The sequence below is a fragment of the Myxocyprinus asiaticus genome, chromosome 8 (genome assembly GCF_019703515.2).
Source record: "Myxocyprinus asiaticus isolate MX2 ecotype Aquarium Trade chromosome 8, UBuf_Myxa_2, whole genome shotgun sequence".
Taxonomy (NCBI): domain Eukaryota; kingdom Metazoa; phylum Chordata; class Actinopteri; order Cypriniformes; family Catostomidae; genus Myxocyprinus; species Myxocyprinus asiaticus.
In genome coordinates, this window is record NC_059351.1 from 29,064,893 (window position 1) to 29,136,981 (window position 72,089).

Here is a 72,089-nt window from a genome sequence, read left to right on the forward strand (position 1 = left end):
AAGCCATTTTGTTTTTTCTAGTGTTGGTACAATAAGATTTACTTAAAATGAAGATCTGAAAATCCCAAAAAATGTCTTTACAATATGTGTGACAAATCATCATTATTTTAGCCTATTTTTAAGATAAAAACCAAATTGAATTGATTAAAATGTATTTTTATTTAAAGATTACTCAATTCAAATTGATGAAATTGTGTTATGAAATTGAAAATACGTAAATAAATGTTTTTATTTTTTTTGACATTGTTGAACTCATAAAATGTGAAATATGGAAATGGCACCTTCAGGATGAGCACTGACTTTGACATTCCCTGATTTCATACATGTTTTTATAGGTTAAATATCTGATGGTGTTCATATAAAGTAAGGACAGATTTGTGAACCTTATAAAAGTGGTTTATATTTTACCAAATTAACCACTTCCTTCTGAAAGGATGCATTAGTAATCTACTAAAAGATATAGCCTATAGTTAGATTCCAGTTTTTCTTATGTTTAATATATATTGGTCTAAAAACTGATGGTTTTATGGGAAGTGAGTGGTAACGTTATGCCATAATTAAAAGAAAACATACATTTTGTGTTAAAAAACAGTTGAGTTATCATCTTGGATGAAAGTTAGTGGAAATGTTTCTATTTTCAAAACTAATGGCAGGTCAAGTTGAGGAATGTTGCTGAAGTGTTGCTGTCGGGTTTATGAACATATTGACAGAACAACTCACAAGGTGCGCGCTACTGAGAGGTCGAGGCAAGATGGCGACCAAAACAGACGCATGTTGAAAACGCTCTGTAGGGTTTCGCTTCTATCCTATTTGAAACAACTTGTCATGATCTAAATCTCTAAAAAACAAACATGAAATGACTCCATGAAACATTGTCATAGTAAAACTTTCAATTTCTATCGCGAAATGTATAAAAAATTACTTTGTAGTCTGGATAGCCATAACTGCTAACAGGGCATAGCAAATCAATCAACGATGAGTGCCTAAGACAAATGAAAGAAAGCGATCTCAGGTCACATCTACTCAGCTGTCGTTACCAATTTACCTCCAGCTGATTCACCTTCAGAGGACCTACCGATAATTCTTCCTCCTTCTCCTGACACACCATTGAGCAGCCCCATGCAGAAGAAAAACTGAGGTGAGCCATCCCTGTCTGTGTTGCAGGAAAATATCATCATTCCTTTCACTTTGAAAATAAATCAAAGAGCAGACTCACTCGAGCAGATGATAATCACAAACTCTAACACAACTGAGGACCTCAAAACATCCTTAAACCACCTCTATGCTGATGTAGCGCTTCCTTCCCATTAGGTAAGTCCCTGCACCTAAACTATTTGATGGAAGGAGCACCAGTTTCCTTTAGTTTTAGCCTCTCGACTATCACCTTCTAATAATCCCGATTTCAGAATTATTAACTCCCCAGACATATGCACATGAACTCAAATGTATGATAAACAATTATATTTATTTACAAAAATAAGATAAAATAAAAAAATAAAATAATAAACCCTTTTTTTTTTTTTTTTTACAAAAATCTAATTAAACGCCTCTTAATTTACTCTTTGTTCAAAATAAAACAACCTTAAATACCTTTTTTGGTATTTTAATCCTTTAGGTGGTCTATACACACAAAATATACACTTAATCAAAATGAAACCCCTTTTTGTATCAATATTAAACTTAAATCCTTAATTCCTTTGAACTATATAATAAACATTAATAAAATGTATGCACATTGGGCCCACACTCACACGAACACACACACACACACACACTGTTGCAGGCCTGTGTCATAGCTTGCATTCGGAGTGGCCTTCAAAACTGTATATTGGCTTCTTCACTATTTTAGAGCCAACAGAAACAAATATTGAGTACCTGAATCTCCTCAATGTCCGATAATCGAGCTCTCACTTGATTTCAGCTCTCCCAAGGGCTCACAGTCCTCCTCTCCAGTGAACTGCTATGAATCATGCGCTAATATGATTCAGTCTCTCGGTCTCTTCTCACCGTCCGAATCCCTCGTAGCCAGAGGACCACTGAGTGTGTCCGGTGACTCAAAAAGCTATCTGGATTCTTCCACAGTGTCCGAAAAAAATCCCTTGATGACTAAAACACACTCGTGCTTAGTATACAGGCTCTCTCTTTGTCCATATGCAAACAATCTGTATGATCGCCGTCAGTGAACATTCACACCCGAAATCTTCCGGATCTTTAGCGTCAAGTTCACTCAACAAAACAAAAGGCTCTTCCGTGTAATCTCTTCTCAATATAACACAAAGATACACTTTTTAAAAAACCAATACAGCAATTTACATACTAATCATCACAACCAATTTTTTCAGTTCTTCTCTTTTCCTCCTCTTCCTCTTAACACATATCTTCTCGTCTCTCTATATATACATTTCACACTCTCTTGATTGACATGTCAAGGCACTATTAAACATTTACCTTGCATCAAAGAAGGCATACACGAACAAGGAATTAGCCTATCACATTATGATGCACATACAAACTGATAGCTTCCACATGTTCGCACCAGTACGTTTCACACAAACTATATACATTTTTGGGGTTTCCCTCAATGAGCCTTTCCATGAGCTCTCGGTTCTTTTACCGTAAATATCTTATATAATTGTGTTTACCATAAAGTACACCCACAAATTACACTTTATATCACCCAGTTATTAGTCACAGGTATTTTCAACAACAAACCCTCTTTATATTATACCCATGTTAATAAATCACTTTAACATAGTGCTATTATATATTAACCCTTTTTAACACAAGGTTACATTCTCCCCCCTCAAACCTTCTCATGTCCTCATGAGTTTCATTCAGTTATATTAGAACGACTGCTCTAGGAGGATTAGTAACAGATGATTTACATTGTTTACACAATGCTAAAAAATGACACCACACAGTTTTACATGCACTCTTCCTTGCTTTAAGGTAATTTTCAATCCTAATGACCATCCCTCTGTGTGTTACAGTTACAGGCTGGTCTGTGGGTCTCCCTAAGTTATCGTAACTAAGTTTTACCACAGGCTTAGTTTCTCTCTTAGATCTCTGTAATACCAGAGGATCTTTCTCTGCTTCCTCAGGTACATGAGCAACACTATCTCTTTGAGCATCTTGTTCCAAGTTTTCATTTACACTCTCACTCATATCTGGTAACTCAGTTTATTTTTCAAACATAACCTCTCTCTCTTTCAGGTTCAAGTCTTTGTTCTTCACTTTCTCCTTCACTAACAGTCTCCCTCCTCACTATAGGAGAACACATTGGCTCTCTTTCCAGCCAACTATACTGTCTCAGGGAATAGTAACAAAGATCATCTTTGTCGCTGTCCAACGCATCCTCTGTGAAAACTGCATTGGGTAAATGAGCATTGTCTGTCGCTGACTTTTGTTTCTCTCTCTCTACCTGTTTTCTAGTCACCACACCTTTTGGATCTTGCTTTTCCCTTACAGGTTCTGGCAATCTCACACTCTCTCTTATAGGCAATAGGTGATCTCTATGCAATGTTTTTAACCTTCCCTCCCCAGTCTCTGGTTTCAATCTGTACACTGGTAGGTTTGTCAATTTTCTCAGTAATCACATAAGGTAAGGCATTCCATTTGTCCTGTAACTTATGCTTTCCCATAAATGTCAGATTCCTGATCAGAACATGATCTCCTGCACTCAGTCCTTGTGGATTCACCTTCTGATCACATCTCACTTTATTTCTCAAGTGAGATATGTCAGCTGTCTCAGAAGCTAATTTGTATGCTTTCTGAAGCTCAGTTTTCATCACTTTTACAAATTATGGTGGATCGCCTCCTTTTGACCATTTACAGAGGTTCCAAAACATAAGTCAACTGGCAGTCTGGCTTCACGTCCAAACAAAAGATAATAAGGGGAGTAACCTGTTGCCTCATTCTTCAAGCATGCACGAGCTGACTAACGTGCTGACTCCACTTACTCTTTTTCATGGGTTCTATCATTCCAAGCATAGAAAGCAACATTCTATTAAAGCGCTCAGGCTGCGGGTCACCTTGGGGGTGGTAATGAGTAGTCCGTGATTTTCTAATACCCAACAAGCTTAACAACTCACGGATTAGGCTACTCTCAAAATCCCGCCCCTGATCCGAATGAATGCGGGAGGGTAACCTGTAATGGACAAAGAACTTTTCGACTAAGAATTTGGCCACAGTAACAGCACGTTGGTCTCTAGTAGGAAAGGCTTGGGCATAACAGGTGAAATGATCCGTTACAACTAAGATATTCGACACACCCTTCATATCTGGCTCTAATGACAGGAAGTCTATACACACCAGATCAAGTGGACCACTACTAGTTATCTGTTGTAATGGCGCAGACTTAATAGGCAATGACTTCCGAGTTATACAGTGGCCACAATCCTTTACATATTTCTCGATGTCATGACTCATACACGGCCAGTAAAATCTGTCTCTTATAAGTCCAGTGGTTTTGTCCACTCCTAAGTGGCCTGAATCATCATGAACAGATTTCAGAACTCTCAACCGGTACTCTTCAGGAAGGATTAACTGTAGCCTCTCCCTCTCGCTTGGGCTCAGCATCACCCTGTACAACAAAGTGTCTCGAACTACCATTTTGGAAACTTGTCATAGCAAAGTCTTCCGTATAGGGTCCACACCCTTCTCAAGGATGGGCACTTCACCACACTCAATGTGATATTTGAATGGGCTTATGAAAGGATCTCGTTCTTGTGCTTTTCTCAAGTCAAGAGTTGTTAAGGGCTCCATGTATACTCCTCCTAACATTACTGGGCAAGTGTATGCCGAAGGTGTGAATTCGGTGGCTTGTCAGCCAACTGGGAGATAGCTCTTACCCCTGACTCTGAGACTTCAGTCCATGAGGTCGACTGATCACTGTTACCGGGAAATCGGGACAACGCATCCGCATCAGTGTTATGTTTCCCCGGCTTATATTGCAAGCTGAAATTATAATTGGCTAGAGCAGCTAGCCAATGATGACCAGTGGTATTCAGCCTCGCACTTGTCAACACGTATGTGAGCGGGTTATTGTCAGTCTTGACTACAAAATGAGCTCCAGACAGATAATCGTGGAATTTGTCCACTATGGCCCATTTCAGCGCTAGAAACTCTAACTGATGCACATGATACCTCTGTTCAGTACTGCTCAGCTTACGGCTCGTATAAGCCACAATTCTCAGCCCTTCAGGATACTCCTGATTCAATACGGCACCCAGCCCATTGAAGCTGGCATCAACGTGAAATACATATGGCTTTGCTGGGTCTGCAAAGGCAAGTACACGTGCATGAGTTAGACAGTGGATTATCTGTTTGAAAGCCTCAGAGCAGGATTCATCCTATCGCTCTCCAAATGTGTCCATTTCTCTGAGATACTTCTCCGCACGCTTACACCAACCTTTTACAGGTGGGTACTCTTTTGTCAGCTCTGTCAAAGGCCTTACTATGGTAGAGTATCCCTTTATGAACCTGCGGTAGAACCCACAGAATCCAAGAAAAGATTTAAGCGACTTCATATTTGTAGGAAATTGCCACTGGGATACTGCAGCTACCTAATCCGGATCGGGTGACACACTGGCACTAGACACAATGTGCCTGACATATTTCACTTGGGGTTGGCAGAATTGACATTTATCCAGTGAGACCTTCAACCCACACTCCTCCAGTCTGTCCAATACCTTCAACTACCTCTCCTCATGCTCCTCGAGGTTATGTCTGAACACGATGAGGTCATCGAGGTATACTATCACCTGTAACAGGTGCATGTCTCCTACCACCCGCTCCATCAACCTTTGGAACGTTGCAGGTGCCCCCGTGATCCCCTGAGGCATCCGTTCAAACTGATAGAATCCTAACGGGCATATGAAGGTGGTTTTCTCCTTGTCTGCCTCAGACATGGCTATCTGGTAGTAGCCACTATGCAGATCTAATACTGAAAACCATTTACTACCAGACAGGCAGTCCAAGGCATCATCTATGCGCGGAGTGGTATATTGGTCGGGTATTGTGCGACTATTGAGAGTACGATAGTCAATGCACATTCTAACAGTTCTGTTCTTTTTGCGAGCAATCACAATAGGTGACGCATATTCCTTTATAATCCCAGCTGCTAGGAGATCTTTCAGATGTCTCCTTACATCGTCAATATCAGCTGGAGCTATTAGCCTAGAGTGTACTCTGGAAGGTCTTGAGTCATTAAGGCGAATGTGGTGTTCAACACCATGGGCTAACCCCACATCCCACTCTTCCAGGGAAAACAGTTTTTGTCGCTCTGAGAGTTTGTGATGCAATAAGGGGAGGTATGGGCGGTCCCCTGAAATCAAATAACTTCATGTCAATGGTCTTTTCATTGTTCGGTGCTTCTCGAGTGACTAAGACTGTGTCGGTAGAAGACATTTGAGCCACCACCGTCCCACTAGGGATAGTGGTGTCTTTGATGGTTTCATTTTGCAGCAGCACTTTGAAACTATTTATGTCTGCAGCTGATATAGGCACAACCAAAGGGGGAATGAACACTCCCGCAGGCAGAGGATTACTTGAGGCAGGTTCAATAACATAGATATCCTCTCTAAGAGGTTTATCTGACTCTACAGGCGGCATAACTTTCCCCTCTGGACAGAATGGTTAGCATCCCTGGCCCCACCCACTTAACCTTTCCCTCAGGGTGGACGGAAGTCGGTGTTTGGCACGGGGCTTGCGTATGGATTCACAATGCCTGCGCCACCTTAAGGCCAGAAGAATTCTTGGTAAAAGCAGTGAACCACTTAAAAAAACTAGCATTCGTGCCAATGATCACCGGGCATTGTTGTGGACCTCTGGGCTAGTGCTAGGATGGGGGTAGGTTCCCCAGCCCCTTTGCAGGTGTCAGACAGAGAAACATCAATAACGATGTACACTTTGTATAGATAGCTTGACGAACTTAGGCCCCAGATGGACAAACCTGCTAGTGGATGAATGGCCACCTCAGGAAAGTATTTGGCATACCAGGCTTCAAATACGATAGTTACTTGGGACCCACTCTCCAGGAGAGCCTGACAGGGAGTTCCATTAATTCTCACTGTGACCATTGAGGCGGGTCCAACTAACCCAGGCGGAACTGTACTTGGCAGGTAAGACTTCACCTGACTGTTTTTAGAAAAACAGTTAGGATCTCTAGACTGGTGACTATGATTAGCTTCTTTCTCTGACCCTCTGGCCTTTCTCAATAATTTGATTAACTTTTGAATTACTTGCACGGAATTCTCTGAACTTTGGCATTGACTGGCAAGCTGCCCGTCCTCCCCACACCGATAACAAAAGAACCCTTCTCTGTTATATACTGGCTTGGGCCTCCGTGACTTGGGAGGAGGGTTAGGTGACTTGGGTGGACATGCGTTATCGGTTTGACCGATGCTCATGACAGCTATCTGTTGCTGTAACTGTAGCACTTGTTGTTTCAACAACTGCACCTCACCACTATTCTCAGTTTCAGGTGGGTAATTATTACATCGCCTGCTACTCTTTTTTTACAGGTTCTCTGATAGATGTATTGTCAGACAAAGAATTAGCATTTTCTCTTTTTAGTTGACTCTTCAGCTCTTTTATCTCAGCCTGAAGGTTACTGACTGTTGTGGGACAGATTTGTGGGTCATCACTGTAATGAACGGCTTTAGCTGTTGCTGCAATTTTGTGCTGGGCAGCCTCTTGCTCTTCGGCTTCACGAATTTCAGTTAACAGCCTTAAGAAAGTCGGTGGGTTAGCTTTTCTTTCCCTTAACTTCAACTAAACAAACATTAATTCTGATTCTACAGCTCCCCTACTCTAGCCTTGTCTACGTTCACTGACAATATGCCACCTCTTTAAACTACTTTGGCTAGGGATCTTTCCATTCATTTTAAGAAGTCAGACAAAGGTTCGATCGGGCTCTGTCTGAGCATTCTGAATGTGAAATACAAATCTTCTCCCGACTCAGATGAACTGAAAGTACTTTATAAAGCTTCCAGATACTGCAATGAGTTGGCGTCCAGGCTGGAAAACTGGACGGCTTTGATAATTTCTAGAGTAGGGCCCTTTAGACTTTCAATGATGCGTCTCCTTTTCTCTTTGTCGGAGCATTCACATTCTTGGATCATCATCCAAGCCTGGTCTATCCACCCCTCTACATTTTCATCCCCTTGGGGAGTTGGAATTAGACCAGAGAAAGTGCGCAACTTCCGATAAGCAGTGCCATCACTGGAACTTTTATGCACTTTGTTCAACACTTTTCCCATAGCCCTGATTATGGCTTCAGGAGAACAAGGGTCTGGACTACTCAGGGTTAAGAGGGCTTGTACATCAGTCAATGACTTCCCATCCCCACTAAGGAACAGTGATAGTTTGGCAGTGAACTTGTTTGGGTCTGTTGGTGAGTCATTTTTAGAGGTCATGACAACCTTCCATGGAGCAGCTCCCTGTACTGGCGGCAGTTCAGTTAGCGCACTACTGGGGTCAACAACTCCCCTACACTCACATAATATCATTAAGGTATGGGGTTTTGGCCCTAATCTAGTGTCTCTGACTCTTACTCGGCCAAACACTTTAACTTTTTGTGCAACCTCTTCTATAAAGGCTGCCTCTGTCTCAGTAGGTACACCAGTTAATAACACGGCATGTGTTTTGTCGATGCCCTCTTCCCTGCACCAACTACTAAGCTCAGACTGTAAGGTTTTGCTATGGCTAACTGACATATTTTGCATTTTTTCGATCCTTCAACCGCTTTACTGCAATTGACAGCATTATAGCTAATGTCTGGGTTGTTTTTCTTTTAGTCTCGGGACTAGCAGAAGGTGCACATACCATCCCGGACGAGTCCCCACTTTGTGTAACGCTTCCTTTCCATTTATTTCATTACTCTTCGTTCAAAATAAAACAACCTTAAATACCTTTTTTGGTATTTTAACCCTTTAGGCGGTCTATACACTCACAAAATATACACTTAAATTAAACCCCTTTTTGGTATCAATATTAAACTTAAATCCTTAATTCCTTTGAACAACATAATAAACATTAATTAAATATATGCACAGTGGACCCACACTCACACTCACACATCACACACACACACACACACACACACACACACACACACACACCGTTGCAGGCCTGTGTCGTAGCTTGCGTTCGGAGTGTCCTTCAAAACTGTAAAACTTCCACAGAGTCCAAATAAATCCCTCGACGACTAAAACACACTCGTGCTTAGTATACAGGCTCTCTCTGTGTCCATATGTAAACAATCTGTATGATCGCCATCAGTGAACAATCACACCCAAAATCTTCCGGATCTTTAGCATCAAGTTCACTCAACAAAACAAAAGGCTCTTCCGTGTTATCTCTTCTCAATATAACACAAAGATACACTTTTTAAACAAACAATACAGAGATTTACATACTAATCATCTCTGTTCACAACCATTCGTCTCAGTTCTTCTCTTTTCCTCCTCTTCCTCTTAACACATATCTTCTCGTCTCTCTATATATACATTTCACACTCTAATGATTGACATGTCAAGGCACTATTAAACATTAACCTTGCATCAAAGAAGGCATACACAAACAAGGAATTAGCCTATCACATTATGATGCACATACAAACTGATAGCTTCCACATGTTCTCACCAGTACGTTTCACACAAACTATATACATTTTTGGGGTTTCCCACAATGAGCCTTCCTATGAGCTCTCGATTCTTTTACCATAAATATCTCTGTGTTTACCATAAAGTACACCCTCAAATTACACTTTATATCACCGTTATTAGTCACAGGTATTTTCAACAACAAACCCTCTTTATATTATACCCATGTTAATAAATCACTTTAACATAGTGCTATTATTTATTAACCCTATTTAACACAGAGTTACACTGAGATTCAGGATCTAAAAAATTAGAAAACCACTCTTGGTGAGAAATTTGCGCAGCAGCAAAAGTCTCTTTTCAACTTGGAAGAATGAGTCGCTGATGCTGAGCGTTATAGAAGACGCTGGTGCCTACGTCTATGGCCTTTCTAAACAACCAAATGAAGATATGAAGACGATGGCCATTGAAATGTGCAATATTGTTGCTCCTGATTCTTGCAAGAAAAGTTTTGAAGTCATTGACATTGCTCATAGACTTGGCAAACCTCAACCTGGCAGGAATCATGCTATTATTATCCTGTTCGCTCTATGCTCTGTGCCATCTGGAAAAATGCCAAAAGCAATGAATTTCTTAAACAGCACAAGCTTCACTTCGTGGAAGATCTGACCAAGGAGGAAAAGGAGGGACGTTCGTGTCTATGGCCACATGTGAAGAAAGCATGTGAAGAATGCAAGAAGGCCTACTATATTGGATCTAAAGCATTCATTCAACGGTATAGAAATCAAGCTTAATGTGGAAGGCCAAAGGATAAGTTGAACGGGATAGTTTAGCTGAACTTATGACATTTTTCATCTTGATCTAGTTTGAGTCATGTAAGTTATTTGTTCGTAATATATCTGAATTCATATTGTAGCCAAATTGTTGTTTATACTTATGTTACTTTTATCTTGTTCCTGTACCCGAAGATGAGGATAGGTCGAACCTTTATATACACCTGTTCTTTTTTCACTTATTGTTATCTCATAAGGGATTTATCTCTTATATCACTTAATGTAAAGGGCATACGCGACGTTGTAAAAAGAAAGGCAATATTTTTGTTTTGCAAAGAGATGAAGGCAGATTTAATTTCTTTTTTACAAGAATCCCACTCAAGTGCAGAAGATGTTTTGTTTTGGAAGAACTAGTGGGGTGATGATACTTGGTTAGTATATGGAAATAATCATTCAGCTGGTGTGATTATTCTGAAAGGCAGTTTCAGAGGAAAAATTATTTATAACAAATGTGATGTTAAAGGTCATTGGGTAATTTAAGCTATTGAAATTGGTAGCAATATGTTTACAATACGTAATGTTTATGGATACAATTCCTCTTCTTTGAACCACAATCTGTTAGACATCATCAAAGAAAATGTACATTTTCTCTCAATTAAATTCCCAATGACAAAGTTAATTATTGGTGGAGACTTTAATATGGTCCATGATAATGTTCTGGATAGATTCCCCCCCCAAATAAATCTTTAATCAAAATAGCAATCTACCAAAATGTTCAATAATTTAGACCTAATAGACATATGGAGACTTAGAAACCCCCATGTTAGACAATTCACATGGAGCAATAAGAAAATGACCCTGCAATCAAGAATTGACTTCTGGCTAATTTCTTCAGACTTAGAACATCAGGTTTTGCAAACTAAAATTTCTCCAGCTATTCTCACTGATCATAAAATTTTAACCTTAAAAATAAAATGTGAAGATATCCAAAGTAATTCCAGAAATCTGGGTTATTGGAAATTAAATAATTCACTTTTAATTTATCAGTATTATGTAAAACAAATCCAATTATTAATAAATAAATATTGGACTCCTGCAGGAGAATATTAGGAAAGAATATGGCAAGGTGTGGGAACTATTGAAATTTGAAATAAGAAAATTTAGCATTCAATTTGGAAAAAAATTGGCTATCAAAAAAAGAACACATATTGAAAACATAATTCGAGAGATCTCAAATTTAACCCAAACACCTACCCACATGTCCCAAATTAATGTTCAAGAAAATTTACAGAAAGAATTATACAATATTTATTAAAAAAATAATAATAATAATAAAAAAGCCAGAGGTGCCTTTGTGAGATCTAGAAGAAAATGGATGGAAGAAGGTGAAATGAACCACAGTCTTGAGAAAAGGAATGCAGAAATGAGCTTGATTAGAAAACTGAACATTAATGACATTGTTACTGAAGACCTAAACATGATTTCTAAATTTATTTTTAAAATACTATACAAATATCTATTCTTTTGAAGATGATCAAGATAACATTGTTCTTTTTAAAATAATAAAGAATACAAAAATGCTATCCTTAGAAAGTAATATAAAGTGTTCCCAAAACATTTCCCTGAATGAAATTGAACTGTGCATAAAAGCACTAAAAATAACAAATCCCCTGGAAATGATGGTCTTACATCAGAATTGTATAAAGCTTTTATGGACAGTATATCTAAATTCCTGCTAAAGGCCATTAACAAAGGATCCTTGCCTACATCACTCAGACAGAGTGGCATCACCTTAGATCCTAAACCTCAAAAATATATCTTATTACTAGAAAATTGGCGACCTATTTCATTACTGAATAATGATTACAAAGTAATTGCAGCAATTTTTGCAAATTGCATGAAAAATGCCTTAAATGAAATAATTGATGAAACTCAATGTGGATTCATGAAAGGGCGCCACATATCCTCTAATGTTCAACTAGTTATTGATTTAGTAAAATATAGCAATTTACTAAATGGGGACACTTTAATACTTTTTCTAGACTTTAGAAAAGCCTTTGACACAGTAAATCATAAATTCATATTTGATTCCTTAAAACTCTGGTTTTGGGCATTGTTTCATTAAAAGTGTAAACTATGTATTATGGTAGTAATAGCTCTTTTAAACTCGTTAAAGGAACGTCTCCCAGATTAGAAATTAATCGAGGTATCCGACAAGGCTGTCCAATATCTGCATTCCTTTTTTTAGCTGCAGCTCAAGTCTTAAGCAGTATGATAAACCAAAACCCTTCAAAGGTATTGAAATTCAGGAAAGGCAAATTAAAATATCGCAACTTGCTGAAGATACAACAGTCTTTCTTGGGGACAGTACTGAGGCACATTTAGCTTTGGATATTATCAATAGCTTCTCAAAATTCTCAGGATTGATTTTAAGTTGATCTAAATGTGAGACTCTACAATTAAAAAACAACAACCTTTTCACTGTATGTAATATCCCTGTCAAAAATATGATAACCTATTTGGGAGTCAAAATCTCTGAAAATACTGATACAGTAGTTGACTTAAATTTTAAACCTGTTATTGAAAATATAAAAAAGAAATATAACTCATGGCTAATTAGAGATCTTTCTATACAAGGAAGAGTTCCATTAAGTAAAGCAGAAGGTCTCTCGAGAACAGCATACCTTTTTTCTTCGCTTAGTGTCCCAACAAATAAATGCTCACAAATGCTTACTCTCTTCAACTAAATGTTAAAAATTAATTGGCTTAAAAACTTTTTAAAATATCAAAAAAATATTTTCAATATGTTCCCATACAATTTATTTGGAAAATTAGGGGGGTTAAATTCTGTGTTACAATGTCCCTTCGTTACCGGTAAACTTCCTATTGCTTTGGCTAGTTATCACAAACAAGCATTACTGTACTGGTCACTTTTGAACAAGCACAATTTCTCTCCCAATGGATGTTTTATTTGGAACAATGGTAATATTACTTATAACAACAAGTCATTGTACATAGAGAATTGATTCTGGCATAACATATTAATTGTAAATCAACTTATTGACAAGAATGAGCAATTATACACTTACCCCAATTTTATTTGTAAAATATGGTGCTTTTGTATATGAAAAATAATTTAAAAATAATAATAATTAAGGCTATCCCCAGTGGCATATTAACCTTAACCAAATCCTCAATTGTAGATATTAATGATACAACCTTACAAAATCCCCAACTTTTGGTATATAGTCTTTCTATTTTTGATCAACATTTTAATAATAATTTAATAAGAAACTCCTTTAATGTCAGATCCAATCCCCCATGTAAATCCAAATGGCTTAAACCTCACCATTTATCATTGCACAGCGCCATTTATCATTACCTTATAAATATGTTATTTCTAACAAAATAAAGGAAATTATTTACAAAATGATTCATCGATGTTATCTTGAAAATGCAGCTATTAGCAGATATATCCATACTGTATGTGAAAAATGTATTTTTTGCAACACTTCAGTTGAAGATATTGAACATTAATTTTTTTTTATTGCCCTTTCTCTATTTTGTTTTGGATTGACTTTAAAATGGACATGACAATAAAATGTAACAAATCTTTACATTTAAAACCATATGATATTTTACTTAATTTAGAAAACCCCAATTTTTCTGAAAAACAAAATTACATAATTAATCTTTTAATTATTTTAGCAAAGTTTTACATTCACAAGACACGAGTAACTCAGAAAACCCCCTCATATATTACCTTCTGTAACACTGATCTTAAGATGTATTTTGAAACCCTTTCAAACATGAGAACACAAAACCAGAAAACAATACATATTTTAAAGCTTTTCAAATTCATGTTACTGCCCAAACAGTAATGTTTATTTATTTGTTTTGTATTATTATTGTTGTTATGTTTGTTCTTTATTGTATTTCACATTCTCTGAACTGTTGAACAATGTAATTGATTATTTTATGCTCTGTATTTGACCATGTTATTAACCTAAGTAAAAAAAATAAATAATAAAAAAATGCACTACTGTTGTTTGGAGCTTAGAACACATGACTCTTCTCTGTGGAAAACATGGCTGTGCCCTGTGCCACTCAGTGTTTCACAGATCAGGTATGTTTTAGGGTTAGGTCTGGCAAACTAGACTTTCTAACATGTAGAACATGGACACTCACTCACATTGACTGATGGCAAGACAGTGATGCAGACGAAAGAGTATTAACTCAAGTATGATTACTAATCATCCATCGGCATGTGCGAAATATGTCTGCCGATATTCATTGTGTGAAACGTAAGCCTCTGATTCAGGTGGCAAGTACTGTTTTACTTACGAGCTGCATGGTTGATCACGGCTAATTTTATGTGAGCAGCCATGTCGGTTACAGAGAGGGAGACTGTAACACTTTTCAGTGGAAAGAAGGAGGCGAGAAGCGAGGTTTCCTGGTTCAGGTAGGCGTTTAATTTATCCACCCTGATGCTTACAGTTTCACAAATTCAGCAGCTTCACAGGCAAATAATTACTTAAACACTTGAACTTCATTACATAATCATCACAATAGCTTGTAGCACCGTGGCCTTCCTTGTTCCAGTCTCTCTCTGCCTGTCTGCTGGCGGTGTGGCTCTTTTATGCCGCTCTCCCCATGCTCACTGAAATTAGAGACAGGTGTTAGACATAATCTAGCTCAGGTGTAAGCACCCTTACCACTTTCTCTCTCTCCGGAGAGATGCTTGACCACGCCCCCGCTGCCACATATCCCCACCGCCCGACTCAGGCCGGGGAGGCATCTGGCCTGCCTACCACTCACCCCCCCCCCATTACTGGAAAGGAAGTCGGCGACAGCCATCTGCGCTCCCGGTCTGTGGACCACATTGAACTTAAACGGCTGAAGAGCTAGATACCAACGGGTGATCCACGCGTTGGTGTCTTTCATGCGGTGGAGCCTTTGGAATGGGGCGTAATCGGAACAGAGGGTGAAGGCTGCCCCAACAGGTAGTATCGGAGAGTGAGGACCGCCCACTTGATGGCGAGACACTCCATTTCCACGGTGCTGTACTTAGTTTCCCTCAATGAGAGCTTACGGCTAATGTACAGCACCGGGTGCTCCTCCCCCTCCACCACCTGCGAGAGTACAGCCCCCAGCCCTCTGTCTGAAGCATCTGTCTGTAAAACAAAAGGGTCCACTGGACCGGGTGTGGAGTTCCCTTTTTTAGTGAGATCAGTCAGCGGGCTGGTGACGTCCGAATAGTTAGGCATGAATCTTTTATAACAGCCAGCCAGCCCCAGGAACTGTCTCACCCCCTTTTTGGTCTTGGGCCTCGGGCAGGTCGCAATCGCCGCTGTCTTATCAATTTGGGGACGCACTGCCCATGGCCCAAGTGAAACCCCAGATACCGTACCTCCACCCACCCAATCGCGCACTTCTTTGGGTTTGCTGTGAGTCCCACTCGGCGCAGTGATCTCAGAACCGCCCTCCGATGTTGCATGTGCCAATCATTGTTGTAAATGATGATGTCGTCTAAATAGGCAGCGGCGTAAGCTGAATGCGGTCTGAGGATTCGGTCCATGAGATGCTAAATCATAGCCAGGGCTCCAAACAAACCGAACGGAAGTGTCACAAACTGGTGTAATCCAAACGGTGTGGAGAAGGTGGTTTTTTCACGGGAAATTGGTGTCAAGGGGATCTGCCAATAACCCTTTGTCAAATCCAGTGTCGAATAAAATTGAGCAGTGCCCAACCGATCAAGCAACTTATCAACGCGAGGCATTGGATACGCGTCAAATTTAGACACCGCGTTGACTTTCCTATAATCCACACAGAATCGTACAGACCCATCGCTCTTAGGCACTAGAACAACTGGGCTGGACCAATCGCTGTGGGATTCTTCTATTACCCCCATATCGAGCATTGCATCCAATTCTTCCTGAAGGATTTTCTTTTTGTGTTCGGGTAATCGGTAGGGGCGGCTACGTACCACGACCCCCGGCTCGGTCTCGATGTGGTGTTGAATGAGGTTCGTATGACCCGGTAGAGGGGAGAACACATCCGCAAACTCCTGTTGCAACCTGGCAATCTCGGCGAGTTGACTCGGTGAGAGGTGGTCTCCGCAAGTGACCGGGGTGAACTGTTTATGTTTTGAATTCATCTTGGGTCCGAGCTGCGAGTTTGTGAAGCCGTACTTGCGTCGGCGGGTGCCCCCACCTGAGAGAGAGAGCGGTGGGGCATCGGGGTAGGGGGAGGTGTCACCTCCCATGCCCGGGGAGCTGGTCTCGGTGGCTGAAGTCCTCCTCATCTACGCGGGGCAGGAACGGGCCCTGGGGAGAGAGCAGAACGAGAGGGGAGGGGGATGAGACATGGGGAAACACAGGGGGAGGGGAGAGAGAGTAGGAGGGCTCTTCCACCCTCGGGATCGCCACCATGTGGTCCTCCGCAAGCCAGACGGCTTCCTCCAGTGACGCCGGGCGGTGGCACTGGACCCACTCTGCCATCCCTTTTGGCAGTCGATGTATTAATTGCTCCAGCACCATCTGGTCGATGATCCCGTCGACGCCACGGTCCCCTGCTAGCAACCAACTTCGGCAGGCGTCGCGGAGCCGTTGGGCGAAGGCAAACGGGCAGTTGGAGTTCTCCAGCTTCAGGCTCCGGAAGAGTTGACGACTCTCTTCTGGACTCCAACAAACCTGTTGCAAGATGGCTTTCTTCAGGTCACCATAAGCCAGGAGGCTCGTCGCCGGCAGTTGTTGAGCCACGAGCTGGGCTTCCCTGGACAACAGCGGAATAAGTCGGGCCACCCACTGGCCGAGCGGCCAGCCCCAGATTTCGGCGGTGTGCTCAAACAAGTCCAGGAATGCCTCGGGGTTGTCCGCCGTCCCCATCTTCTGTAACGCAGGTGGGGGCAACGGCGTGTGGGTGCCCGGGGTCGTGGCTGGGGATGCCTCCTGGCTGAGGAGGCTCCGGATCGCCTGCTGGTCCTCTGCTTGAGCGCGTAGGAGCTACACAAACCAGCGATCTTGATCTTGCCAGAGCTCAAGCAGGGTTTGATGGTGGTTCCAATGTAAGCCACCGAGGGCTTGGAAGATCTCAGCCAACTGGGAGGACTCTACGGTGCGACTTCCGTCCATCTTCAAGCAAACTTTTCCTGGGTTTCGGCACCAGTGTAACACTTTTCAGTGGAAAGGAGGAGGCGAGAAGTGAGGTTTCCTGGTTCAGGTAGGCGTTTAATTTATCCACCCTGATGCTTACAGTTTCACAAACTCAACAGCTTCACAAGCAAATATTTACTTAAACACTTTAACTTCATTAAAAAATCATCACAATAGCTTGTAGCACCGTGGCCTTCCTTGTGCCAGTCTCTCTCTGCCTGTCTGCTGGCGGTGTGGCTCTTTTATGCCACTCTCCCCGTGCTCACTGAAATTAGAGACAGGTGTTAGACATAATCTAGGTGTAAGCGCCCTTACCGCTTTCTCTCTCTCCAGAGATGCTTGACCACGCCCCCGCTGCCACAGAGACAAACTGCCAAATGTGCCGATTCAGAATCGTATATAGAGTCACTATCAACTACTACCACTGTTTAAGTTACGCCCTTTTTACAAGGTAACTTTTTTATATATCACACATGGATACAAGCATTATTATTGCAAGACCAACAATTCAGTGAAGACATGTCCATTGTTCCCTATCTGTCACTCACTCGACGTTGTGTCAATGTAGTGATACTAGGGGTCGCTCTTGGGAGCCCCAGACACCTCTGATCTTTGAGAAAAGGCCAATGGGAATTGGCGAGTGGAATTTGCATGCCACTCCCCCGGACATACAGGTATAAAAGGAGCTGGCTCGCAACCACTCATTCAGATTTTTTCTTCAGAGCCGAGCGGTTGTGTTCAGTGAGCTGAATCCCTTTGCCATTCCATTCATCTCTGAGAAAGCTGTTGGATTTATGCTGAATTACAGCAGTTTCTCCCCCTCGTGCACTGTTGAGTGCAGAGAACTCCCCTGGGTGCTTCAACAGCCTAAAAGAGTATATATTCTTGCAAATAAAAGAGCATATTTTCTCTAAAAGAGTGCCACTGACAGAGAGCGTCTTTTTAAAGATGCCTTTCCTTCTGTGTTTAATTCCTGGTTACGGTCATTACCTCTCCGCTTCCGACGGCCACGATCGCTGTCTCACATGCTTGGGTGCTGCCCACGCGGAGGCAGCATTTGTGGACGGGTCATGTCCTCACTGCAAGAACATGATCATGGCAACGTTGCGGTCGCAGCTTTCCTTTGTCAGAGGGAAAGCCACCCCAGCAGCTCCCCGCCTTGGTCCTTCTACCTGCGGGTATGAGGCCGCGTCGGTTAGCACTGGGAGCGATTTGGGGACCCCAATGGGAGCTGCTCTGCCGGGTAACCCCCCACGGACCTCCCATTCCCCAGTACGCTCGTTTGCCCCGGTTGAGTTCTGGGATGAGACCACCGGCTCGTCTCAGGGCGAGTTCGTGATCTCATTCGGCGCTCGCGAAGTGGATGACCCCAGTGTAGAGCGACCCCAGCATAGAGCCACCTGCAGGAAGCAGACCCCCCGTCTCACGGTCCGCCACCAAGAACCTGAGGAGGGCTTCTAAGCATCCCTGAGGTGGGCGACCCAGGGACATGGAGACCCGCTGCAGATTTGGAGCTGGTAAGAAGACCACTCCATCCCCCGGGGGAGGGCCAGGAGGAGGATCATTTGTTCCATTTTCTTTCATTTCACCGCATGCCAGAGGGGCTGCAGTATCCACATTCTCAGAAAAAGAGCGGTTTCCTCACTCCCTGGGTCACACATCCGGTGTTTACGGCCGTCGTTATCACGATCGCCGGACATCGCACAGTTACGGCAGGCACAGCACCCCTGCAAGCCCAGCTGTGTCACAAACACACCCACACCTGGGAGGTTGTGACGGATTACAAGGATGGCTCCCCTCCTCCCCCGTCGCTGACCTGTCCCATGGTGGGTACCCGGAGCCAGGTAAGTGCTTCGATGTCTCCCGACTCAGCACGGCCACGAGCTTGGGGCTCGAGCCCCCTCGATGTGGCGCCTTCGGCTCCACCCCACCACGAGGCCCCACCCGCCAGTACATCCGACGTGATTGTCCCCTTGGTCCCCCTCACCTGGAGCTTTGAGGCATGGCTTGCACTCCCCAACCCGTCGCGATGGCTGACCAGGACCGTCTGACTCAGCTATGCGATTCAGTTTGCCAGGCGTCCGCCCGGGTTCAGCGGCATCCGTTTACCTCAGTGAAGGGCGAGAACGCCGCCGCCCTGCATGCGGAGATCGCGACCCTTCTGCGGAAGGGGTTCTTCAGCCCCTACTTCATCGTACCCAAGAAAGGTGGTGGGCTGCGTCCAATCTTGGACCTGTGAGTAAAGAACTGGGCCTTGCACAGTCTCCCGTTCAAGATAGTGACGCAGAAATGCATTTTAGCGAGCGTCTGGCATCAAGATTGATTCGCGGCGGTAGACCTGAAGGACGCGTACTTTCACATCTCGATTTTACCTTGGCACAGGCCCTTTCTGCGGTTCGCCTTCGAGGGTCGGGCGTACCAGTACAAGGACCTCCCCTTCGGTCTGTCTTCACGAAAGTCGCAGAGGCAGCCCTTTCCCCGCTAATGGAAGTAGGCATCCGCATCCTCAACTATCTCGATGACTGGATGATCCTAGCTCACTCTTGAGACTTGTGTGCGCACAGGGACCTGGTGCTCAGGCAGCTCAGCCAGTTGGGGCTTTGGATCAACTGGGAAAAGAGCAAGCTGTCCACGGTATGATGGCACACCTCACGAGCGAGCACGCGCAGTCGGTGCTGAACTGCCTAAAATCGTTCTGCCTCTTTGGCAGACATTGGTAGAGCAGTGGGCTGGGCAACACCCAATACCTTCGCAAGGTTCCTCAATCTCCAGGATGAGCTGGTTCGTCCCGTGTGTTGTCAGGTATGAACAGGTAAGTTGGCGGGACAACTGGCCGGGTGTACCGCTTGCATATAGCACCTTTCCCCTCCTGCAGGGGGAGAAGTGCACTTTTTACCCCCAGCCGTGTTCACGAGGTCGTGGACCCTGGATGTCCTTCCTCCTTAACCTTGTGGCAGGTGAGCTCGCAGAGAAACTCGATGCCAGCCCAGTACATGTGCTATTAGGCCCTGTACTGGGGTAGGTGCACCACATGCGCTGATTGCCTGTTTGTAACCCCGTGTGATGTATCTTCCGCAAGACGGTCTCCCTGTTGGTAAACCCACGTCTTCCTTGGGCAGAGTTTCCCTCTTCCACCGGTCACTGTGTTTGTAGAGCTCTGTCCCCTCTGGGTAGGACCTACCACGGGAACTTCTACACATGCGACACTGCCGACAAGACTTGGTAAGACCATGTGACATATTTACACACAATTGCCTCCCCTTCGGGCAAGCTGTGGTCTCTGCGGTGTCTTCCCCTTGGGAAGGGACACCCCCCCTGATGTGAACACCTATGGCCCCCAGCTGAATGATTTCCATTCTTCTTTGGGGAGAAAAGAAGAAGAGAAGAGGCCACGGCTGGGATGGCCTGTCTCCATTTTGGGCAGTCGACTTGTCCCTGAGGTGCGGGGGACCGTACGACGCTCGTAGGGGCGTTGAGGGAGGTTACATGACGGCCAGGTGTGCTGGCTACGAGGCATGCAATGGTTTGCCCATCTCGCACCACCAGTCCACGTAACACAGTTCAGCTAGTTGTGGCGTTTTGTATAGGGACCCCTAGTGTCACTACATCGACACAACGTCGAGTGAGTGACAGATAGGGAATGTCCTGGTTACTTTTGTACCCTCCATTCCCTGATGGAGGGAATGAGACATTGTGTCCCTCCTGCCACAACACTGAACTACCCGCTGAAATGGTCGGGACCCTGTCTCGGCTCCTCAGCACAAAACCTAAATGAGTGGTTGCGAGCCAGCTCCTTTTATACCCGTTTGTCCGGGGGAGTGACATGCAAATTCCACTCGCCAATTCCCATTGGCCTTTTCTCAAAGATCAGAGGTGTCTGGGGCTCCCAAGAGCGACCCCTAGTGTCACTACATCGACAAAACATCTCGTTCCCTCCATCAGGGAACGGAGGTTACAAAAGTAACCAGGATGATTTAATTATGCTCTCTTTAAACAGGGGATACAACAAAGAACCAGCCTAATACAACTTTAAATAAACAAGTGTATAAAGTACTAAAGATAAAACTATAAATTTATATTAAATATAAAACAATATAAAAATAAATACCTCCACTCTTTAACATTTATCTTTCCTATGAGTCGATCTTTATTTTCAATAAAATATGTTTTGATCGCTTTCTCGTTTGGAATATAACAGTTAGTCATAAAATAATTTTAAATGAATACAGAAAAGCCTAAAGTTGGGTTTTGAAGCAGTAACCTTGTGATTGTCAAAATAGCCTGTATCATGTTGATGGGTATGTGTAATGTATGGGTTGTATGAGTTATGACATTAGATTGTCAGATACATCATTGTTGGGCTGCAAACGGGTTTTAGTTACAGTTTGGTAGCTCATCCTTTTCATGTATTTGACAAAGTGCAAAGTTAGGATTATATATTAGACCAACACCAGACAGTCGACCACACACAGGGAATTCGGTGCACTCCACATCCTAGGCCACATCATTTGCTCTTTGCCACCCAAATTGTTGTCACTAGTACACACACCCTCTACCCCACCCTGGGTTAGCCCTCTTCTGCCTTTTTTTGTACCAACCCCAAACCTGCCCCTCTGTGTTTCTGAGCCACTCCCTTCATCAGTGCACTCAGTGGCGGATCTAGATATTTTTTATGGGGTGGCATGCAGACTATGAGTGGTGGCAACACCAAAGCTTTGCCATAACCACGTGATCTGTTACATCCAAAGCTTCGTTTCCGCACACAACCACATGACTGCTTTGTATTCCAATTCAAAAATAGCGTGAATCCCTTGCACAGGTTTCAATTGTCATTCGCATCGGTAGTGAATTGAGACAGTGAAACAAAGGGTGAGTTCTTTTGAATTGTTAGCATGGAACCAGCCAAGAAAAGAGGCCATTCTGAAGTCTGGCAGCATTTTCAGATGGTGTCAACAAATAAAGTAAGTTTAATAATATCAAGAATAATAATAATAACATCAATAGTAATATTAATAAGAATAATACGATTTGATAAGAATAAATCATAAAAAGAGCAACCAAGGTTTAAGACTTCTGGTCAGTCATTTATTTGTTTGTCTATTGCAGTCTTTATAATAAGGGAATAATATCTTAAATAGTGGAAGAAGCTAAACTGTATACATTAATGCTTTAAAGGCTGTTATGAATTACTGCAGTTATATTTTAAATACTTTACTGTATTGCAGGGATCAGAAAACAAATGATTGATGGGGCCTTGTCAACATGATTGTAAAAGATTACCAGCCATTTACAATTGATGAAGATGCTGGCTTTAAGGAGATTGTTGGAATTTTAGACCCAACCTACATTATTCCATCCTGCCAGTCATTAAAGAAAATGGTTGAGGATAAATACAAGGAGGTCAAAGAGAAGGCAAAGGAGGAGGTGAAAAAGGCCAAAGCTGTAAGCCTCACATCAGACATGTGGACATCTTTAATTATGGATGCATATCTGTCAGTGACATGTTATTTTATAAATGAAAAGGATCAGCTGTCCACAGTTTTACTGGGGGTGGGAAAATTTTCAAAAAGTCATACTTTCGAGAATAGCTGAAGTGAAGACAGCTTTGATGGAGGAGTGGGGCATTCAGAACAAAGTACGATGTCTTGTAACTGATGCTGCTGCCAATATGGTAGCATGTGCCAGCATCCTGAAGCTCCACCACACAAACTGCATAGACGCCTCACAGCAGAATGTGCTTTAATCATAAGAGCTGAGGCAGTCCAAAACACCCCATCCACATCCTCTCAAATCCCCACATCACAAACAGAGCCAGCAGGAGCCACAGGCAGCCATGCAACCCACTCAGGTACTGTTTGTGGTATTTTGTGTGTGTGTGTGTGTGTGTGTGTGTGTTTTATTACATTTGGTATGGATCATGCATGTATTGCAGAGAACCTGAATTCCATTAAACTTTTATTTTGATTATTCTATCCTTTTTCAGGTAAAGGTCTGTGGGATCCACTGGACAGTCATGTTGTAGAAACCAGAAGCATGAAAAATGCGACTGCTGATGCCTTTCTGGGTTATTCAAAAGGCTGTCTATCCACATCATCATCTTGCCCTGGATTTTTTATGAGCCTTGCCTATGAACTCATAGGTTTAGGACTAAGGCAAAACCTTATGTGAATAAGGCATGTGTTTATCAAAGCAGATTCATAAAAATTGCTACAGTACAAGTAAATTCATCCCATTTATAAATTCTTTCATAGATTAATTCATAGACTAATTTATTCATACATTGTGTAAGTACTACATCAACAGTGACACATGAAAGACAAATTTGTATTGCCTTTATGGTTTTCAGAGTACAAAGTGATTGATTTATTATATGAAACAATCAAAAAATGGCTGGGTCCTCTGGAACACAAAGGCAGCTTTTCAACCTTTTAACCACAAGATGTCATTAGTGTGCACCATGTTGAAAAGCTTAGAGTGATGAACCATTTCACGATACAGATGAGGAGAAAGCCTCGGTGCTTCGAAAAGCTTCATTTCACCATCACTACAGAAATACAGACACATTTATGGAGAGTTTGGTGTATGAAAAAAACAGCAAACTCCGAAGTTAAGACAGCGACAACCACACACTCTACGCACCAGCAGTGGGAACCTGGAAAAAAGTAAATATGCACCTGAGCGCCCGTTAACAAGCTATAACTGTTCACGAACAACCATCTTCCATCGCACAACCCAGCCATGGAACATCAGTTTATATAGGGAGGAAACACACTGCGCACCAGTGCACCTCATTAACAATCAGCTGCAGAAAAACTGCTGACACTAAACGACACCGATAACAGTTGCAATGTACACTTTTCACAATATTTAAAATAACACATTCCAGCGCCAGATCGCTAGTCAAAACACACACAGATGAAATAGAAACTCCTAGTCAAGAACTGGAGATGTTTCATCTGGATCATACACATACCTGATGAAAGTAACCCATAACTGACAGCGATGTATCTAATAATCATTTAGTGAAGACTTGGAAACAACTCAGAAATTAATCTTTTACCCTTTTTTTTTCACTTATTTGCCTGTATGGTCATTGTTGTTGAGGAAATCAACCCAAACACTGTATACGCAGCAATAGTAGGTATGCGATTGGTCGATGCTGTGATTGGCCACTGCTGTAAACATTCACGGGATTGGTTGCTGCTGTAATCAATCACACTATGGGTCTGTAGTCATTTATGCGTTCGGTGAGAGTTTAGGCAGTTTGACATGAATAAACCCCTACACAATGTCAACATCAACTATAATATACTTACATTTATATTTAATACATTTGGATACTTATGCTGGGGTGGCAGATGTGGTGGCAAACCTCATTTTTAGGGTGGCAGCTGCCACCCCGTGCCACCCTTGTGGCCACACCCCTGAGTGCGCACTGTGGTATTTTCATCTTTGTTATTCAACCCCTCTGCTGTGTATAACTGCACTTATTTTGAGCGTTTGACCACTATAGTTTGGTCATGGTCCATTTTAACTTTTGTTTTTTCTTCCTGAAGACAAAACTCTATAATCTCTGTTGGCATGAGTTACAATGGTTGTTGATTGAGTGGTGGTGGATCCCAGATTATTCTCATTTGAGGTTCTGTTTCTAAATTAAGCACCATATTGTGTGAGCATTCTTGCATTTTATGGACTATCCATTTGCATTTCAGCTGTATTATTGACTTGTTCTGGTTGCCTCATGACAGTTGTATTTTTGTTAGTATATGATTGCTTGTGATGTGGCTGCATGTTCATGATCTGCTGGTTGTGTATAGGTGGTTCAAGACTGCTACAGAAAATAGGACAGCTGCTTGGCTGCAACAGGAGCTCATCCGGTGCCCAGTGCCCCCCACACGATCCTTCTACTGGAGGAAGTCAAAAAATTCCCACAGTGTGGTGCGGCCTGCCATTGTGCGCCCCTCCTATTGCTGTACCCAAGGTAATGCCTCATCAGGTAGTTACACTGAATAAAGATTTGTTCATTTGTTTTTTGGGGCATTATTAGAGGCAAATCAATTTGTGAGCATTAAGAATCAGAAGTGTTTTCCAGCCCATCATGTCTCTCCATACACATTCTTCTCTCAGCACATCCAGAGGCCCGACTATGTGTCATCCAGCACAGTGCCTGAGTGGCCAGATTACATAAAGATTAAAGATGAGGAGCAGATCCAGGGATTTCAAAGAGCATGTCAGCTTGCAAGACACATACTTGTTGGGCCTCATGTATTCAGATAAAAGACTAAGGCAGGCCTTACACAGCCGTAAAGCCTGGCTGAGGCCCACACACTCAGTCATAAATCTTACTGATAAAAACCATGCCAAAATCAAACAAAGGGAGTCCAAAACAGACTACAAATCCCATGAAGCCTTGCTCACTTTGCACCTATGGGTGAAATTCCAAAGGATCGAACTCTCAACTCCTATTGGATGAGGCACACGACAGAACGCCCCTCAACCATGACGTCATCTGGAGTAGAAATACCTCGAGATCTTTCTGGGAATCGCTTCCAGCAACTTTGCATGCCGTGCGTGGACGCAGCTCATCGCTGCTCTCAGGTGTACCCGCGTTGCACAAGGAAGTAACGTATGAATTGAAACAGTTGCCATACAATCTCCATCACGCTGGATGAGTTGAGATTACACTGTGTTCCACCGAACACTCTAAAAGATTTGAAGGAGACCGCCAAGCAATCCGCATCTTCATCTGTTTGCCTGCAGAATTGAAGGAAGAAGATTTATCTTCCCTCTTCAACCAAGTCGATTTAGCTGATTTCTCTGCCAGCCCGCCGAGAATCAGCAGCCGGTCCGCCTGCCGACAGATCGAGGAAATGGCCTCCCGTCATCACCCGAGCCTTGAGGAACCAAGTCGGTTTGTCAAACGACGGATGAACAAACATTCTACCTGCGTCCTCACACGATCCAAGTAAGAGGTTTACGTCTGGGCAGAGATAGAATATTATAGTGTGTTATTCTTGTGTATCAAGGTTATTGCTTGTACAGTTTACAGACTGCCGAATCCGCACATTGCTGCTAATAATACTTAAGGTATTACTGTAACATTGTCACGAATCAGATTTTGCTGTGTTGTAGTCCAACCACATTGGACTGTTGTGTATTTCTGCCATTGTGGGTGAGACTGGCACACTGAGTTTATCCATTAAAAAACCAAAGACCGCGGGACTGTTTACGAGCCGTTCACCGTGTCTCTGAATGATCAACTAACAGCTGCTTTCTCTCCCACGATCACAAAACCGGCTTCGGTGCCGCCACTTTATTCTCTCTCTCTCGTACTAACCACACACACATGCGACCCCCTCACAAATATACCCGCACACGCATTTGGCTAGTAGATAACTTGGTGATAAAGCTCAGCTTTGTCCCTAAGTTATTGTACAAGCGGAATCACGCGGTAAACGGACAGACGCCACTGACCGGCTTCTCTCCGCCCACATTCGCGGCCATATTCTCTGGCCGGAAACCTGCCGTGACATACTCTCCACAAGAGTCAAGTCCGCCATTTTGTGCACGTCACCCTTACACACACGCACACACACACACACACACACACACACACACACACACACGCACATACCTTCCTCTTATGTGTTATAGGCTTATTTTGGTTACCATATCTAATGTCACTGTTTAGTTTGTAGTTGTAAGTCGGAAGTTTATTGACTGCATTGTATTGATTATTAATTGAAATTACTGCATCAATAAACTTTGTTATATTTCAAAGCGAAGTGTTTTGGCTTATTTTGCATACATCTGTGTCAAAGTCTTTCAGGGGATGTCAGTGCTCGGTGTTTCTTTTTGAAGGTTGATGTTCTCCGGACGTCGATTTTCCTTAGAGAACAATCTAATATTGAGACTGTTATACTGTCTGGTTATTAGTCCCTGATTCCAGGGTGGTGCCCTGGCGATATTAATCCTTATTAATATTCTACTGATTTTTGATAATTGATAATTATCTTTGATGATTGTTGAATTTGAAGGATCAATAAGCTAGTGTTAATTCTAATCAGTGTATCATTGATTTTAATAATTAATGATTATCTTTGATAATAATTATTATTCTGTTGAATTTGATAATTGATGGTTATCTTTGATGATTGTTGATTTAAAGGATTAAAAAGCTAACATTGATTCTCATCAATATTCTATTGATTTTAATAATTAATAATTATCTTTGATAATTATTGATTATTGCTCATAACCAAACCCACTCCTGAACGTAGCGCACAACATTATTTAATTTAAATATTAATTAATAATTAATAAGAAATAATTATTAATTATTTCTGATAGTAACACTAATCTAAAAAACAAGTAGCACCTGCAACATTAATGGTGCCCCGTGTGAGGACGCAGGTAGAATATGTGTTCATCCGTTGTTTGACTCCGACTTGGTTCCTCGAGGCTCGGGTGATGACGGGAGGCCGTTTCCTGGCTCTGTTGCAGGCGGTACGGATTCTCGGCAGGCTGGCATAGTAATCAGCAATGTCGACTTGGTTGAAGAGGGAAGAGAAATCTTCTTTCTTCAGTTCTGCAGGCAAAAGGATGAAGATGCGGATAGCTCGGCGGTTAGAGTGTTCAGTGAAACACAGAGTAAACTCAACTCGTCCAGTGAGATGGAGATTGTCTGGCCACAGTTTCAAGTCGTACGCTACTTCCTAATGGAACGAGGCTACACCTGAGAGCAGCGATGAGCTGCGTCCATGCACGGCATGCAAAATTGCTGGAAGCGATGCCCAGAAGGATCTCGAGGTATTTCTACTCCTGATGACATCATGGTTGAGGGGCATTCTGTCGTGTGCCTCATCCAATAGGAGTTGAGAGTTCGATCCTTTGGAATTTCACCCATAGTTGCAAAGTGATAAAGGCTTCATGGGATTTGTATTCTGTTTTGGACTCCCTTTGTTTGATTTTGGTACGGTTTTTATCAGTAAGATTTATGACTGTGTGTGTGGGCCTCATGTATTCAGATATAAGACAAAGGCAGGTGTGAGGCATCCTACATGGCAGTTTTGTCACAGTGTGTATGCATAAAAATCCAAAGTAATAACTTGAATCATTACTTCAAAGTTTGGTTCTGTTTGACAATTGACTTCTCTCATGACTTGCCAAGCATAAGCCAGTGTGGTGTGAAAGTGCTCTTAGAGTGATTTAGGGGTTGGTAAGTTTACGATAGTCTGCTCAAAGCCTGCTTTTGTTGTTATTTAACTCCTAACGCTTTCACCTAGATGTTACAGAGAGGTGCCAGGTCACCTAATTGACGTCCACCAAAGAGAGAACACAGTGAAATTTGCACATTGCATAACAGTAACCCGTAAGCCACAGGTCGAAGCCTCTCACCTGTGCGTTCGTGTCAGCATTATAGCAACTGTAACACAACAAGTTATCAGAGCCACTGGGCCGCGTGCATTTTTACTGCCCCAGTAAAATGAGTAGCCAACTGCCCTACTTGGCTGAAGCTGAAGCTCCACAGAGGTCAGACGACCCAGCACTGCAAGATGAGGTCGCTGCTGTCCTCCATCTCTCCGTAGAGGAGAGAGATAACCTTAATGGCTACAATATTAGTCGTTGTGATGAAGCATTGCAGGAACTAGTTGATTATGTCAACAACCCGGTTGGGAAGCCAAAGCGCACAATCCCAGACCTTGTGGGCCAAATGTTCCTTCTTCATCACCGCAGAACCCAAATGCAAACCGCAGAGCACCAGGCCCAGCTTGCTCAGCTGCAGAACAGCTACCAAGCAGTGCAGAGGGAAAGTCTCAGCCTGCGCCAAGAAGTTAGGTGCACCCAAGCTGAGAGAGTCCGGGCACAGGAAGATAATGCCCGGATGCAGGAGGGAAACGAAACCCTGCGCAGGCAGCTTGAAGCTGCCTAGCTAAGAGCAGAGTCAGATCAGGTAAGTGCAGCTGAAACACACAGCACAACATCTGACATTGAAGAGGGTCCCCTCTTTAGCACAATGCATAGAAATGTGCCCCTGAGAAACCCAGGGACACACGCTAGAAGGTACAGTCTCTCTGTACCCCTAGTGGTACAGTCTCTGACTTCATCCTCCGAGACACCTTTCAAGCTCCTCCAGCGGCCCACTGGTTGGATGCAGGTGCCCCTCCTTACAGTTGCCCCCCCCAGTCAGTTTTCAGTCACGCCACCTTGCATTTCAACCCGACTGATTCCACACCACGGAGGGGGGAAATTACTTCCAAGCCCAGAGTGGTGTAAGCGGCTCGAAGATCCCATTAGCCAGGGAGCTGTACGCAACCCGGGGTCCACCCCTACACGTTGACTGGACTCCTTCCCCACCACGAAGGGGAGGAAGTCATCCTCATCGCTATAGCGATCGGAGTGACTATGGTGTTTCGGATGACTCGGACAACCCGCGGTCATACCGACAAAAAGGCTTGCACACTCGACAACTGGAGTCCCTTGCAAGGGACATAGAGCGCTTTGACCTGATTAATCGAGATTCAAACATCGACGATTATCTTAGAGAAATTGAGCGCTGCCTGGTTGACTTGCCTTATGCTTCGTCACATGAAAAACTCAAGCTCATATGGAAGACCACAGTAAGGAGTGTCACCCCAGAGACGCCGATCACCCCGCCAGCAGGGTGGGCAACAGAACCAGGGGGGTGGTGACCAGACACACCCCCAGGGTCACGCCAGGCCAAAACGACAAAACATTTGCCGGCCGAAAGGAAAGGTATGGTTCAAACGAAAACCCAAACAAGAATGTGAATGGGAAGACAAGGTTTCAAATCCCCACAGAGAACAAGGTTTGAGAAAGGAAATGGAGGATATCAGGAGATGCTTGACAGAGTTAGTAATTCAGCTTGACGTGCTCCGTCGTTCACCAGGTCCGCCAAACTCCTTAAAGGAACATGGCGCCGAACCCCCGTTAGCATGACTAGACGATGTACCCCCTCCCATTAATGCCAAAGTTTACTTTGTAGGTTGGGAAAAGGGGAACAGTGTCCAAGTTGCTCCCCAAAACAGTCACTCCTAACATGCCACACCCTCCTTTCCTGACCTTTTTGGGCGATCTGGGCCATAAGAGCAATGCCGACGCATATATACATCAGTAGTGGTAGGGGGGTGCATCAGCTCCCACACACTACCCAACACTGGTTCCGAAATAAGTCTGATAGGTTCCAACACCTTTGCAGAGGTGCCTAGAGCAAAGCTCTCCCTTGGCAAACCATTACAGACAGAGACCTGCAACGTAAGCATCACAAGCTATATGCAAGATAGGTTGTCTATCACAAAACGGGCATGGATCGACATTACCTTTCATGGGATGATGCTAGTACACCCTGTTTACATATGTCCCATTAATACGGAACCACTGTTAACTGGCCAGGACCTACTGAGCTGACTGGCTCCACTCATTGACTGCCGTCATGGACACATGTGGGCTCAGGTTGACATACCAAGACCACTTGGTCCAGAAAACAGTTCGCCAGCTTCAGATGGACATGTCACCATCATTCAGAAACCCAGCAGAGACTCCTTCTCCTCCAAGAACAATTACAGGGCGTGGGAAAAACCCTCCAGGGTACTATAGTCACAGTAAGTTTGCACTCCGCTCTTTTCAACAACACTTTGCATGCTTTAGGGACTTTGTCAGAGTTTGTCAGAGAAGACATAACTTATGTGCGTATCGTTAGAGATTTAATGCAGGACCTCATCAGGGAAATTGGCTCCTCAGTCAACAGTCTGAGTGGTGGAAGAATTCCAGCTTACCTGGTCTCCCTAGACCTTGTCGAACAAATCCTTAGATCTGCTACTACCTCCGTTGTGCAACCTTCACAGATACACCTGGCATATTCCTGCAATTCCAATCCATGTAAATCCTCAGAACCTCGACATAGGATTTATCCTCAATCTACCATCATAGAAAGGCAGAATATATACAGACTAAAGTCCGTATTTAATGTTGGTTTTCAGAGAGGTAACACACACGTTCACCTCAAAACACCACCAACACTCGCCTACCATGATGAGAACCCCTCGCTCTACCTTATCCCTAACCTAAGCATGTGTGCCAAGACGAAGGATATTCATTGGGTTTGTCCAAGCAACCCCTTTGTTAGAGAGGTGACTAACTACCTCTACGCCTAAGAGCCGAATCCCCTGAACAAATGTGTCAAGGTAGCATGTCCGTCAAAGATGAAGGAACAGAGACAAAGGTAGAGTGAGCAGGCAATCCCTGGCTCGTTAACACCAGCCACCTAAGTTCTACTGTCATACGACCGCCATGATACAGCCACTAAACTAATGCTACCAAACCAAACGGTGTTCTTAACGGTTCCCCAAGGAGCCACCGTGCACATTGACGATATTGTTCTCCATCTCAACGCCGACAAACATGATGCAGAAACTGAGATCATGGACGCATTTAGAGGTCACAACCTCACCATTGATGACACCCTTCAACAGCATCTTCAGGCTGAAGGGACGAAATTAATGAAGTTCAGTCTCAAACCGACTGGCTTGACCACTGTATTTCCTAGACACAGAAGCAGATTGTCATATTACCAAGAACACCCTATCAGTTTGGTTGCCCTCGAGCTCCTCCTTAGTGGTTGGATCAACACGGCAATTATTGCACACGTCATGTTCAGGTACATTCAACACCTACAGGCCAGACTTGATGGATGTCAGTGGTCGGATTCAAGCCTTCATTGTTTCTTTTGAAGGTCGATGTTCTCCGGATGTCGATTTTCCTAAGTGAACAATCTAATATTGAGACTGTTATACTGTCTGGTTATTAGTCCCTGATTCCAGGGTGGTGCCCCGGCGATATTAATCCTTATTAATATTCTATTGATTTTTGATAATTGATAATTATCTTTGATGTTTGTTGAATTTGATGGATCAATAAGCTAGTGTTAATTCTATCAATGTTTCATTGATTTTAATAATTAATGATTATCTTTGATAATAATTAATATTCTGTTGAATTTGATAATTGATGGTTATCTTTGATGATTGTTGATTTAAAGGGTTAAAAAGCTATCATTGATTCTCATCAATGTTCTATTGATTTTAATAATTAATAATTATCTTTGATAATTATTGATTATTGCTAATAACCAAACCCGCTCCCGTGTGAGGTTTTAATGAGTTAGATTCTATTATTGAATTTAAATATGAATTAATAATGAATAAGAAGTGAAAAGGGGTCACGTGACGCCATGCAAGGAGCAGACGTGTGAGCGACGAGCTCTGCGCACTTTGCTGAATTTTCAATTATTTTCATGTTATAATCTGGTGAATTTTGAAATACCCAGTTACACATTTGTCCTTTGTTGCAAAACATGGCAAAGAAGTCAAAATCCTTGAGCTCTGGAGACATTAAAAGACACTTACGTGTTCAGGATGAAAGCCCCGACAGGCCTACAGACCAGGGACTCGATTTAGATGGCACGGCGGGAGAGGAGATCCAGTGTCAGTTGTCCAACATGTCAGTGATGTTGACGAAGATTCTTGCTGACTTGGAGGATCTCGCTGTAATACGTCGATCGATTACGGTGATGGAAATAAAATTCTCTGAGTTAGGTACAAGAGTGACTGATGTTGAAAAACGAATTGGTTTTCTGGAAACTTCGGAGAGGGAATTAACCGCTAATCCACCCGCGACCAAAGTTGATTTGTCTCCTTGAAAAGCTTGAAGATCTTGAGAATAGAAGCCGCAAGAATAACGTTCGAATTGTTGGAATTCCTGAGCATGAGGATGGCAGAGATATGGTGAAATTCCGGTGAAAGACGAGTTTTTCCCGAGTCTGCTCGACATAACAGGCCACAAGCTGGAAATCGAGCGAGCTCACAGAGTACCAGCTCACAGATCTGCTGAGGGAGACAGGCCCAGATCGATTCTGGCCAGATTTCTGAGATCATCCGATAAAGATCTTGTGTTGCGCCAGGTGAGGAGCAAAGGGAAGCTTTCTTGGAAGAACCATAATATTTTCTTGTTCCTGGACTTTGCGAGTTCGACAAGAGAGAAACGCTTTCGGTTCAAGGAATGCAAGAAACTCTTACATCAGAAAAAGATCTCGTTTGCTCTGATGTTTCCTGCCAAACTGAGAATAGAAACGAAGGTCTGTCGCAAAGTATTTACATGTCCTAAACAGGCAATATCTTTTATAGAATCAATGTTTGAGTAAACTATTGCATGTTTCTCATGTGAGTGGGCCTGATTCGCTGTACTTACTCGAAGAAGCTGGGCGACATTTTGGGTTTTTTGCATTGGCTCCGCCGTGCGGCTGGAGCTTGTTTTGTGATTAACACTTTTCCTTAAAGAAACTTTTGCATTGATGAAAGATTACTTTTGCATTGAAGTTCCCGGACAGTTTGAGAGTGGACACAATGGATGACCGCAAAATATCTAAATGCTCACACAAAGGATGTCTTTTATAAAGTTGACAGATTGAGTAAGTCATGGTATATACGTTTATGCGGCCTCCGAGTGAATTGACTTGACCGTCCGGGGAACCGGGATGCCGGTTTTGTTTCTTTTTGTATTGGTTCCGACAAGCGGCTGGAGCTTGTTCTATTGAATAACACTCCTTTGGAACAGCTGCGGATTAATCTGTTCGTTCTTCGTGCTTATTCCTCCTGCTGGCTGTAGTTTGTTTTGTTGAGTTTTTTTTTTTATGAGACTTTGGAATGATTACGTCATCCATTGAACTCATAACAGCCGGCTCACTGAACATTCATTTGTCTGTCCGAGGAATCTGAACGGTTTTATATCAGCTGGAATTAGTTTTGTGGATGATCACACCATTGAGACAGTTCTGAGAATGAATCTACACATTCTTTGCGTTCATTCTTCCTATTTGCTGGGTTTATTTTACAAAGTATTTTCTGTTATGTAATTTGTGAGGCAAAATTGAGCATTCCGATGGCAAAGTTGTCGTGGAGGCTCGTGGGCGTTCATGGACCTTTTGTGTTTAAAGGGACTGTCGCCGGTTGGCGCTTTCGTACGCGGGGTTAATGTGCACATTTTTCTTTTTTCTGTTTGTTTTGTTCGGGGGTTGATTGTTTCACTAATGGGGAATGTGGTCTGTATAATTTTGTTTTTCACACACAATTTTTTTGTTTTGTTATATCAATATGTTAAATGTTAATATGAGTGTATTATCTCTCTCCACATGGAATGTAAATGGGTTGGGGCACCCCATAAAAAGAAGGAAGGTTAGTTCTTTTCTTAAACGTAAGAAATATGATATAGTGTTTCTTCAAGAAACACATCTCTCCCTGCAGGAAGCTGAAAAATTTGGGAAGATATGGGGTGGACATGTTTTTTTTAGTGCTGGCTCAAGTAAGAGCAAGGGAGTCATTGTATTGATTAATAAACATCTACAATTAAAATGTCTCAAACAGACTAAAGATAAATTAGGAAGAGTCATTATTGTGTTAGTTGAAATTCAAGGGCAAAGGTTGATTTTGGCTAATATTTACGCACCTAACGCTGATGATCAAGGCTTTTTTATAGATCTTGAAGGGATGTTGCAAGCCGCTGGCACCCCTCATGATATAATATTGAGAGGAGACTTTAATCTATTGATGGATTCAGTCCTTGATCATAGTGAAGCAAAAGTGTGCAAGCCCCCTAGAGCAACCTTGACGCTTCACAGGATGTGTAAAAATCTTGGTCTTATGGATATTTGGAGACTTTTGAACCCATCTGGTAGGGACTATACATTTTTTTCATCAGTCCATAAGATTTTTTCTAGAATAGATTTTTTTTTTTATATCCAAATCCCTCATTTCATCTGTTGTGGATTGCTCAATTGGAAACATTTTAGTCTCAGATCACACCCTGGTGAGTTTAGAGGTGATGCCACATATAGAGAAAAAGAAATCATATAGTTGGCGCCTTAATGTGTCCCTTTTGCAAAATCCTGATTTCCAACAAATGTTAAAGACTGAAATCAATGTTTATATGGAGACCAACTGGTCCTCGATATCTTCTATGGGCATGGCTTGGGAGGCACTTAAGGTGGTTCTTAGGGGTCGTATCATACAGTATGCCTCATTTATCAAAAAATCCAATGCACGAGAACTTGTGGAGTTGGAAGAGAATATTAAAAGTGCAGAGGCAGAGCTGAAGCGCCGTATGTCAGCTGATGGCCTCAGAGAATTGACCCAATTGAAATATAGATATAGTACTATTTTGTCACGGAAAGTGGAGTTTTGGTTATTCAGGGCAAGACAGTTATACTTTGAGTCAGGTGACAAAGCAGGGAAGCTTTTGGCTAGATATATAAAGCAGAGAGAGTCTCTTTCTATCATTCCCTCAGTGAAATCTGCTGGTTGTGAAATTTTTACTTCAGCCATTGATATTAATAATGCCTATAAAGAGTTCTATATTGATCTTTATAGTTCCACGTCTTCGCCTACTGATGAAGATATTAGAAACTTTGTGGAACCATTAGAACTCCCTAATCTTATGATTGAACAAAAAAATTATCTTGATTCTGAGATAACCTTGGAGGAGCTTGATGAGGCAATTAAGTCCCTACCTACTGGCAAGGCTCCGGGGCCAGATGGTTTTGCCGCTGAATTTTTTAGATCTTACACTACAGAACTGGCTCCACTTTTGTTAGAAGTTTATACTGAATCATTAAAGAATGGAAAGCTTCCGCCAACCATGACACAAGCCCGGATCAGTCTGATTCTTAAAAAAGACAAAGATCCAAGTGAGTGTAAAAGTTACCGTCCAATCTCCCTGATCCAACTAGATGTAAAAATATTGTCAAAAATTCTGGCTAATCGATTAAGTAAAGTTATGACATCTCTTATACATATAGATCAGGTGGGGTTTATTTGGGGCCGTAGCTCTTCTGATAACATCAGGCGTCTCATCAATATTATGTGGTCAGTGGCGAATGATCAGTCTCCAGTCGCTGCCATCTCACTTGACGCCAAAAAGGCGTTTGATATGGTAGAATGGGATTATCTTTTTAAGATTTTGGAAATGTATGGGTTCGGAAATACTTTTATTGGTTGGATTAAGTTACTTTATAGACACCCTGTAGCAGCGGTACAAACAAATGGATTAATCTCAGATTATTTTGCTTTGGATAGGGGAACTTGGCAGGGCTGCCCTCTTTCCCCTTTATTGTTCTGTCTTGCCCTGGAACCATTAGCAGCCGCGATAAGAAAGGAGGATGATTTTCCAGGGGTGGTGGCAGGAGGTGTGGCGCATAAACTTCTGCTTTACGCAGATGATATTTTATTATTTGTCTCTGAACCTACTAGATCTATGTCTTGCCTCCACAGAATTATTAATTCCTTTTCTAAGTTCTCAGGATACAAAGTCAATTGGTCTAAATCCGAAGCTTTGGCTCTGACAGCATACTCTCCAGTAACGGCTTTCCAGCCGGGCGCCTTCCAGTGGCCCAAACAGGGCATTAAGTATTTGGGGATTTTATTCCCAGCAAATTTGTCTGATTTAGTTAGTGTTAATTTTGACCCTTTAATAAAAAGGTTTTTGAGCGATGTGGGCAGGTGGGCTTCATTACATTTATCGATGATTGGGAAGGTTAATGTTATTAAAATGAATTGTATTCCAACATTTAACTACCTGCTACAGTCCCTACCTGTTGATGTCCCCCTCTCTTATTTCAAGCAATTCGATAGCATAGCGAAGTCCTTCATTTGGAATGGTAAACGTCCCAGATTGCATTTTAATAAATTACATAGGCCGATTGACAGAGGTGATCTAGGCTAGTCTCAGACATTTGTCTCATTGGTCACTTCCACCTGAGAGAGCCCCTCCCTGGTTTGTTATTGAACAGGCAGTTCTTGCCCCTATTTTGCCGTTACAAAGCATCTCATCAAACTAATTGGAAAAGTTAAGTTACACCCCATTATTTCGCATTTACACTCGGTATGGACTAAAGTGTCCAGATTGTTTAAATTGGACACTTATTTAAATGTTGCCTTGAGCATATGGCAGAACCCAAGATTGTGTATTGGCAAGTCCCCTTTCTGCTGGCCAGAGTGGATTGTGAGGGGGGGTTGCTACACTCAGTGACCTATATGAAAGTGGTGTGTTGAGATCATTTGAAAACTTGGTCCAACATTTTGGGATCCCCAGACCTCAGTTTTATAGGTATTTACAATTGCGCCACCTGCTTTGTACTATTTTTGGGAGTAGCACACCCCCCCCTGAGGAGACAGATGCTTTGGGAGAGGTGATTGCGGCTTTTGGACAAGGTCATGAGGCATCAGTGTACTACTCCCTGTTAATTCAGAGTATGGGGGATGGAGTTTTAACTTCTATTAAGAAATTATGGGAGAAAGATGGAGTGTGGACTAAGATTCTGAAAAATGTCAAGTCTGCATCTAGAGATGCAAGGGTTCGCCTTATGCAATTTAAGATTTTACAAAGATTTTATTGGACCCACCTGATCAGAGCACCTGCATACTGCTGCTGGCAGGAAAGAGTTTGAAGGTGTACTCTACACTTATCTGAAATCTGAAACCAGACTTAAGTTTGATATGACATGTCCTTCACTTTTTCTCACTTTCTGATGGACTTTATTGTCCATCAGAAAGCGATCCGTCACAATGTCTACACCTCTCCTTTACACTATGGGGGCTTTCCAAAGTCAGTCTGTACCTCTGTAAACAAAGTAGTGTGCCATGGCATTCCAGACAGGTAACTCAGAGCTATTAGACTTGTGTGATTTGTTGTGACTACATATTTGTCAGTGTGTACATTTAGTATTGTGCTTTGTTTTCTAGTCAGCCGTTGAAAGATGGAGATATCATCAATATAGATGTCACAGTAAGTTTAAATGCTTGCACATGCACAAAAGGGGAAACCTCTGCTTTGTTGCTTAATTTTAAGTCAAGCAAGTGATTGTTCATGCATCTCAGTATAGACCATTTCAAGAACGTAAACAAAAACAAAGGAATTATCCACCTTTTTCTTGGAGGTCTTACTGGGGAAACAAATGTGGGTGGGACTTCCGCTGGAAGTTGTTCTACAGCTCTGGCTGCAGCCATTGCAGACCCTGTTTACAGCTGGTAATAAGACACGTTTCGGATGATCCGATCGCAAAGGTCAGTGCTAAATATACAGTAGTTGTAAACTGGGTGCAAAATGTTTTGTGATTGGATCACAAAAAACACATACAGAGGTAGTCAAAAACCACATCGCATCTGAGGTTTAAAATGGCGTCCTGATGTGTCCTGGACAGCAGCGAAGCACAACCTCTCACCAGTCAATCACCCACCGAACAAATGTTTAAATTTACGTGTGGATTTAAAAGGAAATAACCATCCGATCAGAAAAGCGATTACATACCCAAGTATTAGAACTTCACAGCTCAGTCTGTCTGTCTGTTCGCGCTTTCTACGTCTTTATGCCTTTTTTGCAGTTTATTATTGTTCAGTAACACACTGATATAGTGATTGATGTATGTCCATACGAAATCATACACGCTCTCCTCAAAATCACAACACCGCAATGAAAGAATGAATGGACGTAAGCTGCAACAACAGCTGTGTTAACTTGACAACGGAAGTAATGCCCATATTTCTCGCTAAGCATCACGGGATGTAGGAAAAAGGTGGATAATGGTCCAAACGTATTTCAACAAAGTCTCTTTTTCAAGGTAAGTCAGTCCACTCGGTGGCCGTCTTTGGAATGCTCTTGGGCAAATTGGGCAGCTATTTTTCTATGTACCTAAACAAGCGTCATGATAGTGCAGCAACGCGCACCCCTCCTTGGACCGAGGCGTATGGGGTGGAGGCCACGATGTGTGCTCCAATCCCCGGTGTCGCATCTAACTCGCGCCGGACACTCTCGACTTCGTTCCTTGAGCTGCGATGACGCCAGCAGGGAGAAAGCGGTCTCCTGAGGCGAGGCATGCTCTGTGTTTAAAGGCAGCGGTGATGGGGCTCTTCACTGGGTTCAGGTGAGCCCCATCACACGCACCAAACAGGGAAAAATCACCACGGACGACGATGATCCACGGGAGGGGCATGTCATTCCGTCAAGACTGGTATAATAAATTGTGCGTCTTTAACACAGATTATGCAAAAAAACCCCCGCAATTTTACCATCTTGTATAGCTAATGCGCATGCATGTTCTTGAGTTGACTGACAGGCGATTTCTATATCTAAAAGGTGATTGGCTATCTTACCTGTAAGGCGGGACTTCCTTTCTACATCCGTTGACTGTTGGCTGCCCTTGGGCATTCCAATTTCTCCCATTCATTTAAATAGAAATGGCCCATCTCTGCTAAATAGTCTCTTTTTTGACAAGCAGGAAATGTTCATGGAACAATGACGTCACATGATGTCACCAACGAACAGTCATTGAAATGGTCTATATGTGTAAACAGTGTGGATATATGTTTTGTAGGTTTATCTGGAGGGTTACCATGGTGACACCTCAGAAACATTTCTGATTGGCTCAATAAATGAACAGGCGAGAAAGATAGTGGATGTGGCTCGACAGTGCAGAGATCAGGCCATCGCTGCCTTTGGACCGGAAAAACATCTGTGTGTCATTGGCAACACTATCAAGTGTGTTTGTGTGTGTGTGTATGTGTGTGTGTATGTGTGTGTGTGTGAGAGAGAGAGTGAGAGAGAGAGTGAGAGAGAGAGAGAGAGAGAAAATGACCACATTGCAATGTCAAAAGGTCAGGCATTATCCCACTCTTTTTAGACTCTCATCCCAGCCCTCTACTTGTGCTCGGCACTGTTTCCATCTCAGGTTTAGTGCTTAACAATCTCACCACCTCAAAAATGATTTCTGTGGAAAATTATCTTTTATTCATTACTTTCTCCCACTTGCTCTCTCTTTTTTGCTAAAAATAGCACATCTAACCCCTAAACCTCTCTGTTATCCCTCTTGTGCTTTAAAGTAGAAAAAAGAGCAATCTTGCATCATCAGGCTATGATGCCCTTATTTAATAGTGCAGTATCTGAAGAAGGACTGTACAGAGTTAATGTATTTCTCAGTGAGCGCCGAGCAAGCAATTACCCAGAGTACATTGGGGTTTTTCCTGCAATGGGATGTAAATTACAGGTTAGTTTCTCTTGTTGGATGTGTGTGCGTATGTGTGTGAGGGGGAGAGAGAGAGCGAATAAATTACAGGCCTGCTTCTACTGTCTCTGAGAATCGCAAACTCTGCCAGGGTGGATTCAGCTCCCCACAGAGACACAAAAAGATCTGCAGGAGCCTTTTCACAGAGAGAGGACACACTCAACCACACACATACAGTTCAGCACTCTTGCAGAAAGACTGAACATCTAACATCTTATGGACTTTGCACTTCTAATTTAAAGACTTATAATGCGCAAAATATCAATAGCGAAGTCGCTGAAAGGAGTTCAGGGTAAAAAAGTAAAGTTGGGTATTATTACTTAAATTTTATGACATAAATAGGTGTGCTTTTTTTTTTTTTTTACATACAGACCTATCTTGAAATTAAAACTTTTAACATAAGATGTATTAAATGTGGGGATTTTCATGCATTGTGTGAGGTGCAGCAGAAGACCTTCCTTCTGAGGAAGCAGTGCTTTTGTTGTCTCTCTCTCTCTCTCTGCATAGGATTCTGAGCTTCTGCATGGACATACACTGTTATTATATACACAAAGAGGGAACAATTACCTCTCCTCAGCAAAAGGCACTTAGACCTCTCTTTCACTCTATCTCTCCCTTTTATTTTTCTATCATGCTGGCACCCTAGCATCCTCTCTCTCTCTCTCTCTCTCTCTCTCTCCCTCTCTCTCTCTCTCTATATATAAACAATGATACAAAAATGTATCTAGCATCTCATGATCACGTTCTTAATTTCTTAAAGAAATGTTCTGGGATCAATACAAGTTAAGCTCAGTCGACAGCATTTGTGGCATAATGTTGATTACCACAAAAAAATATTTCGACTCGGGTTAACCGGTTATAGTTCAGGGTTAACCCTATAATAGCTGTTCCCACTCTGTCCCTCAGGTGGGTCTGCCAGTTAAGAGGTTAAAATAATGTGTAGATAAATAAAGTGAAGAATTTAAGGCAGAAATATTTTACTATTGCACAACATATATAATATAATATAATGTAATATATAATATAATATCTATACTGGCTGGCGGGGTTAAAAAAAAACAAAAAAACAGTGTGAATATGTAAAATGGACCAAGACTAAATCTGACAAAAAAAGAGAGATATAGCCTATATATTAGTTATTTATAAATATTTTGATACCTAAAATATTACTTTATTTTAAAATGTATACTTTTATATCTTATATTTGATTGTCATTCATAAATTTTTTTTAAGCCTGGAAAGGAAATCATATACCCTTATTTTTATTATATGACCCAAGGTAAATTTGTATAAATGACTATGTTATGTGCATGAAGCACACATAGACAGTTAGTATGACAACTAATCGTCATATTCGTGAAAGACCTAAAACAGACAGTTAATCATCATAGTCCTAAAACAGGCAATTAATGGTCATAATTGCAATTTTTTGTTTGACGAATAATCGTCAACCAAATTTCATAATGGTGACAGCCCTAATTTTCAGTTTTAGATTCCAACCTAGTGAATTTTTTGTTTAAAATGAGAATGAAATTTCAAACAGTGACAACAGCTTGTATCATCATTAAAAATGCAATTTCATGACATCATGTAAATTGATAGAATTTGACATTTTTACATTTTTAAAAAGCTAAAATGTGATTAAAATGATAAGGCAAAATATAAAAATAAAATGTACAATATTCTACATTGCGTGAAGTCATATACAGTATAATAAGTGGCCCCCTTTCTCGGTTTGCTTAATATCTTTTTCTGTTGCATTACGCTTACTTGTCATCAAAAGTCTAGTGAGTAAAAATAAAAATTTACTAGCAAATGGCAATTCTTTCACCAACATAACCGTAGAGGGTTGATTAAAAAAAGCAAAAATCGATGTTACAGCAAGACACTATGGAAGTGAATGGGGCCAATTTTTGGAGGCAGAAATGTGAAACTTATAGTTTTATAATTTACTTACATTTAATTATTTTGTTAAAACTTGTGTATTATTTGAGCTGTAACGTTGTTTAAATCATCATTTTAGCATTTATGGCTTTATATCGTTATGGCAACAAAGTTATAAAATTGGATAGAACTTTGCTTAAAGAAAGTTAGTAAGTGATTTTAAAACACTAAAATCAAGTTAACATGCATATTGTTTACGTCTTGGCTACATTCACACAGTCAGTGTTTGGGATTGACAACTGTATTTACTTACAGGTGTGAGTCTTGAAATGTCCCGTTCATATAACAGCTTACAGTAGCGGCTCTGTATGAACAAACAACCAAAGTCACAACCGTATTCTAACAGCTGTAACCATAGTGATGGTGACTAAAAGATGGTGACATCCATAACACCAGCATGTCTTTTCACAGTTGCTGCCGTGTTATTAAATAAATTAGTCCAATCTAGGCGTGAGTTCATCCATCAGATCATAAATAACCAAAAGCGGCTTTAAATGCCTTTTAACCGAGTGCAGAGAGCAGCTTTTTTGTCACGGGCATGAGCCGCACAACAAGCTCCGGTGGAAGACAGCGGTTGGATCTTTGGATGATGCAGCTCATTTCCCCGTCTCTGTGAGTAAACGAACCCCCACATAAAACACATGAGACACGCTTGTGTACAGTGCAGCGTGGCTCTCACTGCATATGACGTAACTAACAAATAGTTGTCCAGTACGGTTCTGTTCACACAGCACAGGTTTGCCGAGAATGCGGTTGTGAGACCTGAAAATTTGCGGGTGTCAGTTTGGATATAGAATGCGGTTGTCACTCTCTTAAATAATTGAACTGTGTGTGAATGTTACTGTATTAAGCACTCAAAACAGGTCTGACATCCATATTCTGCTGCTGTGTGAATGTGGCCCTTGTGGCTATAGCCTACTTCTGAAACAGTGAGTATTTTAACTTTTACAGATTGGCCCAATTTACTTCCATTGTAAGTGCCTCATTGCAAACCTGATGTTTGCTTTTTTATAGAACTGGAGGGGCATTTCAAAATTCAGTTTTGTGGTAATTGACATTATGCCACAAATGCTGTTGATTGAGCTTAACTTGTATTGAGGCCAGAATATTCCTTTAAAGGCAACAACCTAACAGAATGTTGTACCTCATGGGTAAATTTACATTTAATCTAGAAAAAGCTTTTATCCAAAGCAACCTACAAACTAGGAAAACGATTTGCTATTTGTCAAACAGGAGCCAACATAAACTTGATTATTCACTTATAATCTTTGTTTCCGAATTACAGCAATATTGCCAATTCAAATGGGTTCCGTGTGTGTCTATATTTTATTGGTCATAATATAGGAACTTATTTTCATGGTCATCCAGAGATATGGCATCATGGTAAGTTTATTTTGTATTATTATTATTTTATTTTATTATTAGCCATTCAGTGAATTTATTTATAAATCAAATGTATGCATTAAGCTAGTGAGTCCAAGTAACCCCCCCCCCCAACCAAAATATTATGAATAAAGTTGATTAATATCATGATGAGCAACATGTTTTAATATTATCATAGAGGAATTTTTTTTTTTAATTGAGATTCAACAAGTGCAAAGTGAGTTGAGTTTTCCACTAGGGTTTATGCTTTGTTAACAGCAAATGGCAAGTCCTACAGATGGAACCGTAGGTTTGTGTGTGCAGTGTTTATTGTTTTAAATGACAGAGAATTAGAGATGTATTGAATATTAAGCATGAAATCTAGATAATAATAATATTGCAGGATAGCTGTACAAGCTTAACCATCCCATTTTTCCAGAACCCATTGTTATGGAGGGATCCTCAGAGTTCAGGATCTTGAGTGACAAGTGGACTGCTGTATCTGTGGATGACAAAAGGTGTTGTGTTCAATTTCTCCAATCACACTTCTCCTACCCCCTTTCTAATGAGAGCACAGCCATTTAAATTTAGCCTACATCAATCATTCATTACATCATCCAAGTATAAGTGGCCAATTTTTATTGAGAATACTCAAGAAATGTATTTCTATTGGCTGTTGACATTTAGCTTGGAAAGACTAAGGACCCTCAGAATTTGAAGCACAGGACTAGTGCTAAGTAATCCGTGATAGGCGAAGTGCTCTAGGATAAACTTTCCTTAAAACTGCATATATTTCACTTAAATATATATATATATTTAATTACAAATGAGCTGATTGCCTTGTTGGCAGGTGAGTTCACTGTTACTGCTTGGTCAGTTGTTGACTAGTGCTCTCATTTCTAAGGTTGACTGAGATAATATGCAGTATTAGAAAATGTGTGCTAAATGTAATCATTCCTTGAACTGTACTGAATCTCAACATGTTAATCACATGTGTGTTGTGTTGCAAATACTCAGATCGGCACAATTTGAGCACATGGTTGTTATCACCTGCGATGGTGTGGAGATTCTGACTAAACTACCAGATGAAGATTGACTGGACAAGACTTATGGAACATCTGGAACTCTGTGTACGTGTTTCTGTATGTAGAGACTTTACAATTGGTGTGTATGTGTGAGATGAACGCTTGTATTTAGAATTAACATAGAACTTTGAAGTTATTTAAATAAACATGTTTCTTAACCTCTTTTTTTCTTATTTTAAATTAGCATGATGAAGGTCTTTGAGAAACCGCTGAGTAGAACTTTGAAGTTCCACTAGAGCTGTTCAGCCGTGATGTCAATTTGTAGGTGAACCCGGTAGGCTAATTTGCCATGGATTCCCTATGGAATTTCCAATGGGTTTTTATAATGAGGGTTTTCATTATTTGATTCATTAATTTATTTTTTTAAATTGTTTTATTATTGCAACAAAACATACATTGAGAGTACATAAAAGACATAAAGGTATACACTTAAAGTGATTTTATTCTACAACATAAATTACACACAATCATACCTCAAAGTGGTATACTTTCAAAATGTAAAGCTGCAGTGTTTTTATTTTTTATTTTAAGTTATAATGCTAACAAGTTGCTCTTATTTTTTTGTTTAGATTTTCTTCTTTGTATGAGTTGTGAATTTGACTGTAAATGGAAATATTTAAATAGACAATCTAAAATAAGAGATGTAAAAAGGGTAGGCATAATAAACTTTGGCTTCAGCCTATTCCTTTTCGGCCATTTACAAAAAGAAAAGATGATACTGGGTTGATTGCATAATTGAAATTTGTAAATGCAGAGATAAAAATTAACTGAAATGAAAGTTGCTAAATAAGGACTACAACAACCACTAGAGTGTGAGTGTACGTGCCTGAGGAAAAGGAAAATTGTTGTAGTCCTTATCTAGCAACTTGTTAGTGACATACTTAAAAAAATAAATAAATATAAACACGGCAGCTTCAAAATTCACATTTGGGGTATGACTGTATAATTTATGTTGTAGAACAAAACATCCAAGTATCTTCAAGTAATGTCTACCACAGATCTTATTTTAAATTTTGGACTACAGCCTGAACAGGCAAACTCTATTGTTTTGTGTTTTTTGGCCTTTTGTGAATTAATGGGGTTTATTATTTAATTCATGGTTGTGCTGTAATGACTATCAAAATCTCTTCCCCATTCAAAACTCTTTAGTTTATGATGCCAATCCTCTGTGAGGGCAGCAATGTGTTCATAGCTTACAGTCCCACAGCTAACCATATAAATTATGTTTTAACAGGAATAAAGAAAGAGAAATGTCATTTTAAATATATAAAAGGAAAAAAAATGCTACATAAAAAAAAATTTAAAATTAAAAAATTAAAAAAAGAATTCCTTTATGTTTGCAACATAGTGTTCAACAGGGCTTAAAAGTACAGTTCACCCAAAAATAAAAATTCTCTCATCATTTACTCACCCTCATGCCATCCCAGGTTATGTATTACTTTTTTTTAGAAGAATATTTCAGCTCTGTAGGTCCATACAATGTAAATAAATGGTGCCAAAATGTTGAACCTCCAAAAAGCACATAAAGTCAGCATAAAAGTAATATATAAGACTCCAGTGGTTAAATCCACCTTGTTACAGGGGCTAAAGGCCCACATAAAACACATTGTTCTTATGTGGGGGAAATAGATTTTTATGAAGAATGTTCCTAGTGGGCTCGCGTTGACTGATCCAATCACAATGGAGATTAATTTGTTTATAGAATACTTGAGATGTTATGAAAGCTAAATGTGATTGAAATGAACAGGAAATGGTGCATCCTTTTCTGAAAGGCTATTTTGAATAAGCATTAACTCAACTTGTTACTCAAAAAAAGCATCTTGCTGTCTCAAAAGTATTTGCATAAGTTGACAGATTTTGCCCTATAACTATTGCCCCTATATCTACATTATATCACTATACTGTAACCCACCAGGGGGCCTTTTACCCCAAGTGTAGGAGCCTTTAAAATAATAAGAATAATTTTAATCAAAACAACCTTCTGTTATTTCTTTTAATCGTCTTAATACACTTTTACAAAAAAAAAAAAAAAAAAAGCCAATTTTACTGTGCCTTTAGCCCCTTCAAAGTTACAGTCCCACCGCTAACCTTAAAATTGATTTGATGGGAATGAAGAAAAAGAAATGTCATTTAAAATATATTAAAGTAAAAATATGCTACATAAAAAAAACCCCCACAGGTTTTTCTTTATATCTGCAGCATACATATGCATAGGCTATAGCGTATAGGCTACTGAAACGCTACGTCAATTGACTGATCAGAAAGTGCGTTCGCTTTTGGACTACATGAACTATTTGCACCGACAATACAAGAGCTCTACATCTGTTTAATAGCTGTGCTTCTAAATGATGTGTACAATTAAAGTTTATTACATTGTGACCCATAGTTAATCTGTAGGTTCAGTGGCTGTGCCATCTGGGAAATTTCCTGCTTCTTTTTCCTTAAAACAGCTCAATTTTATGATATATAGTCCAATTACGTGGGACAAAACTAGTTAGCATGATCAGATAAGGCATTGTGTCCTTAAAATCAGTATTATTTTGGAAAACGGATTAAAAAAAGTTCCATGTTATGCATAAGAACGATTAAAGACGTGGATTAATTATTCTTCCCGTCTTTTCCAAGATGTCTTTATTTTAATTACATAAGAGGGCCCCAAACGAACAGAGCGGACATGACAATTCATTTAGCGAAAGCCTTTAATATAAAAACAAATTCTTATACATTTATATATATATATATATATATATATATATATATATATATATATATATATATATATATATATATATCATCAAAGCTAGAAAATTATATTGTAATGATTGTTGATCCAAATCAACTAATCAATATTTTCTAGACTGTTATATTATTATTATTGGGCTATTATAATATGTAGTTTGAATAATATCTACTATGTGTGGTTTTAGCAGACGGAACTCATGGTGCCTGCCCCTGTAAGCTGCTCATTAAATCGAATCATAATTGCAGCTATTTGGTTTTTGTGCATCCTCACACATTTCTCCTCCCTTTGTCGCAATTACGAGCAATTTCTGGCGCTGAGGGAATCTTTTCAGTTGGACAAAAAAAAAAAAAAAAAAAAAAAAAAAAAGAAAGGGAATAGGGAGGAAATCAACAGGCTACGTGTTTTTCTGATATGTAGGCCTTTATGCTCTGTGCTGGAGCGCTGAACCTTTTGCAGGTGTTCAATTCTGTCATGAAGGAGGGTCCTGTGATCATTATTATTGACCAAACTCCTATACGTTCCCATTTTTCGGTAAACTCTTTACAGATTTCTAAAACCCTTTTTCCGTTCAATTCCAAATACCTGCTCAGAATAAACTAAATGAGCATATTATTCATGTTTCTTTAAACATCACAGCCTCTTTTTAAAATCGAATTCTTTATAATGCTTTTTTTTTATAGCCTACTCTCTTCTTAATGTTTAATATTGAAACATCACAGAATACCGTTTTAATATCGTTTTTGTTCGTTTAAATTGAGAGTTGAAAATTTCCGCAGTCAGGTTTTTAAGTTCTTTGATTTCCTGTCAATCTTTCAAAATATCTGTCGTCATAGAAAAGATCCGTGAGATCGCGAGTAAAATGTTTGTAAATAAACTCGTGCGGACAGCCTGCCTACTTTTCTGTTTTCTTTCTTTAATTAAAGACTTTATTTTACTTTATTTGACTAGAATAGGCTAGAAATAGTGATATAATTATTTCATCATTAATCAGACAAAGCCCCCAAATGTTTTTTTTTTTTTTTAATTGGTTTTTTTTTTATATATATATATATATTCTAGAACTTTGTGGGCTTAACGCAGATAGGATAGATTTGAATCCAAACGGAAGGAGTCATTTAGAGTCATAGTGATGTGGTTGCAAATAAGCCTTGGCATTTCAATTACTGCCAGCTGCGAATGTTGACATAAGGAGTGAGGCAGATCAGTTAAAATGTGCTACACTCATTGTAGCCCTACAGATATACCTCAGAGCCCTGGTGGGTTTATCCAATGAGAGATTCGAAAAGAGATTATAAACAGACGTCAATTGCAATAAAAATCAAAGGATCCAGGCCCTGTTACCACGAAGTTCAGAAACCGCGGAAACAAAATGAACCCAATATATATACACACCAATCAGCCACAACATTAAAACCCAATATATATACACCGATCAGCCACAACATTAAAACCACCTGCCTAAGATCGTGCTGCCAAAACAGCGCTAACCCGCATCTCAGAATAGCATCCTGAGATGCTATTCTGACCACTACAATTGTACAGAGTGGTTATCTGAGTAGACTTTGTCAGTTTGAACCAGTCTGGCCATTCTCTGTTGACCTCTCTCATCAACAAGGCATTTCTGTCCACAGAACTGCCTCTTACTGGATGTTTTTTGTTTTTGGCACAATTCTGAGTAAATACTAGAGACTGTTGTGCGTGAAAATCCCAGGAGATCAGCAGTTACAGAAACACTCAAACCAGCCTGTCTGGCACCAACAATCATCCATGCGATTATCTCATCAGCCAATCGTGTAGCAGCAGTGCAGTGCTTAAAATCATGCAGATGCAGTCTGGAGCTTCAGTTAATGTTCACATCAACCGTCAGAATAGGGAAAAAATGTGATCTCAAAGCTTTGGACCGTGGCATTACTGTTGGTGCCAGATGAGCTGGTTTGAGTATTTCTGTAACTGCTGATCTCCTGGGATTTTCACGCACAACAGTCTCTAAAATTTACTCAGAATGGTGCCAAAAACAAAAAACATCCAGTGAGCGGCAGTTCTGTGGATGGAAATGCCTTGTTGAGGAGAGAGGTCAACATGGCCAGACTGGTTCGAACGGACAAAGTCTACAGTAACTCAGATAACCGCTCTGTACAACTGTGGTGAAAAGAATAGCATCTCAGAATGCTAATCTGAGATGCGGATTGGCGCTGTTTTGGCAACAGGAGGGGGACCTACACAATATTAGGCAGGTGGTTTTAATGATGTGGCTGATCGGTGTATACTGTATATAAATATGTATATATAAATAGCTATGTTCTTGGATAAACTTCAGGATGTAGATGGTGTTTCACTGGAGCCTAACCTGGGCTAGAGAACAGATAATTCTGTAAACATGGGGAAACGCACATTATAATTTGAAAACAATGTAAACTTGAGCAAAAGGTTTTGTGCTTTGCCCTTAGAGAAGACCTGGTTTCCACCTATTCCAGTGACTATTAGTTTTAAAAATACTGAACTTGACCATGTGAAGAAGCGAGGCAAACTCTCTGAGAACTGTGTGTCCCCGTACAAGAATAGCTCAAGGCTGTGCTTGGAAGCGAGGGTTCGGGGAGAATGTTTCCAGGGCGGTCTGCTTGAGTCGGATTCTCTCTCTCTCTCTCTCTCTCTCTCTCTCTCTCTCTCTCTCTCTCTCTCTCTCTCTCTCTCTCTCTCTCTCTCTCAGTGGCGTTCATAAAACGCCTGGAAGAGGAGCGAGCTGACTCCAGAGAGTCTGGAGTGGGAAGAGCCCTCGCCGCACGCGGAACGCCCTCGCATCTCGTTCTGCTCATGCCAAGACGCGTCCGAATGCCAGGCGTTCCCCTCATGCCCAGATGTACAATATTCTTCTTTACAAAGATACAATAGACTAATCTTTCTACCGAATAATCACACAATGTTTAAAAAGAACATTTGGATAGTGTAGTGTAATATTATGTATTGGGCTGTTTTATTTTTTTCTGGATGTTATGCTACAAGCCTATGTACTATTTATTTTCTGTGAGCGTCCACACAATTTCACGAGGCCGTTCCTCCACACGAGCAATTTCAAGAAGAAAATGCATTTATCATCACAAATAAAGAACGTGGAAATATTACCACACACTTTACATGTCAACTCCAGATACATTTACAATATAGTGAATTTTATACAGAGCAAAACCTGAAGAACACGTAGTCACAGAATTCATGGGCAATGAAAGAATTAAACGTTACTTGGTAGTAATACGCACATTTATTTATGAATGCAGGTTGTAGAAGCATTGTTAATAGATTTATCATTAAACCTAATATATCCTGAAACGTAGGCCTACAACACAATAAATAGCTACCCGTTTGCACTTGGAATATGAAGGATACCTATCTGTTTACCCCTTTTCAATTTGACTAATAACAAGAACAAATAAATAAATAGAAAAATAATTTAGTGTGCGTTGATATGTTGCTTGAGCGCATTCGTTGCGCGAAAGAATTCCACAGCAAACATCTTTAGCAAACTCAGCCTGAAAATATATTTAAAAATGAATGTTCTTCTAAGATACAAGTCCAGTGACAAGTTTATATATATATATATATATATATATATATATATATCATCCTCCTACAACAGGTGTACTCGGCCATTTTAGTCCTCTGTTAGAATATGGTCCCTGCACTCATTGCAGAGTTGTGATGAGGTTGTATCAAGGTACTGGGTTGTAGATGTGTAACAGTGTTCGTGGATGAATGCCATGAATAGTTTGTCAAGAACGATGGGACAGTGGTGTTTGGTGGACCCGTGGGCTGCTCTGAAACTGTGTCCCCGTCGTTCGGTCCTTGATTCGGGGCGAAATCCCAACCTGTTTGTGGTGGAGTGCTTGAGGGAGAGTCACCGGAGGCAACCTGCTGCTCTGGTGGAATCTCGCCGTTTTTCCACAGCTTTTTGAATTTTGAGCGTCGATTCTGAAACCATATCTTCACCTGAGAATATACAACAACGCAAATAAGCTAAAATGGCATACAATAGGCCTACTTAAAACAACTAAAACAGCATTGCGCACAAGTGGGTCTACTTAAAAAAAGAAATTCAAAAGCGCACAGGCTCAAACATGTACAACATTTACACACACACACACACACACACACACACACACACACACACACACACACACACACACACACACACATGCACACACACACCTATGTTTTTATATCATTGTGGGGACTCTCCATAGACTTCCATGCATTTTTTGGATTTTGTACAGATCTAACGATAATTTCTATCCCCTAACCCTAACCCGACCCCTAAACCTAACCCTCACAGAAACCGTTTTGCATTTTTACAATAAAAAAAAATAAATAAAAAAAAAACATCGTTTAGTATGTTTAAAAAGCCATTTCCCTCGTGGGGACCGCTGGCTGGTCCCCACAATGTAGGTGATCTCAGGTTTTACAATCCTTGTTGGGACATTTGGTCCCCACAATGTACTATAAACATGTACACACACACACACACACACACACACACACACACACACACACACACACACACACACACACACACACACAAAATAACTGTTCTGACCTGGGTCTGCGTGAGGCCCAAAGACGCCGCCAGTTCGGCGCGTTCTGGGAGCGCGAGATACTGGGTCTTCTGGAATCTGCGCTGGAGAGCTGCCAGCTGGAAACTAGAGTAGATGGTTCGTGGTTTGCGAACTTTCTTTGGTTTTCCATTCACCATGCGCACCTCCGGTTCACTTTCCTCTTTCTCTGTCAAAATGAACATAAAAAAAAAGTTGCCATGATTTAATATCAGAGGAAAACGCAGCAGTGTAATTGTAGGACATGTCAAACGACTTTTGGATGGAGTTAGTCTCCTTACCTGGTTCGGTTGGTGTGGGTGAAGAACTGGGTCCATATGTTCCATATGCGCCATAGGAAGAGGCATAACCTAAATCGTGAGCTTTTGGGCTGTAGTGAACATTACCCACTACACCAGGATGATAGGAATAAGAGGCCAGTTGCGCGTACGCGGTTCCTGCGCAGTGACCGCTCTGTGGACTGCTGTAGAAGCTGCTGTCGGTCACCGATGACACGGGTAATGTAGGGGAATCCTGCGACTTGTGAACGGTACTGAAGCTGCTCGAGGTTATATGGTTTGTATGCATATCCGAGCCAAGGCTATCCAGAACAGCGGTCATCTTGCAGGACAAACAATAAACTGAAGTAACTTAATTGTCGTAGCCTCTTAAAATGAATTCAAATTCTTTACATTTGACAATTAATTTGTCAAACCGAAATCTTAACACTTATAGAGGTAGTTTGTTCTGATCTTTGCCTTAGGACACATATCCATAGTTGATAGTAGGTTTGCGCTCCGCGGCGGTTTCTGCCTTGGAGATGCTGACGGGCGGGCCATATACTGGGCGTCATGTGGCAAAGCGAACCAATCGGTTAGCAGGCAGCCCTAAAAGAAGTACTGCCAGAAGCTGAAGGAAAACTGAAGTGTCTGATATGTAGAAATAACCAAATATCGTGCAGTTTTGGTCCTAACGATCTTTTCACTGTGCATAGCCTACAAAGAGATGGGAAATGTAGCCATTCTTCTGTTAATTAAATAAAATAGAACTTGAGCAAAATGGGTGAAGGCAAAAATGAAAAGATTAAAGATCTTTAAGAAATTAAAGATGTAGGCATAAAGAAGACCTTATAGAAACTATCAAAATTTAGGCCTTGTTTACTAATGGTCTAAAAGTAGCCTATGGAATGAACTTCACAATTTTGATTAAAGGCACAGCTATACTGCTCTTCACCTGCAGGACCATTGTTTAGAGCAGCACGGTTTAACTGGAATGCCATCTATCGTTGAAATGCTGTTAGTGTATCTCACGGAAGCGGTCTGCATTCCAATAATCACAGACGGCGCCAGTCTCCTCACACCCACAGGTGCGCAAAACAGTAATTATTCCACGGTAAACAGCAGGGATAAAGTGCGGAACCAGCCATATATGATGCTCTGTCGCGCCAAACGCCTCGTACATAGACTACATAGCAAACTACCTCAGTAACAATTTAGAAGTGGCAATTTACTTAGCATTCTGTCAACTCAGCAAAGTTTGCGGCCTGAGCTTTACCAGCTATGCTTAATCCCCAAGTGACTTGCCTCTGCTCTGTGACGCTTTTCAACGATATATATATATATATATATATATATATATATATATATATATATATATATATATATATATATATTACAATAGTTAAAACAAATGCCATGCATCTTGGCTGCTTAAAGAAGATAACTTGGATCAGAGTATGGTAGGTGGTCATTATTTCAGGATTATGCGGCCTCACACAGTTAATGTACAAAATCAGACAGCTATTCAAGTCAGTCTCTGGCACTTTTTATTTACCTAAGCTCAGGTGTGCAGGCGCCAAGTCTTCGAGGGGACCTCTGGCGCCCTCTTGTGTCCAAAGGCGGCTCCAGAACTTGTGGGGTGGGGTGGCCACGATGGGTCCTGATAAATTGTCAGGGTGGCACACAGTTTTTAAAGGTGTTGTAAATGCACACATTTTAAACATATAAAATTGTTATGTTATATAAATGCTATATGATAATAAAGCTGAAACATCAAATAAATCAATAATAAAATAAAATAATTTGATTAAAAGCATATTTTAAACAAATTCAAAATATTTTTATTAATTAATTCTTTTTTTACTTGCTGACAAATGTTCTGTTTTCTCCAGTTTTTGGTTTATCTCCGCACTTCTCTGGGGTTCTTCTCTGTCTTGACCAAATTCTTGTCTGCCTCTTTATCTTCTTGCTCTGTGACCTCCATGCTTGTCAGAAAAATGTATATATTTAAAAAAAATGCAAAATAAGAATTTTCTTAAGTGTACTAGCTACAGCATTCATGCTGCCTTGTCTGGTTCCTTACAGTATATCTAAGAAGCGGAGCTGTCAGGTCACGACAAAGTCTTGAAAAAAAAAAAAAAAAAAAACATTTCCTATTTCATAGAATGAGCTTAATTTAAATTATCCATCAAACACCACTGTCCCATCGTTCTTGACAAACTATTCATGGCATTCATCCACGAACACTGTTACACATTTACAACCCAGTACCTTGATACAACCTCATCACAACTATGCAACGAGTGCAGGGACCATATTCTAACAGAGGACTAAAATGGCCGAGTACACCTGTTGTAGGAGGATGATATATATATATAATAAAGAATGAGTAAGTGTTTCAAAACTTTTTACCAGTAGTGTGTGTGTATATATATATATATATATATATATATATATATATATATATATATATTATGTACACACTCAAATGCTTTCCGGACACATACTTGGAGGGTGGTCAAATTTAAATAAAGGCAGGATTTAAATTTAGCAGGTAACAAAAGGTATTAAAAGATGGCCTGAGACCTGAAGCACTCAGAACAAAAGGAGTCCGGCAGGAGTCCTTTTTAATTTAAAATGTTGCTGACGCAAATAGAATGTTGCAGTACAGTAGGCCTATACCTCACCACTTATGACATTTCAGAAATGGCTCATTTTGTGTTATATTTAATTTACCCAATTTTATATTGTCCATCAGTTTTACAACTACAAAAAGTAAACAGAAGATGGCACTGTTTGCTTTACTATTATTACTTCAGCACAATGACGTTTCAGTTGCCCCATGCTAGGAGGTCATTGCAAGGATGTGTTGTAACTGTTTCTTTAAATTGGGATCCAAAGAGATTTGTTGCATAGTTACTTTTTTTCTGAATCAAATGCAAAACACCAGTCCTACAGATTAAGTTTTAAAATTCTATTTAACACTTTTGTTTACACAAAATTTAATATAACATGCATTAGGTGTTTTTTGTTGTTGTTGTTGTTGTTTTAAGAAGAACCTAGGGTAGTACCATCTTTGGTATAAAGCTGTTAAAAGCTCGTTGATCACATCTGATTTTCCACAACGTATATTGTCTGGAGTTTTCTTGTCTCCTGAATATTCTTAGAAAGATATTTTTTTCAATGTTTTGTCCGAGGAACGATCCAAAAACACTTTAAACTGCAGTACAGCCCACTGAAGAGATTGTACATCCCTCACAGCCTCGTTGTCGTTCCCATTAAAAATCAAAGATGGCACTAGCGTGAATCTGCTGACCAAATCTGCTGCAGTCTGAACCTTGATAACATCTGATAAAAACAAGGTTTTTAGGTGGAAGTTTTCCTCATGCAGCCCACTTTGCTTTGTATTATGCCCATGACTAAATATACTAATTATGTTTTAGTAGCCTAATGTATGAGTAATGTAAATCTGTTGAGATTTGATTGGACTTCAAAAACATATGTGTTTAGTGAAGTTTTCCATAAAATCATTGTACACTACCCTTCAAAAGTTTGGGGTCACTTACTCATTCTTTATTTTTTATTTATTTTTTCACATTTTAGAATAATAGTAAAGTCATCACAACTATGGAATAATAGATATGGAAATATGGGAATTATGTTGTGACTAAATAAATCCAAAATAAATCTAAACTATGTTATATTTTAGCATCTTCAAAGTGGCTACACTTTGCCTAGATTTTGCAGAAATGTACTCTGCATTTTCTCAACCAACTTCTTGAGGTATCACCCTTGGATGCTTTTTAAACAGTATTGAAGGAGTTCCCATCTATATGCTGGGCACTTAGTGGCTGCTTTTCTTAATTATTCGGTCCAAGTCATCAATTTCAAAAATGTTTTTTTTGTAAATACAATTTTAGTTTTGGAATTAAATAAATTAATATGTTGGCACAATTATATTTTTGTCTACAAAACTAATTTCAAACATTTAAGCATACACCTTCAGATCAAAAGGTTTTTAAGATCATGAGAAACATTTCAGGCAAGTGACCCCAAACTTTTGAACGGTAGTGTATATTAGCAGTGCTGGGCGGATTACTTGTGAATTGTAATCCGGTACTGATTTCAAATTACATGACAAAAATGCATTTTTATACATTTGGATTACTTTGAAATTAATTCTATTTTAATTTATGTCACATGCATTTGAGTAGGTTAATCATTTTAACGTAAAAGTACAAAGAGGATGAAAATGTATTCCATTCCTTATTACAAACAAAAAGAGCTCCTTATGACATTTTTAAAAAGTGCATTGAACATTACATGAATGAAATAAAAATTAAACCTAACAGCAATGACAGTGCATGGCCAAAGTTTATAGTTCAAAACACTGAGACATCAAGTTAATTTAAGTGCATAAAACAATAGTAACATTGCTAACATTAATGACTATAAAATCAATAGCAGGGGGGTTTGGGGATTTGGCCAGGACAACTGGGTTACATGCTACTCTTTACGAGAAGTGCCCTGGGATTTTTAATGACCAGCGTCCGTGCGAGAGCTGCAGGGTGATATGGCTGCTGGTCCAGTGGTTAAATGCTGAGGTAGGCCGCTCTGTCTTCACCTGGCTGGCTAGTAGTGAGTATCAGTTCTGAGTGCAATACACACAACCCTCCCCCTCTCTTCTGAATACACTTGAAGACTTAGCAAACATATTTCAATGGTGTGCTGATTTAGAATGAAAAATGTAAAAGATTGAAAAAAGAGAATGATTAGGATCAATAAATTATCAACAATTTACTGACGTTGCCTTGTAAATATGTAATCATGTAATCTATAAAAATGACTGTATTCCGATTATGAGTATTTTTATTTTATACAAGTATTAGTGCACGTTTGCAAGTGAATGCATACATCTTGTTTTTGTACAAGCTGTACAACCAGTTTTGAAAGCACTGGTAAACTGCCAAAGTCTCAATCACAAGTTGGTTATGTAAAAACAATCACTGTATTTGCAGAATTGCTGTCAGCAACTCAGACACTCTGAGAAGAGTACGACCTGCAGGAGCATGCAAAATAAAGAGCTTGTGGGCTGGGAAGACTCAGGAGGTGAGGTGTGGTAAGGGTGGGGGAGCCATGTGTGTGTGTGTGTGTGTGTGTGTGTGTGTGTGTGTAATGTTTTAACTATTTTGTGGGGGACCAACTTGACTGTCCCCACAAGTATAGTAAATCCTAAAATCACCTACAGCGTGAGCACCATCCAATGTTCCCATAATAAACAAACTAAATAAATTCTAAAAATTCAAAAATGTTTCTGTGCAGGGTAGGGATTTAAGGGTAGGGATATGGTTAAGGGATAAAAAATATATAAGCTAATTTCATTTGAATAAAAACAATAGAAGTCAAAGGAAAGTCCCCCTTCTGTGTGTGTGAGAGAGAGAGAGAGAGAGAGAGAGAGAGAGAGAGAGAGAGTGAGAGTGAGAGTGAGAGTGAGAGTGAGAGCGCAGGGATCTGGTGGATTATAAGGAGGGTGTGCTGGGAGGTAAAACAGTAGAGCTGGATTTTAACTTTTTCAAACCTCATTCTAAAACACTTTGAATCACATCAGGTTCAAGAAAAGAGATAACATGACCAGCTGAATACTACCACTGTTACATATCAGTCAAGGCTTCTCATTTTATAAACCGTATTCACGCTAGCGCCATCTTTGATCTTTAATGGGAATGACAAAGAGGCTGTGAGGGATAGACATACAGTCTCTTCAATGGACTGTACTGCAGTTTAAAGTGTTTTTGGATCGTTCCACGGACATACACTATATTGCCAAAAGTATTCGCTCATCTGCCTTTAGATGCATATGAACTTAAGTGACATCCCGTTCTTAATCCATAGGGTTTAATATGACGTTGGCCCACCCTTTGCAGCTATAACAGCATCAACTCTTCTGGGAAGGCTTTCCACAAGGTTTAGGAGTGTGTTTATGGGAATTTTTGACCATTCTTCCAGAAGCGCATTTGTGAGGTCAGACACTGATGTTGGACGAGAAGGCCTGGCTCGCAGTCTTCGCTCTAATTCATCCCAAAGGTGCTCTATCGGGTTGAGGTCAGGACTCTGTGCAGGCCAGTCAAGTTCTTCCACACCAAACTCGCTCATCCATGTCTTTATGGACCTTGCTTTGTGCACTGGTGCGCAGTCATGTTGGAACAGGAAGGGGCCATCCCCAAACTGTTCCCACAAAGTTGGGAGCATGGAATTGTCCAAAATCTCCTGGTATGCTGAAGCATTCAGAGTTCCTTTCACTGGATCTAAGGGGCCAAGCCCAGCTCCTGAAAAACAACCCCACACCATAATCCCCCTCCACCAAACTTCACAGTTGGCACAATGCAGTCAGACAAGTACCGTTCTCCTGGCAACCGCCAAACCCAGACTCGTCCATCAGATTGCCAGATGGAGAAGCTTGATTCATCACTCCAGAGAACGCGTCTCCACTGCTCTAGAGTCCAGTGGCGGCGTGCTTTACACCACTGCATCCGACGCTTTGCATTGCACTTGGTGATGTATGGCTTGGATGCAGCTGCTCGGCCATGGAAACCCATTCCATGAAGCTCTCTACACACTGTTCTTGAGCTAATCTGAAGGCCACATGAACTTTAGAGGTCTGTAGCGATTGACTCTGCAGAGAGTTGGCGACCTCTGCACACTATGCGCCTCAGCATCCGCTGACCCCGCTCTGTCATTTTACGTGGCCTACCACTTCGTGGCTGAGTTGCTGTCATTCCCAATCGCTTCCACTTTGTTATAATACCACTGACAGTTGACTGTGGAATATTTAGTAGCGAGGAAATTTCACGACTGGACTTGTTGCACAGGTGGCATCCTATCACAGTACCACGCTGGAATTCACTGAGCTCCTGAGAGCGGCCCATTCTTTCACAAATGTTTGTAGAAGCAGTCTGCATGCCTAGGTGCTCCATTTTATACACCTGTGGCCATGGAAGTGATTGGCACACCTGAATTCAATTATTTGGATGGGTGAGCGAATACTTTTGGCAATATAGTGTATCATTGATAAAATATCTGTCCAAGAACATTCAGTTTACAAAGAACTCCAGCTGTTCCTAGATGGAAGGTGTATACAACATAAATGAAATCCTCAAGCAGACATAGTATTATTTCCTTAATGTCTTTAGGGAGTAAAGGGAGAGCCGAATGACAATATTCTCACAGTAATCTACTAATTTCTTGATAAGAGCAGGAAAAGGAGGGCAGGGGTTATTGTAATAACATGCCAAGAAAAATAAAATATGTTTTAAATAAAGAAGAGAGAAGGGCGAGGAATTAAGTAGGTGTTTGCAAAGAATTTTGGGGAGAGTTCATGGCAAAGGGACGTGGGTTAATGCAGGATGAGTATAAACAGCTGTTTATTAAAGGTTCTGTAAAGATTCTTCTTTTTTTTTTTTTTTTAACACAAAATGTCCATACTGCCTCACTGATGTCACTGAAATAGGTGTCCTGAGAAATCACACTTGTCTCTGTAAGCAGCAAAAAAGAGACAGGGGAGTGACTTGCACTTCCATAGGCAATCAAAAAAACAGCCTGTAAACTATTTTAGAATTGCTGGCACTGCGTCGGCTGACTTTAGACGGCTGAGTTTTGGAGAGGGAGTTATCTAGAAGTATGTCCATGCTTCTCTGTCCCTAGTCATTTACATGTGACCCATTAGAACATAATTCTAGGGTTAAAAGAGTTATTTAATTCTATTTGAGAGTATTTGGGTTATAAATCTCTAATCTAAAGTTCCATACATTTGTGAAAAGAAAGTATGTATGTCTTTAAAAACGTTATCATATGTAGAGTTTGGTTGTAATACACATGAGAAAAACGTGGTTTTAACCAGCAAGTTAGGTTTCCTTTTATTTTATTGGTTGTTGAGAGTTTAATTTCCTCCCTCCTATGTGAATGGGAAGATGTGACTGTTTAGGGAGTGGAGACTGAAAAATAACTAGCGAGGAGAGCAGATGTATCAAAGCGATGAGCTGAGATATTCCGGTAAAAAAGAGTTTATTTAATCGATTGATCATCGTATTAAAGCATTTAATTGTGCACAAGAACGTGTGTACAACACTATAGCACTGAGCTATTTTGGTATTTTGAGTTGTAACTGAGTTTTCACGTATGTTCGCTGACATCGCAGCTGCATCATTCGCTAGCAGTGCAGAGCATTAAGACAGACTGTGTTTACAGTTATCCTAAAAAATAACTGACAAAGCACAGGAGAGGATCTCTCTGGTTTTCTTCATGGTGACTGACTGGTGCAGGACCAGATAGCACTCCAAATCACTGTGAGGTTTGGAGTTCCTCTGGCTACATGGGAGATTCGGTGAATCGCCTGTGGAGGGAGAGCATCGGACGCGTGAGCGGCAGAAAGCTTTCATGGTACCCAGAGATTTCCGTTGTATTCCATAAAGTAGTTCAGGTACTTTGTTTATTTTATTTCATACTCCGGAGAGTGAGGAGGCCAGTTTCTGTTTCTCAGGCCACCACGAACCCAAGCTACGTCACAGGCCTGCTACGGGGTGGGTTGTGCGTGTGTTTAACAGTGTGTGTGTGGGCCCATTACAGTAACCTGTTACTATGTTATTTGGTTTATTCCTGAAGTTTAAATTTCTCTAAGAACAAAGAGGGTTAACTTTTAAATTAATATAGTATTGTGTCAAGTTCTATTCAAATTCTATTCATCTGAAAATGTAAAGAGAGTTAAACACTTTAAAACTAATACACCAAGTGTATTTAATTTCTGTTCGGGATATTTTAGTATTCAATTTAAGTGAAACTTTGTACTCTATTTATTTTGGATTTCATTTGTGGTATATTCAATCCTGCTGTTATAAATAAAATTATTATTATTATAATTATTATTATTATTTTTTTTTTGTTATATAAAAAAGGGAGTTATTCATTCTTTGATTCTGAAATATACATTTATTTGGGTAAATTTGCTAAAGTATTTCCAAGTAATTAAAAAGATTTTTTAATTTAACTCTATCAGAGAGGGGGCCTAAATCTAACATCTATATATGCATAAAACTATCAACCTGGGGCTCCTCCATACTAATTCATAATCTGAAGGTAAAGGGGTGCTACATACATGCACACCAATACATTGATAATTCCCCAAAATGTGCTAATTTAAAATATATGACAAAACAAAAAAAACAGTATTTACATTACATTTGAAATACTGTAATCAAGTTATTCTCTGCTTTTGATGTCAAGCAGGTCAGAACGGCAGTTAAGGTGGTTACATGCAGTGAGAAATCAAGGTAATGTGTAAATATCTAACAGTGTCGATCAGTTTATTCTTAAGCCATTTATGACCTTGTACCAATAAAGAAAAGCTGTTGAACGTATTTACATGAACACACACGTTGTTGGCTTATTAAGCATCACTGGTGTAAGAACATGCATGTAAACACACTTAATGAAAGTCAATAGTGATTAGCGACAGAGCCACTTAGACGTTCAGCTAAATATCTCCTATATTGTTACCGTAAAAAATAAAATCATACAGGTTTGCAACAACAAAAAGTTGAGTAGATGAAAACATAATTTCCATTTTTGGTTGAATCATTGTGTTTGAAGTTAACAAAATGGTGAAAGGTCTAGGAGATTTGTTAGTGAATTCTCAACACATTAGTTATGCAACATATTATTTCAAAGTGTCAAAAATCATGTAATCATTATTATTTGGACAGATTAACATTGTGGGACACCAGCTATGATTGGCTGAGGCTACCAGAAGTTGGATATAGGTTGTGATTGGTTTAGCACTCACCTTATCAGGAATGATGTGTAAGTGCATGTGTCTACTGTAACTGTTGGTGTGTCACGTTCTCCATGGGAACAAAGCTATTTAGTTATGATGAATAAATACCATCTTTCCATTCAGGACTCCGCAAAACTATCAGAGCAGCCAAACGCCAGTACAGGGATAAGACTGAAGGACAGTTTAACACCACCAACTCTAGAAGCATGTGGCAGGGAATTAATATCATCACAGACTTTAAAGGGAATAAAAACTCCGCCATGAACACAGGTGCCTCTCTCCCGGATGAGCTTAATACTTTTTATGCTCGTTTCGAGGGAAATAACACCACCCTCGTGGAGAGAGCTCTCGCGGCCGAAGCTACAGAGGTTAGTTCACTCTCCGTCTCTGTAGCGGATGTAACCCGATCCTTCCGACGGGTGAATATCCGTAAAGCCGCGGGTCCAGACGGCATTCCGGGCCGCGTCATCAGAGCGTGCGCGAACCAACTGGCTGGTGTTTTTATGGACATTTTCAACCTTTCCCTCTCCTTGTCTGTGGTCCCCACATGCTTTAAAATGTCCACCATTGTGCCTGTACCAAAGCAATCCAAAATCACTTGCATAAATGACTGGCGTCCTGTTGCTCTGACCCCCATCATCAGCAAATGCTTTGAGAGACTAATCAGAGATTACATCTGCTCTGTGCTGCCTCTATCACTGGACCCATTGCAGTTTGCTTACCGCAACAACTGCTCCACTGATGATGCCATTGCATCTACAGTACACACTGCTCTCTCCTTCCTGGAAAAAAGGAACACTTATGTGAGAATGCTGTTTGTAGACTACAGCTCAGCATTCAACACCATAGTGCCCTCCAAGCTTGATGAAAAACTCCGGTCTCTGGGCTTAAACAGCTCTCTGTGCATCTGGATCCTGGACTTCCTGTCAAGCAGACGCTAGGTGGTTAGAATGGGCAGCAACATCTCCTCATCACTGACCCTCAACACTGGAGCCCCGCAGGGCTGTGTTCTCAGCCCACTCCTGTATTCCCTGTACACACATGACTGTGTGGCAACACACAGCTCCAATGCCATCATTAAGTTTGCTGATGATACGACGGTGGTAGGTCTGATCACTGACAATGATGAAACGGCCTACAGAGAGGAGGTGCTCACTCTGACACGCTGGTGTCAGGAGCACAACCTCTCCCTCAACGTCAGCAAGACAAAGGAGCTTGTGGTGGACTTCAGGAGAAAAGACAGAGAACACAGTCCCATCACCATAAATGGAGCACCGGTGGAGAGAGTCAGCAGCTTCAAGTTCCTCGGTGTGAACTCACATGGTCCTTCCACACTGAGGCCGTTGTGAAGAAGGCTCATCAGCGCCTCTTCTTCCTGAGACAGCTGAGGAAGTTTGGAATGAACTGCCACATCCTCACACGGTTCTACACCAGCACTGTAGAGAGCATCCTGACTGGCTGCATCACTGCCTGGTATGGCAATAGCACCGCCCACAACCGCAAAGCCCTGCAAAGGGTGGTGTGAACTGCCAGACACATCATCGGAGGTGAGCTTCCCTCCCTCCAGGAAATATATAACAGGCGGTGTGTGAAAAAAGCTAACATCAGGCAGGCGGTATCGCAGCATCAGGACCCACACCAGCCGACTTCATGATAGCTTCTTCACTCAAGCAATCAGATTTCTGAACTCTTAATCTCTCACGATCAATATACATCAGCACTGCACTTTATTAATCTTATAATCTTATTATCTCACACTGGACTATCTTAAATTATACTGTCTCTTACAACCGACAGCCTGAATGTCAATACAGTACAATACAACCTACTGTATATTTTATATATACTATATACTATTTTTATTGTATAATGTGTATTCTATATTGTATGTGTATTCTATATTGTGTGTATTGTATACTGTATATTATTATTTGTATATTGTGTTGTGTGTAATTATGTGTATATTAGATATGTAAATTGTGATGTGAAAATCTGTTTATTGTAGATTGGTATATGTCTCATCACTGTCATGACTGCTATGTTGCTCGGAACTGCACCCAAGACTTTCACCCACTATTGCACTTGTGTATATGGTTGTGTGACAATACAAGTGAAGTGAAGTGAGGCTTAATCCTTTGCTGGAGTGCATACACTCATGTGTTGAGATACAGAGAAGAATAAGTTGGGAGTGAGTGATCAATGTATATGTCCTAATAATCTATTTATCATCACTTATTCTCTTCATCCTTCATGATCTTCCTCATTTCCTCTCACTCTGCACCCTCATGCTCTCTTCAGTCTCTCCCAACTCCATGTCTTTAAAAACTGTGGTTTAAAACCTCTCATGTCTGTGGTTCATACAGAGCTCAGGCAAGTTCATCTGTTTGAGATTATAAAGCGTATGATGAGATTTAATTTGCACATACACACATATCCACACTCATTGTGTAAAATAACCCATAAGGCTATATTTGTGAAAAATACGATCATTTATTTAAACATGGAAACTTTGTAAGGCACAGCACTGGCCTGACTGTTCCTGACATTTTGTTTATCACATTTAACCTGACATTGTGAGGAGGCTTTCCATTAATTAATTTATTCGGTCATTTATTCAGTCATTATTCAGTTTTGCTTACATGTGGGGACCAAATGTGCCCATAGATAGTAAAACCTGAAATCGATATGACATTGTGGGGATCAGCCAACAATCCCAATGAGGAAACAGCTTTTAAAAAACATGCTAAATGTATGTCTTAATGAAAAGATAAAAATGCAATAGACACCAATGGAAAGTCCCAACAAAGATAGAAAAACAAACATTTCAGACATTTAATTTTTGAGCTGTGAAGTTCTCAATCTATATTTACTAGTACAATCTAATTTACTATATTAATAGTTAGATATTAATTGGAAATATTAATTTTATTCATTTCTCTATCATCTTTAAAACATTCACTCAGCTGACTAAATTATGAACAGTTCTGATAGAATATGAGAGGGCAAGCTCTGTGAACTCCAAGAGGTGATTTGGGACAATTAATGGAATAAAGTAGTTTTAGAAATCTATAAAATGATTTTTGGACCGTAAGTCAGCAGAGGTCTTTAGATTCTCACAGTATATCAGTTCATCAGTCTGTAGTGATTGTCATTTATCGCTAACCCACAGGAATGCATTACAGACACTATAAACTCACATCAGATAACCCTGAAAAGAGAGCAAAAGATAAAGAGGAAGAGACAGAAGAAGGGTAATAAAGATGCACATGTAAAACTGTCTGGAAGGGAGCTCTTATGTCTCTTTTGCCAGTTTGTTTGTCCTGCTCTTCATTTTCAGAGTCAGGTCATGTCATGTCCTTTTAGCACCCAAGAGAGTGAGAGCTTGCCGGGTTTATTAGCCGTAACTTTGGAAAAAAAATATCTCCATTTGCGCTTTTAATGCAACACTGAAGCATCTAAGTGGTTGAAATTAGGAGAGGCTTAAAATGAGAATGCAATTGAAAACAGGTCTGTGTGGGAGATAGAAAACAAGATGGAATGAACTGAAGTCACACACACAAATTTACAATAATTAGTGATGATTCTCCTATAGTCCTTTCACTTATTGGTAAGTATTGTAAACAACCATGTAATGAACTGTTCTCCAGCCATGGAGTCTAATTGCTGTATCCCAGTTGTGACATCTTTTCTCAACATTTTCTGAGACTATTTATCCCTTTATACGGAGCACTTGTATTAATATGAATGGGAGAATATGGAACACTCAATATGGCAGATGTTGAAAAGGAAGTTCCGCCTTACAGGTAAAAGAGCCAATCACCTTTTAGATACAGACACCACCAGTCAGTTAACTTGAGATTGTGCATGCACATAAGCTGGACCAGCCTGAAAAGTATAATTTTTCTAGTGTGGTCAGAGCTAAAGAAGCACCATTAACCCTTTCATATGTAACATAACTGGGCCCCGCAGAGCAGCGTCACACATATGTGTTTCTGCAACAGCCAGTTACATTACGAGCTGCCAGATTCAAATTGGCTTTTGCGCCGACACAGGCTACACTGGTCAAGTGTCTGTAGTTTATATTTGCTCAAACAGTTACTCATACAGTTTAAACCACAGTATAAGTTTATTTTATATGCATACATCCAACTTGTCACCAAAGTAGCACAATAAAAAGTTTACAGTTCTTATAAGCTCAGTCAATACATCAAACGCGATCTTCCTCTGATGCATGCTGCCATTTGTTTACATTAGTAGTGGTTGTCATTCGTCAAACAAACAGCTACTCAAAGAGTCTTTTCAAGCACATAATATGTTTATTTTATGTAACAAACAGCTTAATTGTCACCAAAGTACCACGATAACAGTTCACAGCTTGTATATGCAGAGCCATCATATATAAATGTGATCTTCCCATGCACGCAGCCACATCTGCTTATTATAAGGTGCAGATGCGGTTTTCATTCACACATTCTGCAACTCAAACAGTCTTTTCAGACATATAATAGGTTTGTTTTCTGAAAGCAGCTCGATAACAGTTTAAAATTCATATACACACAGTGAAAACATGCAGATTGAGTTTGATTATCTGATGCATGCTGCCAAGTCTGCTTACTTTAGTGCTTGTCACACACACACACACACACACACACAAAATGTCTGAGAAGTCAAACAGTGCATATGGGCAAACTGGACTGTTGATATTATTTGTTCAGCTATAAAAACAAAATGAAGCAAATACAGTACAGCAGACATAACCAATTTATTTTATTTTTTATGACAAGAAATTAAAGAAATTTAAAAAAAAAATACTTGTCTACACTCTAGATCCAGTTCTTTTTCAGAACGGCATCTAATGTAGCTGTTCTGTGCAGTTCTGAGGAGTCAAAACTAACTTTGTGTCTGCGTGTATGTTTGTGCATTTGAGATTGCTTAAAAGAGACGTAACAGTTTTGATGTGCTTCTACTTGCCCTCAAAGGACAGGGCTGAACACTGGCAGCTATGTGTGCCCTGAGGGTGCACCTTGTGTATGTGTACTGTGTATTGTGAGTGTGTCTGCTCTTTTTGTTGTGCTCAGCTGTGGGAAAACTGGTTTCACAATTTCACTCTTAGAGACGCTCTCCGTCCGGAGAGAGAAAGCGGTAAGCACTTGCACCTAAGCTAGATTATGTTTAACACCTGTCTCTAATTCCAGTGAGCATGGGGAGAGTGGCATATAAGCAGCCATGCCACCAGCAGAGAGGAGGGAGAGTCTGGCACAAGGAAGGCCACGGTGCTCCTGAAGCTATTGCGTTTAATCTATTGTGTTTGTGAAGCTGATGTGTATGAGTGACTGCGTCTGTGAAGCTGTTGATTTTGTGAAGTTGTAAAGCAACTTCCCTGTGTTCTCCTTCCCTTCTGCTGTGAAGCTGTGTTACACTGGTGCTGAAACCTGGGATCCTGAAGTACGCCCCATGGAGTCCTCACAGTTGGCCGAGATCCTCAAGTACTTCGTCGGCCTACACCAGACGCACCATCAATCCCTGCTTGAGCTATGTCAAGACCAAGACCGACGGTTCTTTGAGATCCTCCGAGCTCAAGCAGAGGACCGGCATGCGATTCGGAGCCTCTTCAGCCAGGAGAGGGCCCTGGCCGTGCCCCCGGACAACCACAGCCCCCTGCCCCCACCCACGCTTCTGAAGATGGGGGCGAAGATGATCCGGAAGCCTTCCTCGACTTGTTCGAGCGAACCGGCGAGATCTGGAGCTGGCCGCGTGATCAGTGGGTGGCCCGACTCCTCCCGTTGCTGTCCGGGGAAGCCCAGCTTGCTGCACAACAACTGCAGGCAGTTAACCTCCTGGCCTACGAAGATCTAAAGAAGTCCATCCTGCAGCGGGTTGGCCGCAGTCCAGAGCAGTACCGCCAGCTCTTCCGGTCCATGAAGCTGGAGAAGACCGGCTGCCCGTTTGCCTACACCCAACGGCTCCGAGATGCCTGCCAGAAATGGCTGCTGGCGGGGGATTGCGACGTCGTGGGAGTTGTTGACCAGGTGGTGCTGGAGCAGCTAGTCCATCGTCTTCCAAGAGGAATGGCGGAGTGGGTCCAGTGCCACTGCCGGGCGTCACTGGAGGAAGCTGTTCGACTGGCGGAGGACCATATGGCAGCGTACCCGAGGGCAGAAGAGCCCTTCCGCTCTCTCTCCCCTCACCCTGTATTTTCCCCACTCTCTCTCCCCCCTCCCTTCTCTCTCACTCTGCTTTCTCCCCAGAGCACGTTCCTGCCCCGTGGAGGCGAGGAGTCCCACCACGAGGTCTGTTCCCCGTGTGCGGGGGTTGGTACCCCCAACATCTATGGTGCCCTGCCGCTCTCCCCCTCAGGTTGAGGCGCCCACCGACGCAGGTGCGGGCGTAGCGCCTGGGCCAGCCTGCTGGAGTTGCGGAGATCCGGGACACTTCCGGGATCAGTGCCCTGTGATGGAGCTGGGGATGGTGGTCCGGATCCCCGACACTCTGCAGGCTGCCCCCGACTGGGCCGGAGCGTAACGGATAACGGTAAGTGTCAAGAGGGGTACTTGCCAAGCATTGGTGGACACAGGTTGTAATCAAACCACTATCCACCAATGCTTGGTTAAACATGAGGCTTTGGGCACAGCTAAAATGGTGAGGGTGAAGTGTGTGTATGGAGATATTCACAACTACCCTGTGTTGACCCTTGTGATTAAATTTCGGGGGACAAACATAGAGTGGAGGCCGTGTTAAGATCCCACCTCACCCATCCACTGATTTTGGGGGCTAATTGGCCTGAATTTAGAAATGTATTAAAGGGAATATGCACGGATGGGTCCTGCACTAAAGCAATGAGATGTGAAATGTGTGATGCTCTGGCAGGGGAGGCGGAGCCGGGGCTGTCTTCGTCAGCTCCACGTCAGGATGACGTGAGGAGGGCGAGGCTGCAGCACCTCCCATCCTCAGGGGATTTCCCGAAGGGGATTTCCCTTTGGAGCAGTCGTGAGATGAAACCCTCAAGCACACCTTCAACCAAGTGAGAGTGATCGATGGTCAACAACTCCAGCCGAATGTCGCACTTTCATATCCCTATTTCACAATTATAAATGAGCGGTTGTATAGAGTGACGCAGGATGCTCAAACAGAGGAAGATAAAACCCAGCTCATAATACCGTGGAGCCGTCGGGAAAATGTGTTCCAGGCAGCTCATTATAATCCCATGGCGGGTCATCTAGGGGAAAGGAAAACACTGAACCATCTAATAGCCCATTTTTATTGGCCAGGCATTGGCGGCGATGTCAGCAGGTGGTGTGCGGCTTGCAGTGAATGTCAGTTGATGAATCCGCTGGCCACCACAAAAGCGCCATTGCGCCCCTTCCGCTGATTGAGGTCCCCTTCGAGAGAACTGGCATGGACCACATCGGGCCATTAGAACAGTCAGCACGCAGACATCGCTTTGTATTGGTCCTAGTGGACTATGCAACACAATATCCAGAAGCAGTGCCTCTACGCAGAAGTGTTGCGGAGGCACTCTTCAAAATAATCTCTCGGGTGGGGATTCCGAAGGACATTCTCACCGATCAGGGCACAACCTTTATGTCACAGACACGCGAGCTTTACGAATTATTAGGCATTAAGTCAATTCGCACTAGCGTTTACCATCCACAAACAGATGGCCTGGTGGAGCGATTTAATAAAACCCTTAAGAACATGATTCGTAAGTTTGTGCATGATGATGCTAGAAATTGGGACAAATGGCTCGATCCTCTGTTATTCGCAGTACGAGAGGTCCCTCAAGCCTCCACTGGGTTTTCCCCATTCCAGCTGCTGTATGGGCGGCGCCTGCATGGCATGATTGATGTCATACACGAAGCTTGGGAGGAAGGATCTTCAAACAGTAAGAATGAAATTCAATCCGTTCTTGATCTTCGAGCAAAACTCCACACCTTGGGGAAACTAAAACAGGAGATTTTGCTCCAAGCTCAAGAACGATAGAGCTGACTGTATGACGGGAACTCGGCTGTGGGAATTTGCACCGGGAGATAAGGTACTCGTATTACTCCCCACATCGAGCTCCAAATTACTCGCCAAGTGGCAAGGACCCTTTGAGGTCACACGACGAGTGGGGGATCTCGATTATGAGGTGAAGCGAACCGATAGAGGGGGCGCACGTCAAATATATCACCTCAACCTCCTGAAATTGTGGAGGGAGGCGGTCCTTGTGATGTTGGCTATGGTAGTTCCGGAGAGGGCAGAGCTCAGGCCGGAGGTGAATACAAAACACAATCATTTCACCCCGGTCATTTGCGGAGACCACCTCTCACCGTATCAGCTCGCAGAGGTTGCCAAGTTGCAACAGGAATTTGCAGACGTGTTTTCCCCTCTACCGGGTCGTACAAACCTCATCCTGCACCACATCAAGACACCAAAAATAATTGTCAGGGAAGAATTGGATGCAATGCTCTATGAGGGTAATAGAGGAATCCCACAGCAATTGGTCCAGCCCGGTTGTTCTAGTTCCTAAGAGCAACGGGTCTGTACGGTTCTGTGTGGATTATAGAAAAGTCAACTCGGTGTCTAAATTTGACACGTACCCAATGCTCGTGTTGATGAGTTGCTCGATCGGTTGGGCACTGCTCGATTTTATTCGACACTGGATTTGACAAAGGGTTATTGGCAGATCTCCTTGACACCAATGTCCCGTGAAAAAACAGCCCTCTCCACACCGTTTGGATTACACCAATTTGTGATGCATCCGTTCGGTTTGTTTGGAGCCCCGACTACATTTCAGCGTCTCATGGATCGAATCCTCAGACCGCATTCAGTTTACACTGCTGCCTATTTAGATGACATCATTATTTACAGCAATGATTGGCAGCGGCACATACAGCATCTGAGGGCGGTTCTGAGATCACTGCGACGAGCGGGACTCACAGCAAACCCCGAGAAGTGCACGATTGGGCGGGTGGAGGTACGGTATCTGGGGTTCCACTTGGGCCACGGGCAGGTGCGTCCCCAAATTGACAAGACTGCGGCAATTGTGACCTGCCCTAGGCCCAAGACCAAAAAGGGGGTGAGACAGTTCCTGGGGCTGGCTGGTTATTATAGGAGATTCATGCCTAATTATTCGGAAGTCACCAGCCCGCTGACTGATCTCACTAAAAAGGGAGCTCCAGACCCGGTCCAGTGGACGGAGCAGTGCCAACAGGCATTCACGCAGGTTAAAGCCACACTTTGCGGGGGGCGATTTTTCATTCACCCGATTTCTCTCTCCCTTTTGTCTTGCAGACGGACACTTCAGACAGAAGGCTGGGGGCTGTACTCTCGCAAGTGGTGGAGGGGGAGGAGCGCCCGATGCTGTACATTAGCTGCAACCTCTCGCTGAGGGAGACTAAGTACAGCACCGTAGAAAAGGAGTGTCTTGCCATCAAGTGGGTGGTCCTCACTCTCCGGTACTACCTGCTGGGGCAGGCCTTCACCCTCTGCTCGGATCATACCCCACTCCAATGGCTCCATCGCATGAAAGATACCAACGCCCGGATCACCCGGTGGTATCTGGCTCTTCAGCCGTTAAAGTTCAAGGTGGTCCACAGACTGGAAGCACAGATGGCTGTTGCCGACTTCCTCTC

At 41.5% G+C, this 72,089-nt stretch overlaps 3 protein-coding genes and 1 pseudogene across 4 annotated transcripts in view; 2 read left to right on the plus strand and 2 right to left on the minus strand.

Annotated features, from left to right (window-relative positions):
- Positions 1–7,979: 7,979 nt before the first annotated feature.
- On the minus strand, positions 7,980–8,726 carry LOC127444748 (paraneoplastic antigen Ma1 homolog). The gene has a single exon (XM_051704310.1). The coding sequence runs from the start codon at positions 8,724–8,726 to the stop codon at positions 7,980–7,982; it is 747 nt and encodes a 248-aa protein (XP_051560270.1).
- A 10,398-nt stretch (positions 8,727–19,124) lies between these two features.
- On the plus strand, positions 19,125–45,059 carry LOC127444749 (methionine aminopeptidase 1D, mitochondrial-like; annotated as a pseudogene).
- Positions 45,060–50,769: 5,710 nt separating this feature from the next.
- LOC127444958 (homeobox protein Dlx2b) overlaps positions 50,770–72,089 on the minus strand; it is a 31,714-nt gene continuing 10,394 nt past the window's right edge. Inside the window, exons 2-6 of one of the 2 annotated variants that reach the window (XM_051704648.1) lie at positions 54,514–54,634; positions 54,205–54,309; positions 52,674–52,992; positions 52,377–52,561; positions 50,770–51,772 (exon numbers count right to left, since the gene is read on the minus strand). In XM_051704648.1, coding sequence (XP_051560608.1) covers positions 51,449–51,772; positions 52,377–52,561; positions 52,674–52,992 — 828 coding nt within the window. In that variant the 5' untranslated portion in view covers positions 54,205–54,309; positions 54,514–54,634 and the 3' untranslated portion in view covers positions 50,770–51,448. Of the gene's footprint in view, positions 51,773–52,376; positions 52,562–52,673; positions 53,578–54,204; positions 54,310–54,513; positions 54,635–72,089 lie in introns of those variants that run through there. The other variant, XM_051704647.1, reaches the window with a different exon arrangement.
- Positions 65,647–72,089, plus strand: part of LOC127444750 (zinc finger and SCAN domain-containing protein 21-like) — a 6,904-nt gene continuing 461 nt past the window's right edge. The window contains exons 1-3 of the mRNA XM_051704311.1: positions 65,647–65,726; positions 68,060–69,006; positions 71,749–72,089. The exon at positions 71,749–72,089 is cut by the window's right edge and continues 461 nt beyond it. Coding sequence (XP_051560271.1) covers positions 65,647–65,726; positions 68,060–68,837 — 858 coding nt within the window. The 3' untranslated portion in view covers positions 68,838–69,006; positions 71,749–72,089. The remainder of the gene's footprint in view (positions 65,727–68,059; positions 69,007–71,748) is intronic.

Excerpts from the sequence above, each read along its gene's own strand:
- LOC127444748 (XM_051704310.1), bottom strand. The coding sequence starts at position 8,726 with ATGCAAAATATGTCAGTTAGCCATAGCAAAACCTTACAGTCTGAGCTT.